General features: G+C 35.8%; 1 protein-coding gene and 1 long non-coding RNA gene across 3 annotated transcripts; both read right to left on the bottom strand.

The window, feature by feature from the left end:
* Positions 1 to 16,998: 16,998 nt before the first annotated feature.
* LOC148782449 (uncharacterized) lies at positions 16,999 to 21,096 on the bottom strand. Its single transcript, XR_016054491.1, has 2 exons — positions 17,370 to 21,096; positions 16,999 to 17,277 (listed from the first exon to the last, which is right to left on the bottom strand). It is a non-coding gene; the product is annotated as an uncharacterized LOC148782449 (long non-coding RNA).
* A 4,787-nt stretch (positions 21,097 to 25,883) lies between these two features.
* LOC18425091 (ARP protein (REF)) lies at positions 25,884 to 71,153 on the bottom strand. 2 transcript variants are annotated; one of them, XR_016054490.1, is made up of 18 exons: positions 70,721 to 71,153; positions 69,381 to 69,554; positions 66,008 to 66,189; positions 48,411 to 48,516; positions 48,155 to 48,231; positions 47,791 to 47,878; positions 46,289 to 46,475; positions 36,696 to 36,822; positions 36,255 to 36,335; positions 35,773 to 35,874; positions 35,518 to 35,613; positions 35,060 to 35,134; positions 33,235 to 33,354; positions 32,768 to 32,896; positions 28,716 to 28,793; positions 27,596 to 27,716; positions 26,283 to 26,369; positions 25,884 to 26,184 (listed from the first exon to the last, which is right to left on the bottom strand). XR_016054490.1 is itself a non-coding variant. In XM_011630926.3 (18 exons), exons 1-18 carry the CDS (start codon positions 70,773 to 70,775, stop codon positions 26,134 to 26,136), a joined length of 1,902 nt encoding a protein of 633 aa, XP_011629228.3. In that variant the 5' UTR covers positions 70,776 to 71,153; the 3' UTR covers positions 25,884 to 26,133. The 2 variants fall into 2 exon arrangements, 1 of the variants encoding a protein (XP_011629228.3); XM_011630926.3 differs by having other exon boundaries at positions 27,596 to 27,682.
* Between the last annotated feature and the right edge of the window lie 936 nt (positions 71,154 to 72,089).

Genomic DNA, 72,089 nt, shown 5'->3' with positions numbered 1-72,089 from the left:
TAACTTTTCTAGAGATATGTGTCAAATTTAATAGTGAACCTTTGGGGTCCTACACACATGGGTGTGGGAGGGTCTCATAAGATCATTACATATGTTCATATGATCTAGTGTTTCAATTTACGAGGGTATTTTGGTTAATTCATATTTTGTGAATTATATTTTTCATATTTTATTAGGTACACCTCACTAAGATGTACACACTCTCTAAATTTCAGATCATTCCGATTAGTAAAAAAAAATGAAAAAGGCAATATTATCAGACAACTGTGACCGTGCGAAGAAGTTTGGACGGTGATGAGGGTAGATGAAATCACTGTTCAGGTATTTTGTTATATATATATATATATATATAGAAAAGTGTTCCCAACGCCTATAGGTAAAAATGAACAGTGATTTCATCTACCCTCATCACCGTCCAAAGTTCATCGCATGGTCAAGATTGTCCGGTAGTGTTTAATTTTCAATTTTTTTCTACAAATCAGAATGTTTTGAAATTTGGAGCGTGTATACATCTTAGTGAGACGCACCTAATTAAAATATAAAAATAATAATTCGTATATATAAATTGACTAAAATACCCCTAAAATTTTACAAGGGTATTTTGATCAATTTATATTTTTTGAATTATTTTTTCTATATTTTTATTAGGTGCGCCTCACTAAGATGTATATATGCTCCAAATTTTAAGTAATTTGGATTTGTAGAAAAAAAAAATACTTAATAATTGTGATCATGCGATGAAGTTTGGATGGTGAAGAGGGTAGACAAAATCACTGTTTATTTTCGCCTATAGACGTTGAGAAAAGTTATATATATATATATATATATATATATATATATATATATATATATATATATATATATATATATATATATATATATATATATATATATATATATATATATATATATATATATATATATATATATATATATATATATATATATATATATATATATATTTAATTTCTTGTTTAAGCGTACAAAGAAATCTTTCTTTGTTATTTAATTGACTTTTGACACTATTTAGTTCTTTTAATTTTGGTTTATGTATAAAATTAAAATGTATTGGAATGTTCTGAATCGTTGAAGAAATTCCTGTTTCATCTATGGTTAAGGGATATAGTAAAGTAAGAAATGGGACTCCAAGTATTACAGCTTGACTTAATCCTTTTACCATAATGAATGGTGTATCAATACATTGGTGATTGTTACAAACAGAGGCATTGGATAATTTATATTTGATAAATAATCTACTTCCATCTGCTGTATTTAATATTTGAGTAGTTTTGTCAAAATATTTTGAAGGTACAAGTCCTTCATTGATACAATTCAAATCAGCTCCTGAGTCTATTAGAGCTGAGGTTTCAAAGCTATAGTCTAAAGCAACAATAATTTTTACATGCACAAACCATTTTTGTATAACTATTTTGTCTATTAGATTAACAGAGGGAATAAGTATTATTTTGGCTTCAGAAGATTCAGGGATCTCTGATGATTGATTTGGATCATATTTTAGTAATTCATCAAATTCTATTTCATCCGTTTCGGAATCTTGTTGAGACATTTGTTATAATTACAATGATTTAATTCTATTTTTTAATTGAACTATTTCAGTTTTGATTTCTTTGACTTCTTTTTTGAGATCTGAAACTGTAGGTTCTTTTTGTTGAGAAGTGTGTTGATCACTTACTCTTTTCATTATAGAGGAAAAATTATATTCATCTGGAGTTTTATTGATAGGAAGTGATTTTGCTTTATTTTTGGTAATAGCAATGAATTGAGTGATAATAGCTCTTTTTTCATTTGGATCAATAATTTTGTCAATAATATCTAAAATGAAATTATCTTCTTGAGTAAGTGTGTGAACATTATGTGTTGGACAACTACAATCGTCATCCTTTGAGCTGGATGAATCTGTATTTGAATAATTAGTGGAATCAGAAGATTCTGTCCACATGAGATCATCATCTTGGATTTGATCAATATGAGAATCAGAAGAAGTAGAGGATGAAGAATCATAATTGAATATATTGTATAATTTGGATTTTATTGTATCATCTAAATTTAATGATTTTATTTTCTTTTTTAATTTACACTGATGTTTATAATGTCCTAGTTTACCACACTTATAACACACTGGCAATTTTCTCTTTTTCTTTGTATTGGGAGAAAATTTATAAATTAATTTCCTTTTCGATTTTTAAAAAATCAAGAAGAGAATTAGAAGACCCAGGAAGGTGTTCGATGGAAAAATCAAAGGCCGACAATATAGCCTGCCATCGAGCAAATATTTGTTTAGAAACGAAATTTTGAACATCTTTTTGCAAGATATCTTTGGCTGCTTTGCAGTCAGTACATATTAAGAAATGTTGATTTAAAATATCACTTTGAAATTTAGTCACACAATGAACTATTGCTAATAGTTCATTTTTTACCATGGAATAATTAAGTTGAGTAGTATTCTAAGCTTTTGAAGTATAACGAAGTAATTGTTTTTTAGAATCAATTTGTTGTTTTAGAATGCCACCTAAACCTTTATCAGAAGCATCACATTCTATGATTTTGAAAGCAGTTGGATGAGGAAGGGAGAGACATTCTAGTGTCTTTACCTTACTTTTTATTACCTGTACTGCTCGAGTATGAGTATTCGTCCATGGTGGAGGATTCTTTTTTAGTCTATCATATAAAGGTTTAGAATCTAAGGCAAGGTTAGGATAAAAATCACTAACATAATTTAAACAACCTAGGAACCTTTGAAGTTCTTTTTTATCGAGTATTTGATCAGGGAATTTATCAGCAAATTGTATTGATCTGTCTATGGGATGGGAATAATAGTGCCATGATGGATCGTATGTCCTAGAAATCTTATATTGGTTTTGAATAAGGTTATCTTTTTAGCTGAAACAACTAATCCAGCATTCTGGACAGCATGTATAAAAGTATTGATGTGTTTGATATGTTGTTCTATTGATTCAGAGAATATTAACACATCATCAATATAAACAATCATAAAATGATGATAGGCATTAAAAACATCATTCATTATTTTCTGGAATTCTGATGTAGCATTTTTAAGGCCAAATGGCATAACATTCCATTCATATTGACCAAATGGAACATTAAATGCAGTTTTATATTTATCTTGTTCTTGGATTTGTATTTGCCAGTACCCTGATTTCATATCAAATTTAGAAAAGATACATGCTTGAGCAACTCTATCTAATAAATCTTTTTTATTGGGAATAGGATATCTAATCCATTTCAAAACTTTATTCAACGGTTTATAATTTATAACAAGTCTAGGAACTCCTCGTTCCTTTTCAACATTTTTATTAACATAAAAGGCTGCACAGCTCCAGGGTGAGGAGCATGGTCTTATAAGCTTTTTATGTTGAAGCTCATCTATCTCTTTTCGGCACATATCTAATAAGATAGTATTCATTTGTATTGGTCTTGCTCTTGTAGGTATTTGTTTTTCATCAAATCCTTGTTCATATGGTAAACTTATGTTATGCTTTTTTCTTTCCCAAAAAGCATTAGGATGCTCACTACATATGGAAGTTTCTATATGTTGTTGTAATGATTGAATCTTTTGTTGTATTGAAGAAGTTTGTAAAACTTTACATTTAATTTCTTATTTAAGCGTACAAAGAAATCTTTCTTTGTTATTTAATTGACTTTTGACACTATTTTTTACAGGGGGCCAACACTGACACCAACGAATAAAAGCTTTTATTTTTGCAGGGGGGGCAACACTGACACCAACGAATCACCCTTATCCCTTGCTCTACAATTCTTCGAAGAAAATAAGAATAATAGTAATATTTTACCTTCACCTCATTATCAAATGGGTTCTCGAGGCACTTCTCGCAGAGATAAACAACCTATGAGAAATATTGTTCCATATGAAGGGGAACCATTGCCCTTGGCAATACGGTCACCTTCACAGTCACCCATTCACCAAATTACCTATCCAGAAGCACATGCTTCTAATCCTATATATTCACCAGCTCAATCCAAGACTGCCTCCATACCTAATACACCCAGATCTGCATACATCGAAAGAGCCTATCTTATGGATATCACCATAGATGAACAACATATTCATACAGATTCCATTAAACTTGCACCTTTATATCCCTTAAACCATCTCAACCCTACCAATGGGGTAAAGACTAGAGAATATTACGAAGCTATACTTATGGAAACAGGGTCTATCTCTGTAGTCCATTATTACCAGCAAAATACCAGAATAATTGCCTATTCCAAGGTTCAAATAAAAAAGCTTCTTCCTTATGATGAGTGGGGTTGCAATCCCGCACAGGAAAAGAAATTGCACAACCCAGATTTCTCATACAAATATTATAAATATGCCGAATATATAGAGGCCTGGCACAAATTCTTTTATTATCAAAATCCGAACAACACACATAGCTGGTATCTTCAATTCCGGCTACCTATTTTCGAAAGATTCCCCACATGGTTTCAAAACTGGTTTTTAGTGTGGGGTTCAACCTCTTTGATACTACCTCCTGCTTTCAAAAACCTGCAGGAACAATTTGTGTAATATAATAATAATAACAATACAATTGATACTCACCTATACTTCATGGCCTTATATCAGCTCCCATGGATCATGAAATGGGATTACACCATCTCAGTCAATAATACAAATGATTATACTTATATTTCTCGATTGGGGAAAACCATCTCTGTCAAATGGTGGGACATTTTCAAAATGGATCTCACAGCCACTACACCAAAAAGAATACCCCCACCAATACCTAAATACCAGCCAAACCCAAATACAACAAACACCTCTTTTGACTTTCCAACCTACTTCGCAACATGCTGCAAACCAATCCCAATGCATCCAAAGAAGAATTAGAAAAACAAATGAAGGAAATCTTCGCTGAAGCCGGGAAAAAATCAGTCTCCTCCGAAGAAACCGTACAATCCTCCCCACTTCTCACCAATAGATACCTCCCATTGAGTGAAGATGATCCAGAAGAAACGGATCCAGAAGAAGATGATCCAGAAGAATTCAATCAAAGACCATAAACGTCCCTATCACCATCACCACAGGCAATAATACCAATAAGAATAGTCTCCACCGACAAAGCTCCATCAAAGACAAAAACCCACCGACAGAAAAAGACAAAGAAAGACTGTTCCAGATTCCAAGCACTGTACCCACCGACATATACGACAAAAGACATGGCCACATCACCGACAAGAAGTACTATTCAAAGATGCTTCACTGTAGCCATCTGCATAAAAGCCAAAAGTATTACTGTAGCAATAATCAAGAACGACAAAAGGGAACACTGTTCCCAGATGCCTCTTTTTCCTTTTTTGTCTTCTTCTACGCCTTTAAGTCTGCTTTACGTCTTTCTCTTTCCTTGGCTTTATCCTTTGCTTCGAAGGGAAGCAAGCTCCTCCATCTATAAAAGGGCTAAAGGCCTCTCATTTGAGGCAAGGTCTTCAGCTTCCCCTCTTTAGATTCTCCGCTTCTCCTCTAGCCTTCTACTCTTCTCCCTTAAGATCTTCGACCTCCTCTACTCCTCTCTCCTCCTGCTTCCTTTTTCTCTCAGTCCTTCTTCACCGTTCCTCTGAGCTCGAAGTACTATACCAACCAGAGCTATCCTGACCTTCATAGCTCTCATAGTTCAAACATCTCATTAGGTTTTATCTTTTACTTTCACCTTTTATTTTCATATCCATTATGTGTGACTGCAATCTAAATTCTCTCCCTTCTTCCTGTCAACACTGGAAACTATTCTCCAGTTATTGTATTTGCAAACAGTAAGTTTTATATCTTTTCGACTCTTCTCTTTTCTTCAGTGTAAAACTTTGTTTCAGTCTTAGTTGTTTATTCTGGTTATCTGTATCTTTTCTATCAGTATAAAACTTTGTTTCAGTCTCAGTTGTTTATTCTGGTTATCTGTAATATATACAGTCATTATACAGTTGTTTTATAATGTGAATAAAATGCAGTTTAAGATTTTATTTAGTATAAAAATTGGTGAGTTCAATTATGCCCAATGGTTCGTAATTGATATTTCTCTTATTCCTTTATTGTGTATAATTCTGTTTATCCTTAATTATTATAAGATTTTACAGGAACTAGTTAAATACAATAGCGTATTGTTTACCTATTTAATATAAACAAAAATCCCTGCTTTAGACTATAAGATTGAATATCTTTGCATATTATTAAAATCAAGATTTAACCTATAAATCGACAATACTGTAGATCCGGGCCGAAGTTGGTATCAAAGCCATACAGTAAAACTGTCAAAGTAAAAACAGTAGAACTGTCCAACAGTGGAACTGTATAAACAGTTAAACTGACACAACAGTAAAACTGTTCTTTCAACATAAGTTGTAAGAGATAAAGTTACATTCTTACTAAAAGATACTAAGTTAGATTTACCACCAAGAAAGTTGGTCCGAGAGTTAAGACAAGAGACAAGTGAACGCCTATTGCAAAGTACCGCCAAGGCCAGGAAGAGCCGCTTAGGGAAAACGCTGGGCCACTGAATGTCCAGATTGTCATTATCCGCAACCTACGGATGGCAAATCTAATAAAGAATCTTACAAGTAAAACTGCAACTTCATCTCAAACACTTAGAGTAAAAAATAAAGAACAAATTATTATCAATGATATTGAGGAAAATATCCAAAATTGGAATATACCCAAAGTACCAATCCATGACATTTATAATAAAGGATCATTCAAATTTAAGATGGTTATGCCATCAAGACGGTATAAGAAAGTTTATCGGTTACGCAAAATCAAGAAGACTTTCAACTACTCTCAAAGAAAATTATTGAAAAACATAAAGAAAATAATTACAAATATTTACATATTGGTTTAATCCAAATAGCCGTGAAACCTTTGACCCGACTAGGGTTAAACACCTCTGTGCTTGTATGCCTAAGAGATACAAGACACAATATTTTCACAAACTCGCTACTTGGCATGGTTGAATCCAGCCTCTGTAGTGGTCCAATATATTTTAATTGTTTTCCAAATTTTTCTGTTTATTTGACTGACCCAAACATTTTAGATATACTAACAATAAATTTAAAAACAAATGGCTTTAATATGATCCAAGGTTCTCAAAACCTAGCAATAGTATATAGAATATACTATAAAGTTATGAATACTTTATGTCCAAATATTATGAAAATTGATCAAAAAGATCAAACCATATTATTCCAAACAAACATGAAAAAATCTAATATGATTGTTCCTAAGACAATAAAATGGTCAAATATTAATTTACCACAATCATGGGCATTACAAAATGTTAATCAACCCCAAGAAATTCCTCAACATCATATTCCTAATCAAATAATAGAACATCCTGATGGTAATATTGAAATAAAATTTCAACAATTACAAGTACAAGATGATATTAATAGGAAAAGAAATATAAAAAATAAAATACCAAGTAGAAAATCATATTCTCAGAATCCTAATGTTATCATACTACCTCCTCCTACTCAATCTTCTTCATCAATACCTAGTTCAGATCTACAATTTCAAGGAACACGAAGAACAACAGATCATGTTGTTATTCCTACATATACTCTTGAATCTAGCATAACAAATACGACTGAACCCAGTATAGAAGAATTACAGGATTTCCAAATATTAACCTTACAAATAGAAGATGATAATTATGAAGATGATCAATATTCAGATAAATATATAGCAGCTTATTTAACAGCGAAATTAGAAAGGAAAAGGAGAAAATTAAACAAAGATTTTATCAAAAAAGATTATTTATCTGAAGAAAATAAAAATATTCGAGAATGGTATTTAAAAACATTTCAACCTAGATTAATAGAATTAATGCACAAAAAATATAATAAATTCCTGAAGAAAGAAAGATTAAATAAAGGATTTTTTATATGGTTAAGAGAAATATGTATTGAATATAATATTATTATTCCTTCATTTGATAATATCCAAACAATAGAAGAGAAAACCTATATTAGCATGGATGGTACTACCACAGCTAGTATACACCCTCCTGAAAAAAGTCTAATACTTAAAGCAGCTATCCCAGTTAAGGATAAGCCTGCACAGCCTCAATCATTATATGATATCGTAGCTACTCCTGATAAAATCTTACCCAAAGAACTTGGTAAGAAATAAGAATTAATTCCTCATATTGTGGAACAGAATAATTATACAAATTTATATATGCAATCTTTAGGAAGACAAGCAGAAAGAATAGAAGGAATTGTTTCGAAAGAAAAGCCTTCTGCTACACCTATTCCTAAATCAGTTTTGTTCAAACCACCTTCAGAATTAAATAAAAATAAATTTCACATTGGAGACAATAATAAATCCCTAATGGACCAATTAGTATCAAAATTATCCCAATTAGATATTAAAGGAATACCTACTCCCAAACTAAATATTCCTCCTCCAACTATTATCAATTAGCCACCTGAGTCTTCTGACAAAAGTAAAGCAATATTACCTGAGCATGAGACAATGATGCTTCAGGAAGAAGAACCAATCATAGAAGATACTATCCAAAATCAAGAAAAAGCATTTATGGATACTACTCCTATATCTGAAACCATAAACCGAATAGCCTATGGAAAGTATTGGAAACCAATCACAGCTTTACCATATCATAAGAGACCTACACCTGTTGATATACAAATGGAAGAAGATGCCATACAACAGGCAGTATCATACTCAGGAAGATCAATAGTAAATTGGCAAATAGATGGATTATCAGAATTAAAGATTTTAGATGTCATGAGACATATGACAATGTATGCTTCTGCAAATAAAATGGCAGGCAACCCTGATCAAGAGGTTGCAAAAGCAATAGTTAATGGATTTACCGGTTGATTAAGAGGATGGTGGGATTTTTATGTAGATGATGAAACTAAACACAGAATCCTCAATAATACTAGACAATGGACCGGACGAAATGAACAAAATCAAGAAATCATATATACAGAGAGTGATGCTGTCAACACTTTAATATATACCATTACCCTACATTTTGTAGGCAGTACAGCTTTACTAGCGGCAAGATCGGAAGATCTGCTATCTAACCTACGCTGTCCTACTTTATCTCATTATAAATGGTATAAGGATGTATTTTTCTCAAGATTATTAATAAGAGAAGATTGTCAGCTAGACCACTGGAAAGAAAAATTCATAGCTGGTCTACCATATTTATTTGTAGAAAAGGTTAAGGAAAGACTGCGAAATAAACATAATGGAATTATTGTTTATTCATCATATACACTCGGAGAACTCTCCGCAGAAATATGTGCTGAAGGTTTAGCCTTATGCACCGATATGAAATTAAAGAGACAATTAGATAAACAAAAGATCACTAAGAGAAAAGAACTTGGTGACTTTTGTGAACAATTTGGTTATTACCTTGATAAGAAAAATATGCTTGACAATATATATAAGAAAAAAAAAATATAAAAAAGGAAAATATAAATCTAAAACTAAGGATAAAGATAAGAGCTCGAGAGCAGCCTTACAATCCCATATCTTCTATCCTTTGTATTTTATGTGTCTAGGATAATAGCCTGAAGTACCAGAATCAATTACTACCTCCCATTGTAACATCCATAGAGGCTTAATACATTTCCCTAAAGAGAACAAAGGTCCAAGTACAGTTGAGATCTTATGGATACGACAAAATATGAGGTCTGGGCACACTTACAAACTTTTATAGAAGCAAGTACCAACTTGGGATGCTTACAAAATTTAGATGCTTCCATGAAATACAAGGCCATGAAAGAAGCATGTCAGATTATTCTTTTCTTGTGATGATCTTTTAATTTCCATAAATTTAGATGTGGGTGACCTTGCACCCCACCGGTTAACTGTCCTTGGGACAAGAAATAATGGATAATTATCTATAGTAAATAGTGTATAATATAGATATATATCTTATTATACTAATAATATAAATAATCTTATAATATTATATTATACTGAAATATATTATCTAATGTTATATAAGTAGGAAAAGTTTATATAGAGCCTAGGCTCTAAACAATCAAATTAGACCCCGCCTTATATCTTTCATTAGAAGAGGTTGTTTTGATGTCCAAATATCTTCAAATTGATCATCTCAACATCAAGATACATGGATATGAGAAAAAAGTGGATTTCAAGTTTTGAAAATAATGCATCTTGTAACGTATTTTTGGACTGTAGATTTTTAAGATTTTCAAATTTTCATAGATCTGCTCGATCCACTCTATTTTTCAAGTGTTCAATTTTATAATTAAAGATCAATAAATATATATATATATATATATATATATATATATATATATATATAGAAAGAGAGAGAGAGAGAGAGAAGGGGGAAGGGGGGGAAGAGGAGAATGGGGCCGGGACCCATACCACCCGTGAACAGGTTCAAATCCTATTGATTGCCATCCAGATCGGAGATATGATTAATAAATTATTAGGTTCTAAAAACATTGGATTGGTTTAATTTGCGCAAACCTCCATGAAAACTTCGTATTATAATAGAGGTAGTCAATTGGCCTATGCAAGATAAGGAAGTTCACTTTAGGCATAAATCATCATGCTAACACACTGACCAAGCAAGGATGGTCTAGGGACTGCATGGGAGTAAGCGCATTCCGCCATAGTGTCTCTACAAACCTTGATGAGATGCTTTGAGTCTCATGCTTTAATTCCTGCATTCACCTTTCTTTTTCGTATCTTCTTCCCCTTTGTGGTTCTTCCCTTCTCTTCTCATCTATTTCATCATTTTTCTCTCTTATCCTCTCTTTCTTCTCTTTTCGTCTGTCTCCTCCTTTATTTTACTGTAGTCCTTTTCATATTTATCTCTTTTGTACGCAGACTCATTGCACATTTTTTAATTAATGTATTTTAGTTAGCCTTTAAAAAAACATGTTGAACCCAAAAAGTGGGCCTCTATCCTTCTAGAGACTCGACCTAGTCGACCTGGAGTAAGCTGAGTCACTTGGAGTCAACTACATTATGGACTTCTAGGCTATTGTGGTCTCTAGTGTTGTTTAGGTTAGGAAACAGTATTTAGATGAGGCGAAGAGCTGGATTTTAGGTCTGGGATGGGATGGGAAGGTGACTAGGTCTAGACCTATGGTTTGGGGTTTGGGGTTGCAGGTGTCAGGATATGCCCGTGGCTAAGTAGGGTGTTTACACTTTTCCTCTTAGCATTCTAAAGCTTGTTTTCAGTTTTCTTTTTGATCGTTCGTCCAGTGTGATATTTATGGGGGACTTTTCTTTTCTTTTTTTTTTGGCAAAGATCACTTGCAAGTAGTCTTATTATAATAACTCTTATTTCAAATAAAATAAAAATTTACCAATCCAGGATATTAAAAACTGTGATGTCATTGAACCGATTTTTTTAACCAAAGAAAATTATCACAAATCTTGTGTTTTAGAATGTAAAGACTATATAATTAAATATGCAATAAACAAAAAAGAATGCCAGAGATTACTTCAACCGGACTTATTACACCCCACACTGAGTCACTATTATCCTATAACACGAGATCGACGATTTTCATTCAATCTCAACCGAGAAAGCTAATTTCGGTCAAGCTCTTTAATGGAACCCTTATGCTCACCCAGGACTCCTTAGGATAAATCCTCCAAAAAACATTTGATGTAAAATTTCTCCCTTCTAGTTTTTTTCACAAAGCCCAAAACTAGAGAAGGAATAGTGCATCGAGAATGGGGGATGAAAGAGAGATATAATATTGGGTTTAGATTTCCATTGTTTGTCTCACAAGATTGAATTTTTAACCATCGATCAAGGGTTACTTGTGGGGTGAGAGATCTGAGTCATTCATTTAATAAATGGTCTATCAACATCACTGAATGTGCTGAACCATTATCCCCCTGTCCTTTGACCATTATCCCATCAAATAAAAATTAATCAAAAAAATATTGTGCTCTATCCAAAAGATATACTCATAAGCCTTATTTGCCTTCTAAAAGATTTACTCAAATCTCTTAAGGATAAAATATTTTATCAACTCAAACCAATTTAAGATAAAATATAAACAAATCCATAAAGGGATAGCTTGCCACCCAAGATAGGGACTCATGAGCCCCACCTTCTAGAATATGGTGGGCCCACATGCAAAATGAGCCACCATAAAATTTTATATATTTAAAAATAAATTTTATAATATTATTTGAATATTTAAATCATTAAAAATTAGTATCTTTAATTTTATAAACCCAAATATTATAAATAAAATATGTAAGAGTTTATAAAAATTCAAATAATAATTCTAAAATAATATCTACTATAAAATAAACATAATTAAATTAATTTGACGGGAAAATGATCTATATGATCAAGGAACAAAATCAATAATGGGGCACTCAATCTTCAACTATAGACTACAGACCACGCTTGCTTATTACGTCGACTCAGTATTGCCCATGACTCACAGTCCAAGTAGGAGCTCATTAGCGGATCACCAAAGTCTGGCCGATGAGCCAAAGGGTCGTAATCACAGTATGTGGATTTCAGGTTCTTCCCTAAAGACGAGTCAATGTCACCTAGACTTGATCCGATCACAGCTTTATGGCGTATAGGGGTATCTCTCGCACATGCATACGCTTCACCCTAAAACATATCACTGAAATCATCAATATGAATTTCACTGAAACCATTAATAACAGTCACTTTCATTAACATTTCAAAAATAACCAATCAAATATTTTGGGCTCAAATTTAGAAAGGTAGCAGTTCGTAAAGACATTCTAGCATAATTGCCAATGTATAGAAAAACTCTTATAGAAATTCAAGAATACGGAATTATCACAATTTATAGGATGTCAATTCTCCAATAAACATTTCACAGACAATGCTATAATCAATTACAAAAATATCAGTTTTCAGATAATAAGGCAGTCATTTGCACATGAATTTTACAATGTCTAAATATTCCAAAACAGTAGAAAGAAATCTCACAATTTTAGTAAGAGCAAAACTATCACATTTATTTCTAATAATTTTATTTCTAAAATTTTCTAACAATAGCCAAGAAAAATAAATAAATAAATTTATTTCTAAGAATTTACAGCATTTAAAATTTCTAATATCATAATTTTATTAAAAATATTATTTTTCAAAATAATGAGGTCGCTTGCGCATAAAATTTATGGCGCCTAAAATTCATGATAATAAGCATAAATAATTATTTCATTTCATTTTAAAAAAAACAGATTATTTTTCAAGATAATGAAGTCACTTACCTAAAATATTTGAGAGGGAGCTTCCGATAAAAATTCGGCTAGAGAGAAAAAAAGCTCACTGCGTTTCGACTAGAGAGAGAAAGATCTCAAAAAAATTTTAGGGTGGGAGTCATCGCCTCTCCTATTTAAATTCTTAAGATACCTTATTATAATCTTTTATTAAGTTACACAGTTAAATTACATCTTAAACGCGTAAAGCCCACGTCCACTAAAGGACGTGGCAAGAGCAAAACTTAAACCAGGTAAAAGCTTTTGAAAGTAGTGATGGTCCCTAAGGACCATCATGCTCATAGGGACCATCACTTATTAAAAGTTTCTTTTCTCTCTTTTTTTTTTTTTTTTTTTTGAAATTTTAGGATTATTACAATCAATATGTATGCCGTGTGATGGTACATGGATGAGGCTTTGGCCCCCGTCTCTGTAGGCCACCATTACACACAAGGGTCACACAGTCCATCGGCTTACTCATCTGGGCATATACTCCGACATCATCAAGGGATGACCCATTAGAACCCCTCTTGGTTTATTCTCTATGCCTAGGTAATATGAGTTTTTCTCAACTGACTGGTCTAGACCGTCAAGCACAGTCTGATATCTGCAAATATCATTTACATGACATGGTCCAGGAGGGACCACACTCACACTGAATCCATGATCCACTATATCAAATGTCTCCTCACAATCACTCATAAAGCCTTGAAAGGCCACAGAAACCGAACACTTTTGTTAGGAGATATACCTCATCGGGTTTTGATCCCCTCTTAGTTCATTTTCTACTACTTCAAATTTGTGCAAAACTCACTACCTTCTTATCCAACTTGTCGATGATGGAAGTCCTTAACATGGCATGGTCCAATGTCGATTTTCCAATCATTGAGGTACTAGCCGAAATATTTGATCTGCGCAATAACAACCTTTGTCTTGCCTACTGGAGAGAGTACCCCAAGAGGAAATTGCTCGAATTTCGGGTTGACGCCTCCTACGAAAGCCTTATCAACCTCCTTTTCTCTGAGGACTTTTCAGATGCCCTTTCCATGGTTTGAATAAATAAGTCCTCATGGACATTAGGTATTATCTTTGGTTTGCTTTCAATTTCACATTTGTCATGAGTCATTTTCAGGACAAGAACTAATCTTCCAATCTTGTAAATAAAAAGTTGCTTCTGAGGTTCAAGATTCATGTGTTTGCCCATATAAAACCGTTTTAAAATCCTTACTTTAGGGCCACAAATAAACTTAAAATTGAATATAGAATATGATAAGAAATAGCTCGAAGCTTTTGGTGCCAAAGTCTGGGGTCAATACACACCTACACTCTGTGTAGAGACGTGATCTCTATGTGTGTTAGGTACAACTTTTTGCTCCATAAAAGAAGGGGTAATGCCCGATTTGGTTCTCTACCTGCACATTAAATTCTTGCTGTGCTTGATTCCTTTATTTCTTCCTTTTCTTTGAGATCTAATCCCCTACATAAATTTTGATTAGAAGGGTAATTCCCCTAGTTAGTTCAAATGATCCTTGTTTTAAGGCTTCAATTAAAATGGCTGAATTATCAAATCAATGGTCACATCGGCAGCTGATAGCAAGGCGAGGTAGGCAGCCGATCCGAGTTCGAAACTTCCATTTTAATAATGATTTAATCAAATGCCTTTGAATCCCTTATTTCAACCATTACATTCCGGTCATCACGTATATGCCCCTGGAAAATAACAACTCAACTTTTATCAAATGCACTTTAAAATGCCATTGTGCTCTTGGGTTGATCGAGGCCTAAGTCTTTGTGTACACCATTACAGATTTAGGCACAGTTTAATCAAATGCCCTTTAAAACTCCCATTTTAGACATTTTATTCTATTCTACTATAATTTACCAAATGGTGTTTTACCCACTTCTCTGCAAAACTTTGAATCATATTTGTGCAATGGATACTGTGCTACCGAATGTAGCCATATACATGTGTGTCAATATCTAAGTCCTTTGCTATAAATTGGGTACCCTTCAACTTAATTTTTGGCTTCCCATGGTTGTGAGACAATATGCACAGATTTGTATGTATTTGAATGCATTTGTAAGCTATATCTATGGTGCAAATAATTCTATGTAAGAGGCATTGTCTTTGTATGTTTCTCAATCTCCATGTAGTATTTTGAGCGCAACTAGTTAGGGACCAAGTAAAGTATCATTGATTGTTATGTTTTACATGTATCTAAAGATTCAAATGCGTTTATGAAAATTTATTGAAAGAGCTTTGTATGGCCACGGCGTAGTTAAAATTTTTAAGGGAAAGTATATAATGAGACCATTTACCTTTGGTACAAAGTGGTTAAAATTAATTTTTGAACAGCTGCATTTATTTCATTGACCAAGCTCAACGTTAAAAAAAAAAAATTTCAAACTTTGTGATACATTCAAGCTACCAGATTTCATATCGTATGGCTATAAGTAATTGTTCTAATACAATGATACAATGCATAGGGTATGGTCGGGATAACTTAGCTGGTAGAGCAGAGGATTGAAAATCCTTGTGTCACCAATTCAAATCTGGTTTTTGGCATGTGGGTACAAGGTGGTTAAAATTAATTTTTGAGCCGCTACATTTATTTTATTAACCAAGCTCAAAGTTCAAAACAAAATTCCTCAAACTTTGTGATACATCCAAGCTATCAGATTTCATATCGTATGGCTATAAGTAATTGTATGCTCCTTGTACCAAAGGTAAATGTTCCCAAATTTTAAATAGTGTGTACTTAAAATAAGGCCTATACACTCTATAGCTTCAACTATATAAAAAGCTCCAAACCTTCGAGATGTTTGGAAGAAAAACTTTATACTTTGTCTGCACATAAATAACCTAATTATTAATGCTTTTAATTTTCCAATATTATTTACCATTAGTGGCCCAAGGCTAGATTATGTTACAGTTTTACACCAAAGAGCAATGGAGAAAGGTGTTCTCAAAGGCTGGTACATGGAGAAGACTAAAAAGATTCCACATGATCTACAAAGTTAGTCCTCTCCCTAGAGGCACCAAAGGGATGAAAGAAAAGAACTTTTAAGTGACATTATGGAGATCGAGAAGAAAGAGCATGCAATGTGTTTTTCATGGGTGATACAGAAGGACTACTCTGGGGCTCCACATTACTCACTACAGAGAGTTCTCTATGGACTAAGAATCAAAGGATGATGTTTATCATGGGCTGTTGTACCAATGAAGAGGCTTAGAGGATCCCAAGGTATTCACCAGAGAAGAGAAGAAAGCCTTCAAGGGCTACACGAGTTGGGGTGGCAAAGGAACCGGACATGACCGGACCCGACTTGGGGTCTCGGTGTGGATCCAAAAATTGGACCCGACTCTATTTGGGTCTGTATATTTTCGAGTTCCAATATATAAAATATATTTAAATATATTTAATCACATAGATATTTAAATTTTTGGGTTAGGTCCGATGGGGTCTAGTTGGGTCCTGTTGCCACCCCTACTTGAGTAAAAGAAAGACATGATCCTCAATGAGAGAACCCTTGGAGAAAAAAAAATTGCTTAGGGGCCGTTTGGATTTATGGGAAAAGATTATTGGAAATGATTTTTCGTGGTATATTTCTGCATCTTGGATCCAAAATCTAAAAAAAATTTTAAAAAAACACCATACATATATTTTAATTTTTTTATTATTAGAAAAAAAAAAAAACACTATTTTCATGGACCTCATCCACACTCCTTTCTTTAACTTTTCACTTTTCACTTTTTAAAAACCAAAATCGCTTCTGTGAAGCATCACGGTACTTAGAGTATCGTGATGTACCGTGAAGACAATCGCTTGTTTACCCCGATTCAAGTACCGTGATTTTTCTCATTACTTCTCATTCAAGCCCCCAAAGCTTTCCCTCCTCTCTTTCTGAGCTTGTGAGAGGATTGGAGTTTTTCTCTGCAGCTCGTTCAAACCCCAAAAGCTTTCTCTCTTTTCTCTTTAAGCTTGTGAGAGGATTGGGGTCTTTCACTGCAAAAGAAAAAGCAAGGGGATGAAAAAGGAGGAAGGAAGAGAAAGACAAAAAGATCAAGAGGAATAGGTTGGGTTAGGATTTTCACTACCTTTGAGAGATCCAGATGCTTCTCTATGTGCTGTCCATTTTCATTGCGGGCATGAATTTACAAAATCCGAATCCCTTCCTTCCATTTGCAAGAAGACTTACCTATGTCTCTCTTCTTACATCAAAGAGGGGTTTGGAACCTCTCAAGCTCTTTTTTTTTTATTTTTTGACAAGGGCACCGAATTTTATTGCCCAAACTTCAGAATCAGACTACGTATTCGAAGCAAAAAAATAGAAGTAGACAAAAGCTGAACACCATTCTTCGCCAAAGTATCCGCCGCCTCATTTGCTTCACGAGAAACATGTCAAAAGGACACAATCCGATTCCAACTTAGATAAGGGATTTTGTCTTTCAAAAAAAAACTTAGATAAGAGATTTCATTTCAAAATTCTCGCAAACTCCACAGAGGTCATCCAATCTAACTACACTAGTTAATGATGTTTAAAGAGTTCCCCTTCACCACCCAAGTCAGGTCATTAAAACTATTTTTCAAAATCTTCAAGCGTTCTAACAATGCCATAATTTCAGCTTTATTGGCCGTTGCCTCCCCACGTGGCCCTGAAAATGTCAAAGTGACCATTCCCTCTAAGTTAGACACTAACCCTCCAAACCTTGCTGGTCGGGGATTTCCAAAAGAACTTCCATCAAAAGTTAAGCTTAACATTGCCTTGCAAGGTTGGAGTCCATATAGATATCGGCCTCACTTTTATCCTATTTTGTAAAACCAAATTATTTAAGTTAAGCAACACATCCACCTTAGAAACTCTCATACATTCCTTTTGTATTTAAATACCAAAACCACACATTATAAACGATTCTCTCCTTGACCTTGACCAAATCAGATCCAATACCATCAAATTTGTGCCTTTTTTTCTCCAACCGCACTTCCCAAAGCAAAGATGCTATGAAGATATTCCAAATTATTTTGCCTTGTTTTGGTAGAGTCAAAAAAAAGGTATGTTGCACAATATCCACATGACGCACCGGCAAAGGTACCAAACAGCCAACCATATGCAAAGCCCACTGCCATAACAATGCAAGAATTGGTGGTCACATGTTTCCTCATCACCTTTATATAGAATGCAGATGTTCACTATCACCTTCCCCCTCAATCTAAGATTATCAATTGTAAGGACTTTATTTTGGGCCAAAGTCCACGTGAACATTTGAATTTTATGAGGGATGTATCATTTCCAAATAGAATTCAGTTTTGGCATTGACCATCTAAGACGATCATTGAAAAGAAACTGATATGTTGATTTTACAAAAAAAATCCTATCCTTGAATGTCTCCCAAATCATATCATCCTTCTCTCTCGATCAAACATGAACGACTTTCAATTATGTCATTAGCTTTGTGAATTGCAAAATCAGCATATCTAGTTTACAGTTGTATGTGAATTACAAATTCCATACCCATCCATTATCATCTCGGTTAAAGGCCTCATATACCTTTAAATTATGCATCACACATCTGTCAAAAAGATCTCTAAAAAACAACTTCAAATGCCCATTCTCCAACCACCTAGAGGACCAAAAGTTCACAGACTCCCCATTACCCGCCAACCGCCAACTATTGGATATTACAAAAGATCTAGTAGCACAGATACCTTTCCAAATTTGCGATTGGTATCGTCATCTTCTCCTTTTACTGATGATCCATTGTTATCAACACCATATTTCGCCACCAACACCTCCTTCCACAGCTGATCTTCTTCTCCTACCATAGATCTCCACCACCACTTTGCTAAGAGAGCTTGATTAAAGCCTTTACTTTTTTGATACCTAGACCCCTTTCTACCTTTGGGGGTACAAACTTTATCCCAGTTGACTAGATGATACTTCCTAGCTTCATCTACAGATCCCCAAAGAAAGTTTCGCATAATCCTCTTTAATTCTTTTATCACCAGCGCCAACATCTGCATCAAAGACATTAGATATATAGGCATATTGGCAAGAGCTGACTTAATCAAAGTCACTCTGCCTCTTGGTGAGAGATACTTAGTTTTCCAAAAATCAAGCTTTATATGGACTCTTTTCAACATGGGATCCCAAACAGTCCGAGGCAATCTAGAGTCAGAAATGGCCATACCCAGCTACTTAATAGGAAAAGACTCTGCCACACATCCCAAAACCCGAGCTAGGTCTTGCACTACACCTCCTGTACAACCAATACCTACCATGGAGGTTTCTGTGAAATTCACTTTCAAACCCAAAGTAAATTCACAGACCCTCAAAAAATCAGAGATAGCATTCACCTGAAGATGATCAGCCCCACAAAAAATCAATGTGTCATCATCGTATTGCAAGTGTGTAATCACCAGTCCATTATCTGAAATCTGGAAACCAGAAAACCAACCCCTATTAGCCGCATTTTTCAACATCAAACTAAAATATTCTGCCACTAGAGTAAAGAGAAAATGTGATAATGGGTCACCTTCTCTCAAACCTCTTGATGCCTTGAAAAAGCTTTTAGTAGATCCATTAAGCAATATAGAGAAGTGAGCTTAAGAGAGACAGCCTACAATCCATCTCTTCTATTTCGAACCAAAACCCATGCATTTCATAATTTCATCCAAGATCTATCATTCCACTCTACCATAGGCCTTCTCTAAGTCCAATTTTAATTAGACACCTGGTTCCCCACCCAAAACTCTTGAATGTAAATACTCTTGAACAAGCAGAATACTATATGTTATAATCTTGTCCTTAATAAATACATACTGAGGACCTGAACTTACTGCAAGAAGCAATTTCTTGAGCCTATTGGCAAGGACTTTTGTAATGATTTTGTACAGACTCATGAGGAGACTGATAGGTCTTAAGTCATTTAGACCTGCAATTGAGTCCCTTTTTGGAGTTAAGGTGATAAAGGTGGTGTTGATCCCCTTATCAATAATCCCCTGCTCCCAAAACTCTATAACCATATTGAAAGCATCAACTTGGACCATCTTCCAAAAGCTTTGAAAGAAAGACAGGGGAAAACCATCTGGACCAGGAGCTTTATCTCCTACCAAAGAAAAAAACGAAGCTTTAACTTCCTCCATGGAAACTAGTAGCTCGATCTCCGGAGCCTTACTCCCATCAAGCTTCTTAAATAGCACTTTAGGAAACTTCACTCCAAAATGTAGTTCACTTGTGAATGCCCTTTCATAGTGCCCAATGAACTTATTTTTCCACCCCAAAATATCCTTTTCACCTATCTCTGGAAAAGTAATGGCCGAAATATGATTTTGTCTCCTTCTTTAGTTAGCTATTGCATGAAAATAGCTCGTATTTAGATATCCCTCTTTTAGCCCATTAACTCGCCTCCAGTAAGTTTCTTCTTGATGCAAAAGATCATGTAAGTTGTTTTGAAGCTGAGAGCATTGAGCCTAAATAATTTCGGTTACTGCCACATTATCTTGAATACCATTATCCAAATGTGTGATCTCACACACCATATCATCTATCTTATTCCTAAGATCAAATCGAGTAGATTGCTTCCATTCAAGAAGCTTATGCTTCACATTTAACAATTTTTTGAAAATTCTGAACCCATACCACCCATATACAAATGGTATTAGACCATTATTAGGTTAAAAAAAATGAAAAAGACAAGAAGGCACCTAATCAGGTTGAACTTCACAGGACACGGATGACGAACAAGAGGCATAGATGTTTCGATCCATGATATGGGAAATTTAATGGAGAGAAGGTAGAAAAGATAAGAAGAATAAGTCATTCACACAGAGAAAGAGAGGGGGCAGATCAGGGCCCCCTTTAATAGAGAGGGAGATGGCCTGGGGAATTTCACAAATGTAGAGACCTTATTTAGAGAGAGAGAAAAAAAAGGAACGGAACCTTCTTGAGAGAGTAGGAGAGAAAAAAAAGAAAAAAGTGAGCGGATTTGTCCCTCTTGAAAGAGAGAGAGAGAGAGAGGAGAGAAGATAAACTTAAAGAGTTTTTCAAAACCCATCACGGTAATGTGAATATAATTACTGTTAAGGTTATTTTTTGTTAAAATAAAAAAAAATAAAAAAAAAAAAAAAATAAAAAAAAAAAAGAAAAAAGAAAGAGAAAAGAAAAAAGAAAAGAAGAAGAAAGGTGGATGAAGTTTATGAAAGTAAAAGGGTTTTTTTTTTTCTAATAAGCTAAAAATTAAGATTTATTTTTTATAATTTCCTAAAAATATATATATTTTCTAGCGGGGATCATTTTCTCTATCGCGAGCCCAAAATGGAGAAATTTATTTCTACTCCTTCACCCTAAAAAATCTTCCTTTTTTTATTTTGACATGATCACATAATTTTATTAATCAAAAAATGAGTACATAATTAAAAAAAGAAGAAAAAATAAGGACAACTTGCAAATCCACACCATGCTTGCGAAGTTTGAGTTAGCCTCCCGGTATATATGCTGGAAAGAAACTTTCAAACTTCGAGAATAGGTCCAAAATTCTCATGCACTTCTTTCGCAACTGCCATGGAGGTCGTGAAATATGAGTGCACCATTTAGCGAGTCCCCCTCAATTATGCGTGAAATATGAGTGCACCAATTTGTGACATTTAGCGCGTCCCCCTCAATTATGCAAGGAACTTGCACTCCTCTATGCATTAGCAACTGCACACCTCTTTCCAATACCTACATTTCGCTTCAATAGCTGTCAATTCCCCACTTGCTCTTGCATAGCAAACCAGTATACCTGCTGAATGCCTTCAAAGCCCGAACGTCCTACATTAACTTTGGAACTTCCATAAAAATTAAGCTTCAAACACCAACTCAAGGGTTGCACCCAATGTCCTCTCGGTCTCACTCTCGCCGACCTTTGGTTGATCAAATTTTCAAAGATTAACTTCCATATCAATCCTTGGAGTCCCAAAATCCTCCTTGGTTATAGAAAACCATCTCTGTGTTCATGATTATTCTTTTTACCATTTCAACCTCCAACGCTTGACTTTCGAAAGTTTGTCTATTGCGCTCCAACCAGATTTCCCAAAGCACAGCTGCCCTACAATTCCCACCTTCCGTAATCCATCCAAACTCAAATGATCCAAAATGTTCATATGACCATTGGCAACACACTTGCAATTCCCATCTTCCTAAACATCCATTTCAACACTCTTAACAGTATAGGAACAATTGAGAAACAAGTGGTTTCCCAAATTCATCACTCTCCTTGCACAAGATAACAATGTCTTACCCCTTCATCAGCTTATAAATTGTAAATGTTTTTACTTGGAAAATAATCTATAAGAAAAGTTTAACTTTATATGGAACTTTCCAACACCAAATCCGTTTCAACGAGCTTCTATTCTATCTTACTGTATCATGGAATAAAAGATTATACCGTGTATCATGGAATAAAAGATTATACCGTGATTTTACTGTGAATATCCCGTCACTTTCAAGTTCCCAAACAACTACATCATCTCGATCAGCTGTTGGATTCATCCCCTGAAGAGCTTCCAATAAGTATGTGAATTGACCAATGATCGTATCCATAACCCTGTTGTATCGGCAGCTGACTGTCCAAGACCTACTTTGCAAATCAAATGTCTGAGCCACAGTCAATCTCTGCTGAGCAGCAACATTAAAGACTAAAGGGTTAAGCATCTCGCAATAGACATTCTCCCTTTCTGTGCCAAACATCCATTTCAAATAATCCATCTGCAATGTCGCGTTATAAAGTCCTTAGCTTGTAGTAATCCTTTCCATATTGCAGATTGTTGTATGGCCCAACCTCCATCACCAATTCACGAATTTCACTGATTTTCCCCGTACTTTTCACAAAGAATGTCTTTCCATAGCATACCATATTCGCTCAATGCTCTCCACCCCACCCCAAAAAATATTTCTTCCTTCCTACCAATTTGTTGTCAAAAGCGGAAACCCTACTCACCCAAAACTCTCTCTCTCTCTTTCTCTCCCACGCACACAGAATCACGCATCACGCACAAACGCCTTAAACGACCCCCACGTTCACTCCCAATAGCAAAAACCTCCATTATCCTCTCTCCTCATTCAATCCTCTCTCTCTCTCTCTCTCTCTCTCTCTCTCTCTCACATCATGCACAAAAGACAAACTACCTCCACATTCATTCCCAATGACGTCCATTTTCTCCTCAACTCTCTCTCTCTAACTGAAGATACTTTTTTTTTTTTAGCAGTTTTGAGAGGTGGCATTCAAGGTGGTTTTGGAGGTACCATTTCTAACACTCTGCCTCACCTGATTTTCAAAGCCTTAAGCTTTACAGTGATGGGAACATGAGCACACTGATGACCCATTTAGCATTATAAGCTCATGGGTGCGTGCATCATTGCTTACAAAGCCCCTCTGTGCATGGCCATTATAGGGTTCATCAAAACTTGCAATTTTGGGAATAGCTCTCAGCTGTGCCTTATTTGTAAGGGACCTTAGTCTCTAATATCTCTTTATTTACTGATCTCAGTATCTTTCTCAATACTAAAAAGTTCACATGCACAATCCGTGATACTTTAAAGGACATTCTCTCTCTTCAACTGAGCCAGGTTTGAGCAACAACAAATTTAAATGGCTCTTCCCTTTTATCGATGCCTAGTCCATATACCTTGACTTTAGAGTCAATTAGTTTACTGGGTTTTGCCTAGTGATCTTTTCACCACTACTTTAGATCAGTGTTCGCAAAATAAAAAACTCGTCGATCTAATTGGGCAAATCCTGAGTGGTAAAAAAATATTAACAAAAAATAAAAAAAATACAAAAATAAATCTACTAAAATATAAAAAGCATAAAAAGAACGATTAAAACAAAACACATTTAAATGGAGTAGAAAACTAATGAAAAAAATACATTTTAACTCATTTTATATTTTTCAATGGCTATTTTTGAAATTTTCTAAAAAATATGGAAAAATATAAAAGTGAATATTAATGACCAAAACAATTTTTAATATTTACGACAATGTAAAGAATATTTAAAACTGCATTACAAATCAAATTCCTTATTTTGAAAATTTATATACATTTTTTTGAATTTTTTGTTTTTTTTAAATACCGATTGATCACTCTAACTGCCCAAACCCCAGCCAGTGGCCGGTTCCGATCAAACCGGATGTTTAACGGTTAGATCGGGCGATTTTGCAAATAATGTTGTAGATGTAATTTTCCTTGACAATATTAAGTAGCCAATATCTCTAAGAATAGAGAATTCCAAGGGGAATCCGGACACTATCAAAACCCCAAAAATCAAATATATTTTTCGCAAGAAATGTATTATGCAAGAATTAGATTTTGAGACAATATTTTTCCAGGAATCCAAGTGCCCCTAAAGGAGTTCAAGAGAAAAAGCTAAAGGATTTCAAGAGAAAAAAGAACATAGCATTCATCTCTAAAGCCGTATCCCACAAGGTTTTAGCCGTGTCCCACAAGGTTTTTAAGCGGTTTTGTGGCCCACCCGTGTCCCACAAAGTTTTTAGACTATTTTGTGGCCCACCAAAAGGAGTTCAAGAAACCTGAATGAATGTGCTCATCTTTGCCCGTCACATGTCCCACACTACCGCATATGTTCCACACACGAATGGTAACATTAGTAAAATAGTATTTATTCCCACGAGATTTTTTCTGTGAGCTCGATATGAGATAATTGTGATAAAATAATAACTGAAAAAGAAATATAATATAATTATTAAATGATTTACCAATATCACAAATGAATGTTTAACATGGTGATTAGCGTACCGATTTTTGCTTTGAATATCACGGGATCAACTCCTAGCTAGGTTTCAACATTCCCTCACAAACAAATAAAAATTTTCCTTTAGAAAATAATTTTTTTATACAAAAAAAAAAAAATTATACAACAAAATTTCTTTTTGTTGTCAAAATAAAAAATTATTGTCGGAAGAAATAAAAAAAATTTGTCAAAAAAAATATCAAAAATCATACATCAAGTATTTCTTAACAAAAAAATAAAAAGTTGGATTTGTTATTATTTGTATAATAAAATAATTATATAATGCAAACCAACAATTTCAATTTCAGTATATAATGTTTTCCACCAATTTGAGATTTTGATGACGATTTTTCATCAATTTAAACTTTTCTTTATTGCAATCCATGTATGATTATATACTAATTATATGATTTTTTTTTGTTTGATGTAAATTTAATGGTTAAAATGAATTCATAAAGGAAAAAAACATTTCCATATTCACATATTGATGAAAAAAATAAAAATTAATAATGTAGTACTCCAATTTCTTATTTGATTCTTAAAAAACAACATTTATAATGAATTTTAATATTTTTTTGAGATTTTTTTAAAAACTTAATCTGACCGATTCGACTGATTCTCGATCCGAATAACCGATTCACCGATCCGGATCACCGATTCACCGATCCGAATGGATTTTTGGATCCGTTTTTTAATCCATTGGTGCAAAGTTTACCCGTCCCAAGAGGCAATTATAGGCACTTCACAGGATTCCCATTTTGTTATATTGTTTCTATATTCGGTCGCCGAAGATGCGCTATATTTATAGAGACGGGATGGAGGTTTCGTAAGATATGGAGAACTCTACTAATATTTTAGGGTGTACCTTTTACAATGTTTCAAGTTAGAGTCATCCATTCTAAGTAAATGGGGCAGTGTGGATTGGAGCCTTGGCGGTTGCAAGACTTATTCACAACACTTAAAAACATGAAAACTCATTTTTACATGGTTTGCTTATTACCAAGATCTTATAGTCAATAAGATGCAACGGATGAGGCTAACAATAAGTTTTAACATGAAATAGAATAGATATTTATAGCTTTGCGTTTGATCGACTGAACCTTGGATCGATGCAGACAACAACCTGCAAATTATATTTGCATGAACATAAGGGAAGCAAAAATTTTACAAAATATGATAGAAATCACCAAAATATGACTAACTGCTAATTAGTTTGCATACCTTCCCCAGGCTTTTACCAGAGTGAAGATATTCAACAGCATCTGCAACAGAATTGAGTCCAACAAATTGCTTTGGGTCTACTACAACCTGTAAGAGAAAATAATAATTAACAGTTGTCTCCTAGGATGCATCTATATCAGAGAATGGCACTCTTAGACTCCATGGTGAAGCCGGCTACCCATCAACAACTTCCTTGATGTCTTCTTAGACCTCTTAGTCATTAATATCCAAAAGTTTATATGGGAGCAAACTACAATCCTAAAGACTATGGGGAAATAATAGTCCTTGGCATTGAAATAATGGATGGTAATGGAGAATAACCGAACCAACTGGTGGCTTCATGTCTTTTGTCCTGTGGGTCCCAACCATTCACCATCACCATTCAAAGTTTCAATGATGGTAATGACCCTTCACCATCACCACCCTTAGTCCTAATTTATGAATCTAGGAAAACATAAATACTAAGAAGTCTCTGAAAGTGATTCTCAGAGATTAATATAAACTTCTATCGGCAAATTACATAAATGCATATAAGAAATACTTCCCATAACAACTTCTAGTTCATTCAAAGTTTAGCTGCAAATTCAGCAATGTCACACAATAAGTTCTAAGCATAATATGAAGGGAAAAGATCTTGTCAGCCCACGGGCTGATAGCTACAGTGTCAGCCAATGGCCCAGATTGAATTTGGGCTGATCTAACAGTCACGACCTCATTTCCTATTTGAATTTTCATTTTTTTCTTACAAATCCAAATCACCTGAAATTTGGAGCGTCTATTCTTAAAAAATAGAATAATCTAATAAAAATATAAAAAAAATAATTTGTAAAATATAAATTGATCAAAATACCCCAGAAACATTTTGGGGGTATTTTGGTCAATTTATTTTTTGCGAATTATTTTTTTTTGTATTTTTATTAGGTGAGCCTTGATGAGAAGAATGAATGCATAAAATTTCAAGTGATTTGGATTTGTAGAAAAAAATGAAAATTCAAATACAAAATGAGATTGTAACCATCAGATCAGCCCAAATTAAATCTAGGCCATTGGCTGATAGTGTAGCAGTCAACCCGTGGGCTGACAGAATCCACTCCCTAACATGAATCATATTAGTATTTCTCAGGATAAATTCAATTATATCCATTTACAACCATATCTCTATGTGCAAGTTTTTGTAAGCATGAAAGTCAAAAAGTATTGATGAGAGCATATCTCGATGTGCAAGATTTTGTATGCATGAAAGTTAAAAAGTATTGATGAGTATGGACACAACAAATCTTGAAATGATCTTTGGGAAACTGAATAGAGAATACCTTTAGTTTTCCTGCAGAGAAGAGATCATAAAGCCTATCTAAATGCTCTTGCCACAAATGAGCATACTGGACCAAGAAAAATCCAGCCTGTTGAGAAAAATTACCAATTTAATAACTAAATCTGCAATCAAACCAATTCTTTATATCAGACCTAAAAAACAAATTTTAGAGCAATGTATACTTGTAAAATATCAAAAATATCGGCAATCAAGGAATGCCACCATAGAATAGAGTAACTTGTTAAACAGGATATACATCAGTTATTCTATAACCAAATAAAAGAAAATGCTTTAGCGGTGTCTATGGTGGAAATGAACATCAGACACTGAGAATATTTGTCAAGTGAGAAGAGCATCAACAACCTAAAACCTAGGACACAAATCTTCAACATGAATTCTTGATCATATAAACGGACGATCGCAATAAGGATCAACTTCATGAAAGCGAGGATGATGACTCGAGATGTGAACCATAGGTCTTCGACCATTCATGCCATCCCTTTGCGTGACAAACCCTACTCTCTATGTAACTTAAGAAATGAATATTGGATTAGGTCTGATATCCAAAAGTTTGCTCGACTGCCAGTGAAGTTATAAAAACTACCAAAAATATGTTCCATGATGGTCAGAGATCCCATGCCCAAAAAAAATGTTTCTTAGAGAAACTCATCGGAAAATTCTTTTCCATGCAAACCATAGAAAAAAGATGCCTTTTTTTCTTTTTTGCGCTATGGTAAAGTAAGGTAAAGCAAACACATAAGGGACTTTTCAAGTACTTCGAAGATAAGAACTACATGAGAATTCTCTCATGATTCGCTTTGCTCTCTGCAAATTAAAGATATCCTTGTTCTAAATACAATTTTAGTTTTTAAAACCCTTTGAAATCACTAGAAAAGAATTATACTGGCCATAAGATAGGACTGGTTTCCTATGCAATTAAATCATTTAGAGCATAATGAGCCATGCAACAAGAAATAAAAGCAGAATACCTAAGCAAGGGAGGAGGAGAAGCTTGAGAACAGAATTTCATCAAGAGAGGAAAGCTGCTATTAAGAAAAACAATTCAAAGGAACAAAATGGAAGAAACAGCACATATATCAGGTGAGCTCATAGATGCATACAATTGTTTGGCTTTTGGCAAGGATCTTTTCGCACAATCCTGTATAATCCAATGGTTTCCATCCCTCTGCCCCTTGATACTGAAACCAAAAATTGAATGTTAAACAGATTAGAAGAAGAAAACAAAGTAACATCAAATAGTAACATCTAATGTGGAAAGAGCAAGCAATAATTTTCTGTCAACATAATGAGTGTGTGCTTCTTGTCAAGGATTTTAAAATGGTAGTCTGTGCATTCTGGATGATGAGAAGCAAAATTATCAACACATTTTCCTTCTATATAGAGCAGTTAATCTTGTCATGCTTGATTCACACAATAGAAGATCCATATTTCATACTTTTCTCCAATATGCCATTTTATTGCTCTGTAACATAGTTGCCGGATCTTGGTCAAGGGGTGGCGATCCCCTCTTAGAATCTCGATCCGGTGATCCCAGAGCCGGAGCTCGAGCGATATGCTTCCTCCCATCAGGGGCTCTTGATCTCTACTTATTGGGATCTCAGTTCCTAACTAAAAGGGATCTTGATACCTGACTGCAAAGGATCTTGATCCAATACTCCAACTTGTCTACTTAATTGATGATTTTTGTTATTTTATGTTATTCCAAAGTGTACTATAATGATCGAATTATTTCATATATTTACTTTTGTTCTTCATTTTTGTTTAAAATCTGTAATTTATAATAAAAAATCTTTTCTTGGATTTTGTAATACCCTTTGTGTCATTTCATGTGTTTGCTGTATTTAACTTCGAGAGTTCCTAAAATATTTTCCTTGATTTTTAATTATTAATATTGCACAAAATATTTTTTCTACATTTCAAAAGTATCTATTCAATTGACGATTTTTTTTATTTTACATTACTTGAAAGTGTTGGGTCAATAAACTACGAAGATTGAGATATTCAGGAAGATGTCGCGCATAGAATTAGAGCTGGGTGGGCGAAGTGGAGTTGTGCATCAAGAGTTTTACGTGATCGCTGCATACCAATGAAACTAAAGAAGAAGTTTTATAAAACGGCTTTAAGAGCAGCCATGCTTTATGGGACGAGGATGTTGAGATGGATGAGGATGTTGAGATGGATGAGTGGTAAGACAAGAAATGATAGAATTCAGAATGAATACATACGAGGGAACTTTGGGGTGGCTCCAACAAGTGACAAGATGAGGAAAAGTAGACTTAAGTGGGATGGCCATGTGCAGAGCAGACTTAATATAGCACCGGCTAAGAAGGGTGATTTGATTCAAGCAACTGTCTCTAAAAGGACAAGGGGAAGGCCCAAAAGGACATGGATACAAGTAGGGAGAAGAGAAATGATTACTTATGGTCTCATTGAGGGTATGGCCCATAGAGCAGAATGGCAGAACATGATTCGTGTAGCAGATCCCTAATAGTTGGGATAAGGCTCGGATGATGATAATGATATTACTTAAAAGCATATGAAAGAAATGCCATTTTTTGTTGATTTATTTATTCTCATAATTTTCATTTAAAGACTTTTGTTTATAGTAGAAAATCTTTTCTTGGATTTTGTAAGGCCCTTTATGCCTTTCATTTCTTAAATAATCAATTTAATGTTATTTCATGCATTTATTGCATCTCACTTTAAATCTTCCCTAAAATATTTTTCTTATTTTTAATTATTAAGATTTTCTTACCTTATATTTTTTTATACAATGTCTTATCTCCCTTTCAAAAGAGTCTACCCAACTAACGAACTTTTTTTTTGTTTTATATAATTTGAAAGTGTCAGAAAATAATGACACTTTATCATTGGTGTATTTATTCTCTTCATTTCATTTAAAAATTTTTGTTCATAGTAGAAAATCTTTTCGTGGATTTCGTAATTTGCCCTTTATGTCTTTCATTGCTTAATAGTAAATTTGATATCATTTTATGCGTTTACTATATCTCACTTCAAATCTTCCAAAAATATTTTCCTTGATTTTTAATTATTAAGATTTTCATACTTTATTTTTATCACCAAATGGCACTTTAATTTGGTATAAATTCTTTTTGTTATAATAGAAAATCTATTTTTGGATTTTGTGATTTTCTTAAGTCAATCATTTGCTTATGTTTAAGGACTCTAAGTGTACTCTTATGTCTATAGACTCTAAGTATACTCTTGTATTGGATTTCGTAATTTCTATGGGACCATCTAGCGATAAAGTTCTTATTAGCATATGTTCAGCATATTGATAATGACAAAAGATTGATTGTTCACTCTTTTATTTTTAAAATATCACTTCTGAAAAAATTGATAGGACATATTTCTAAGTATACGCACACACATACATTTATGATGTATAATTCAGGTAAATGAAATTGTATAAATACTAACAATTGAGAATATATATATATATATATATATATATATATATATATATATTGGAATAATAGATAACACATAAATAAATTGGATAAATATGAAAAAACCTATATATATATATATATATATATATATATATATATATATATAGGAAAAGTCTTTCCAACGCCTATAGGAGAAAATGAATAGTGATTTCGCCTACCCTCATCACCGTCCAAATTTCATCGCGCGGTCACAATTTTTTTATAGTGTTTTATTTTTCATTTTTTTTCTACAAATCGGAATGACCTGAAATTTGGCGGGTATGTACATCTTACTGAGGCACATCTAATAAAAATATAAAAAAAAATTATCAGCAAAAAATAAATTGACCAAAATACCCCCCGAAAATTTTTGGGGGTATTTTAGTCATGTTTTTCATGTAAAATATTTTTTTTATAATTTTTAAAGATTCCCCTATTTTCGATGAAAACACTCTCAAAATTTCAGGTCATTCTGATTTGTAAAAAAAAAAAGGAAAATGAAACACTACCGGACAATCGTGACCGCCGTTGAACTTTGGACGATGATGGGGATAAGCGAAATCACTGTTCATTTTCACCTATAGGCGGTGTGTATGTGTGACCGCACGATGAACTTTGGACGGTGATGGGGATAGGCGAAATCACTGTTCATTTTCACCTATAAGCGGTGTGTGTGTGTGTGTGATGGGGATAGGTGAAATCACTGCTCATTTTCACCTATAAGCGGTGTGTGCGTGTGCGTGTGTGGAGCTCCCCCAACGCTTCCATATACATGTGGTGCATATATAGAGATCGCTCCCAGGTCGCTCCCTGAGCAGCGGTCCCATGCGCTCCAAGGGTAGGGAGCCAAGGGTCAATCCCAGGCCCTTGCACCCGCTCCCGCTCTCGATAACTATGCTGATCACTATTTTAGAGGCACTTGTGACTCCTAGTGAACATTTCATCACAACTGTTACATGTGAATGCATTTTATAAGCTGACACCAAAGGCAGCCAGTTTTCAAATAATATGATTGGCAATTTGCAGCATCCAAACATTTGCCTTGTGATCTTCCAACAAAACCATGTAGGAGAAGCGAAAATGTCAAATTGGTATCATGAACAATATGGTACCTTTCAACTATGTCAAAATTCAAGTATCAATAAGAAAATTATCACACTTACCCCCAAAAAATAGAAAATTATCACTTTCTCATTTTAAAAATTTAATGCTCACATCCAAACAGATTAGATACTACAGAGTGTCAATAGGGGGTTCACATCTCAAAGTACATCCTTTTAATTATATTATTCTATTTCTTTTTGTTGATGGTAGTACAAAGAAACAGCATCAGCTGATATAATTTTCAGTAGGACGGAAAAGAGCTTTAGCTCAAAAAATATCACAATTTTACATTTTTCACATTTCACTACATTTTATTGAAAAGGATTTCAGAAAAATCCTTATTAGCCCCATCATATAAGGGAAAAAATTTGTGTACAGCATGCCTTCATCTCTGCCTTCAATGAATCATGTTGGTTCCCAATGCAAGAGTTGTCAACCCCAAGGTAAATATTTATTATGCAAATTGTACAACAGTATAAGTAATGATGGACTATGTAAAGGAAGAAAAATTAACAAAACTCGCAGAAATGAGAATAAATGTGTGCCGGATAAATCAACAATAACAAGCAAAACCAAGTGGACAAAGACATTAATACCTGAGAGATCATCCCAATGACAACCATCCTTCCATAAACTGCTAATGCATTTAAACACATATTGAACATTTCACCACCGACTGATTCATAGATAATATCGACGCCTTTGGGGTATTCCTTCTTCAGTACCTACATCACACATAACCTACACTCATATTTTATTTATAACAAAAATGTTCTATCTGTTAGATACAACAGAGAGGTTGTGTTAAGGACCATGTATTTCCTATATATTAACAAATATCCATAGTGTCACATGCTTGGACTTTCAAATTTTAGCCCCATGAAGCCGAAAAGTGACTGACCATACGAAAGCGTATCATGTTTTCTTTACATAATATGAAGCAACTATTTTCAAAGAGCCTTTCTCAACATTTCCAGCAAGGCAGAACAAGGTCAAAAGTACATAATGACAAAGAAACAGACAAAAGGAAAATGGAGCATAATAATGCATGCAAAAGGCATACTGATTTAATATCTTCTACTCTGTAATCGATGACACGATCAACCCCCAAGTCTTTCAAAAGCCCAGCCTTCTCTGCGCCTCCACAAGTAGCAACAACTTTGTTCCTCGCTAATTTCGCAAGCTGTTCAAAACATTAGTTTATAAGTAAATATATACAATGCCCTTGAACTAGAGGCAATTACAGTCTCAAAGATACATGTTCAAGTAATTATTACCTAGTAATCATCAGATTATAAGCCCAGAAAAGGACAAAAAAAGTTGAGCATAAAAGATCAAGAGCATCAGAATTCTACAATTACGAATCTAAGTGAAACAACAAAATTCAAAGCAGTAAAAATGCACCAGTTCTGGTCCAGCAAAATAAAAGAAGTGCCAGTTAAGAATCTAACATAAGGATACAAAATGCTCTTTTTCCACACCAAATTTACTAGTCCAGATGACTATACTGTAGAACAAAGGATTAGCTAGTGCAAAAATGCAAAGATACGGGTCTTGCTGAACAATCTCAAACAAGAAACCAATCCAGAAAAACATCTCATTCCTTCAATCACCTTGGCTTTCTACCAGCACGAGTGATCATAAAGGCCTTAATTGTAGAATTAGCATCAGCACAGAATAGGTCGTAGGAGACCTCATATACCTATCTGATCGGCTAGGACAGGAATAAGGACCTACTCTAGTTTGGTCAAAATCCTCAAAAATCAAAATTTCAAGAAAACCAAACAAAACTAATGGTTGACTGGTTGGGAGGGTTGATCCACGCAGGTTTTTGGAAACCAGATTGCCTTGACCTAGTTTTTTCTTTTCTTGCTTTCATTTTTTTTTTTTATGAAATCACTTCTGATCCCGTCCATTACATTTGAATCAAACAAAACTGATGCAGTCCTGCTGATGTCATCTCCGGCATTTAATTCTTTATTTTATTTTTTTCTGTTCACAGATTACCATTCATGGGTTACTGTTCATACTTGCATTTGTGGGATATGTAATATTGTTTAGGGCTGGTGTGGAGCTTTGAGGATTGTTTAGTAGGGGTAGTTTTCGTGTTTTATTATAATTTAGGGTTTAGAAGAGTCGCTATTTAAAACTCTGTAAAGAGGTTAGGGAGCAGGATTTTATCATTGGAAAGAGGTTCTCCATTGAAGCCTATTGGGCTTCACTTTTATTGAATTTATTGAATTTCCAGCCCTATGTTCTATTTAATCTTGTCCATCAATACTCTGTGCTGCATCAAGAACTAATGGTTGACAGGTTGGAATGGTTGATCTGACCAGTTTTTAGGAAGACAGCATGTCCTGACGTAGTTTTTTTTCAATAAAATCACTTATGATCCCACACTTTATGTATGAATCCAGAATGATGAGATTGAAAGTTATAATATATAGGAAAATATGTTACTAACAAACAAATGGCCAAATTTAATCTCTTTCCATAGTAAGTAAACCCAAGCTGGCAGTGAGGGAAAGATTTCGTCATATTTCATATCTCTCTCCACAGGCAGTAAACCAAAAGCTTATGGCTCTTCTAAAGAGCTTTGTCTATGTGCATTATAAGTAAACCCTTGCTAGCAATGACAGTAACCCAAGCCTGGGCTATTTCATATTCAGTTCGTTTCTTATGGTCATGCACTTCCGATTGGCAGTAAATCCAAGATTTTTATTTCTTAAAAGGAAAAGAAAAGGAGAATAAATAAATAAATAAATCATAGAAGCATCTTAAAAAGTAGCTGTGTGGCCTCATACTGGAAAAACAACATACTTGAGCACTGACAAAAGTAATGCTGCCATAATGAGAGAACCAATGACCATGAAAAAAAAGTACTCCACCTGAACTGCAAATTGACCAGTACCCCCTGCAGCTGCTGTAACAAGGACAACCTTCCCAGAGCCCAGCTGCGCAGCCTAGAAAGTCCAACGAGAGAATAAATTACATGGTAAAGAATGAATGACACATAACGAGTTGATGATCAATGATAAAATTACCCACATAAAATGTCACGGCACTGGTAACCCACAAAAGATCGTTACAATCAAGAAAGCACTCAATGCACAGCATTCATATGGTATTAGGGTACTTGGCCGGAGCATCTACGATCCGTTTCCAATGACAAACAGCGGAGATAAACAGCAATTCCAGATGAAAGAAGTGCACACAGGTACAGTTAATCTCTGCCATACATCATGCAGAACGAATAGTGGATGCCTCAGCGGTGTGCCAAAGAGATATGTATTATACACAGGCTGTGTATTGTAATACTTTGCCCCAATCACATGGACATACAAACCTCTTCCAAAGCAATGGATGCTGTTAGGCCTGAAGTCAGCATGGCCACAACTTCAGGATCAGGTCTTGTAACAGGAATGACGTGTTTGGCTGAAACCTACACTAGAATATAGCATTGTAGAAAGGGAAAAATATATTAACAAATACTACAAGCAAAATGGTCACTAGTCAAGCAGGAAAATTTTGATAAAGAATATGGAACACCCAAGAAAAGAAATGCAAATCTTATTAGATTTACAAAGAGGGAAAGACATGCCAGGCTGAACTCGGCATAACTTCCAAAGCTCATGGTTGCAACCGGGCTGCCAATTTTTAAGCCTTTGACAGATTCTCCAACGGCTGCAATAACACCCACAGCCTGCGGTAAGAAAGAGGTTAGCAGAAATCAGTTCACCAGAAACAATGGTTTTGACCAAAAGATAGAAAATAATTAAAATAAACCAGTTATAGATATTTATGAAGATTCATTTCCTTGTTTTAGCAGCTACATCGACAAATAGAACCACTGGTTAATTCAAAGTTTAATCAGAATTTGATTGTTTATTTACAAAGGAAGCACATACAAACCTTGAGCTACCAGTATCTCCATAAATAGTATTCTATCACCTGTTACTTTATCCACATTCAAACTACAATGAAGCAACTAAAAAATAAAGCCGCAAACAATGACGTAAAAGAAAGACTCACGTTACAATGATGACAACGAAAATAAATGAAGCATTAGAAGGTCAACACCACCTCAAAACCAGCATCAAAAGGGAGACGAGAAGCTATGCCTTTCTGATCACCACTGAAGTAACGACCAGAGCTGAAGTTCACCTGCAACTCATGATTTCATGTTAAACAAAATGAAAACACAAAGTCCAAAATTTTCAGGAAAGTGACTGGTAAACTATGTGCACCAACTCTTTACGGCACTATGGTAACTAATAGTCCATGCAGCAACCATCCAATGAAATGATGGTTGTGTTGGGAGAGACTAGGACCCACCAGAAGAGGGAATGACCCAAATGGTGGGTCCCACTCTCTCGCCATCACCATCAATCATTTTTTTGAAATGGTAATGTCCCCCAAGGGCTATAATTTTCCATTGTCAATTGGATTATAGTGTAGTTTCGCTGATGCAAAAGCATTGAAAAGTTAATGCTTGAATGATACAGATTAACAAAAGGAACTTACATCACTTGCATTGACACCTGCATATAAAATTTTTATGAGGACATGTTGATCATTGATAGGGAATTTCAAACTTGTTCTTACAACTGCAGTTGCTTTGCGGAAGTTATGACTAAGGGTGTGAACAACTCTACAAAATGAAAAAATTTATGTAAAAACATCAAATAACAAGTGAAACAGTTCCTCTTAACTCAAAGAAGATTAAGAGAGAAGCTACTTGTGGAGAAGCAAGCCTTAACAAAGCATTGTACAAATAATCTTAATCCATTCAAGAGCATCCATTTGCGGGTGAGAGATCAACTTCACAATCAATCAACAATGAAGTGTAAGCATACCAATCAGATTAAGATGATGTTATTGGTAAGAGGAGAAAATATACAACTGATCGACATAATACCGCAGTCCTTTCACAGTTCTTAATTTCTTATGCTTCAGGAGGAACATAAGAAAGATAACGAGACATTTTCAAATAGAAATGATTATACGTAGAGTGTCTACAACTCCAAACTGCACAGAAAATGAAGTAGGATATCTTAGGTCACAAACTTGTGCCTCTTTTATAAAGTAAAGGACTTCTAAGGATGTTCACCCTCAATCATTATATAGGAAAAGGACAAATTCCAGGGTAGAAGAATATAAAGATACAATTTCTAGTATTCCATTGATATGCAAGAAATGTGAGATTAAACAATGATTAAGTTATAACATGAATGATGGAAAACACATTAAACACATACGGTGTACTATAGTCCAGATGAAATATGCAATTATTGCTATATCATTGAAAGACGGCTCTGTAGATGGAAAACCCAGTACAAATTTAGCATTCATCTACATCATCTGCTCTTCCTACACATTAGTCAGAAGTTACCTATTGTCCATCTCTCAAGTGCCCCCTCCCCCAATGCAAATGGCAGTTGATTCTTTTCAGCAATCCACGTGAAAGCCATGGTATTTAACTGCCATTTGTATCTTTCTGTAGTTCTTTTTCAGCCATTCCATAATCACTGAGCCCTCTACTTTACCAAACTTTCATCTCAACCTTCAGGCCAAATTTCATAGAGAAATTTGTAACCATTCAAGAAAACACACAAGGAAGTTTGTTTCACTTGGCGCAGAAAGAGTGGCTTCCAGGTGGACAACGGTAAATCATAGATGATGGCAATATGGAAAGATATAACACATTACTCATAGCATATGGCTTACTCATTGCTTATGGCTTGTCTAAAGAGCCTGGAGTCAATTACAAGAACATTTTGACCCTATGTCAGAGATGAGTACCATTTGGTGTCCAAACTTATTTGCTTGGCCAAAGTGTTCAAAATTGTTTATTTACCAGCTATCTGGAGAATGTAATTACATGAAGATCCCAAAAGGAAGTTTATAGATAGCCTGCACACGGTCATCAGCTTGTATATCCGTCATCAGGGTGGCGTCTTCACACAGACATTATGGAATCAAAGAAGCTCGCAAAATTCAGATTAAGAAATTACGAGACAATGTCTTTAATGCAAATATAGTTCAATCTTTGTTAAAATTGCCGCTCAGGGAATCATCATCCTTTATATGCGGATTTTAACATCTCAACTGATGATCACACTAGTTACTTAATAATGAGAAGAAAATCCATCTACAGTTTCACATAAAAGACATGATATTACTTCACTAATTCCCTGGTATCGAGGTACATGGTGTCCTTGGGGATATCATCTCTCAGCATAGGTATATTGAAACCATGTCTCGTTTGCCCATCTCATGGACAGTAAAACACGGGTCAGAATACTAGAGTGTGCAGTTATCCTCCTAAATGGGGCCACTTGCTAAACACATACAACAAGTTGTCAGAAGCCATTAGCACCATATCATATGATAGCTCACCAAAATATGAAGGACAACTCCTTGTTAGTTTGACTTGATAGATTTAATGTTAATACTCTTTGTAGCTCATTGTATCTTGCCCATCCCATGGACAGTAAAACACAGGTCAGAATACTAGAGTGTGTAATTATCCTCCTAAATGGGGCCACTTGCTAAACACATACAACAAGTAGTCAGAAGCCATTAGCACCATATCATATGATAGCTCACCAAAATATGAAGGCCAACTCCTTGTTAGTTTTGACTTGATAGATTTAATGTTAATACTCTTTGTAGCTCATTGTATCTTTCCGTAAATTTGCTTCATCAGGATGAAATGTCTTAAGTCTTCTTCATTGCCTATATCCAACTTATAACATATTTATTGGAAGCTACATTTCAAAAGAGTCTAAAATCTTTATGGTCACCTAGATAAGCAAGAAACAAAGAATAATACACCAGTCAGTAAATGTATTGACCTCTATCTCACATAAAAGCAAGAGATCATTAGTCTTATTGCACAGTTAAATGATCTAGGAATTCCTGACATTGCAAAATATTCAAGAAAGAAAGGAGAGATGACATGCATGAGCAGAGAAGGACAATGGGTGAAAGAACAACGGAAATCCAAGACAAACTTAGATTTCAGACATCTTTATATTTACAAATATAGTTAAAAATGTAAAATTACAAATATGCCCATGACAATATCAATTATTACATATTGAACATAAAATAACTAAGACAAATATAAAATTCTATTTACACGTTTGCCCTTGCACATCACATTAGATCATCTCCCCTCAAGTTTACATCTATAACAATCATGGACAGCATGCCCTATAGAAGTCTATGTTTATGCTTAGTCGGCCCTCTGGTAAAAATATATGCCACTTGTTCATTGGTCCCCCTCTGGTAAAAATATATGCCACTTGTTCATTGGTCCCAACAAAATTTGGAACTAAGTATTTGTCTTCAATTTTCTCTCTCACAAAGTGTTGATCTATTTGAATGGGTTTTGTCTTTCCAAGAAGCACTAGATTCATGGAGATGACTATTGCACTTTGACGATTGCAGTATAGAACAATAGTACATAATTCATGACCAAGAATCATAACAAGACTCATTATAGATTAAATTTCAAATGTGACTACTGTTATTGCCTGTACTCAGCCTCTGTGCTTGACCTTGCTATTGACCTTTATTCCTTGCTACAACAGGATACCAGGTTGCTTCCCATTATCACACAATAACCTGTAATTGATCTTCTAGTACATGGGTCCCCAGCCCAGACTGCATCTGAAAAGGCTACAATATTTAAAGGATTTAAATCATTATCCTTAGTGTTATTTTTTGAAAGGTGTGGCTAAGTGGAATTCAAGGTATTAAATTCAAAAAAAAAAAAGTTCCACTATAATTTTTTGCAAGAGCTTTAAACTAACTTCCACTATAATTTTTAGTACAAGACAAGTTCTTGGAAATTCACAGAAAATAATACAACCTATGATCTTTATTTTTTACTGCCAAAACAATAGAAACTTATGCAAGAGCTTTAAACTTACTTCCACTATAATTTTTAGTACAAAACAAGTTCCTGAAAATTCACAGAAAATAGAAAATACTACTTAAAATTAATTAAAACTAATTGGAAGGCTTACTGGAAGATGCCTAGAGTTACCCTCACAGGTCTTAGTACACCCCACACGCGATTCCATGACTAGTGGCGCACTTACTCCTTTAGGTGTTGCTGAAAATTCTGAGAAAGGGAAGCTTTGTAGGGAATACTTATTTTTTTAGAATTTTATTGAACTAAAAAACAACTAGGGTTTATAGAATCCATATGTGATCAAACTAGGGCAAGGCAAGAGGATTTATTTCTCTCTTAGCTGGTTGTACATCTTTTCTTCTTCCAAAATCAACAAACCTTAGCTTTAGGGTCTTATATGATACACCTCATTTCTTTTATTTGGGTGGTGTGATATACCTAAAGAAGGAGAGAGGGTGGCATGACACCAATATGGAGGAGAGAGAGAAGCATGCCTCCCTATGGAGCAAAGAGAGGGGAGACGCATGACTTCTAATTTTGAGTGAGAGAGAGAACAAACTTGGCATGGAGAAGAGAAAGAGTAGGTGCATGAGAGAGAAAGATAATCTTCTTGTCTTATTTGAAAAAGATTCAAACAAAGTCTTTAAATAGAAAGAAATATATTTCTCAAATTGAATAGCTTTTCCTTAAGTATGCCTTATCTAATTTCCAGCTAAACCTTTTAGGATAATTTAAAAAATCTGTAGGGTGAGAGATTTAATCAAAGCCATCCTGATTTTGGGTGGAGAGATAGGAACCTTATCCCCTTAGAATTTGACCGAAATTCAACTCCTATTTAAATTTACAATCAACATTATCTAGATTTCCCATAATCAATGAAGATCTGAATTTTAAATAACTCCCACAAAAATAGAAAACCAAATCTTATTTAAACTCAAGCAATTTCCTATCATATATTTAACTAGTTTAAATTTCAAAGAATATCAAGAAAGTGGGGCATGCCTCCCCACTTACTAAAAGAAAGGCGTGCCCCTTATTCCCAAAAAAGTGGTGTGCCAATTTAAAAAAAAAAATTGCAACTAATTTTAAGAAAGTGGGGCGTGCCCCCTTTTCTCCCAAAAAGTGGACTGCCCATTTTTGGTTAAAAAAAAAAATAGGTCGTGGTCCCCCTATGGATGGAAAGTGGTCCCCACTCTAAAAACACACATACACACGTGGGGCTAGATCCTTGGTCCCACATGTGTTATTTTATGTCTGAAAATTTCAAAAATACCCTCTTGATGAAAATTACAGCAGGAAAACTATTTTAAATTTTTGAAAAAATATTTAAAAATCATAAAAATATTTCTAATACGAAAATAAAATATACTAAGGGTGGATTAGTACCAATGGGTCAAAATTAACAACAATAAGGGCACTCCACTCGCCTCAGAAGCCATGATCCAATATTGTTTTCTTATCCATTCCAACAAAGACTGATGCAGGAAGGAAAGGTGGTAAATTGAATCCACCGTTCTCCTGAATCTTAAACAAGTAAAATTAGCAAGAAGAGAGAAAGAACGTGGTTATAAATCAAGCCAAAAGAATAAGCCTTTCTTCTTTCATAAAATAAAATTTATTCCAAATAACATATCCCCCAAACTAAGACATCCAACCTTTTATAAGCCTATGAAACCCTAATTTAATTTGAGATTCAAGTAAATATTTAATACTTTAAAATACCCCTAAAACAATACCAAAATTCTAAAAATACCCATGTGAACAATAACGTGTGAACAGTACCATGAATAGTACTTGTGAATTGTAAATAAATAAAAAAAACCCTTGAAATCCTTAAAACCCTAGAAATAATCCTAAAACTAAACCTACAATATACATCGTTGAAATTAAATAAAAATACAAAATAAGAAGAATTTTGCCATCCATTATTCTCCCCTTATTGGAGAAAACTCGTCTTCGAGTTTTGAAGTGTGTTAAGATGAACTCAACATCAAAACCACCTTCTTTGACCTCCTTTTCCTTTGTCAGCTCAAATATCATTCGAGGTAAAAAAAGTTCCTCAAGAAATGGGTCCTGATATAGGTAATGAGGAATCCATGCAAATTTATCAAATTCATTTATTTATGAACTCCCATTGAAAATCATGTAAGATACTCCAAACTCAATTTTCTGGCCTTTGAAGGTTTTTTCAACATCTAGATGATCACTTTTTGAAATCAGGACCACAATTTGTAGAGTTTGAGTTCCACTGTGCTACTCTGATTCCAGCGCCCTCAGTCTCCTAAATGATTCAGATCTTCATCTTTTTCTTCATCAAAGATCAATTCACCCACGAAATCTAGATAGAGATTCGATCTCTTCTAAAATCTTGTTCATCATCTAAGTATGTATCGAAAATTGGTGACAGATCCCAATCTACAACCTACTGATTTTTGATACGACCTACACCAAGATCAACCTCGTTCTCTTTCAAATCATGTAGATCGATTAAATCCCATGACTTATTCTCCCGAACATGAGGCTCCCAACATGGAGCGCATGCATACAACGGGTGGTTGATTGAAGGCAGCTTCATCATTCCATTCCAACTCTAAGTCGAACTCTGATTCGTGCTATTCTCCATAAAAACCCTCATGATTTTGGATCTATCCCTATAGATTCCTCTTCGTTTAGGGCACGCTTTTGCTGGCACTGTTTTTACAGCAATAGTTTTGTAATCTTCTCTGTCAAGTTGTTGATTTCCTTGTACAGTCGGATCAGATTGGCATCCCTACAGCTAAGACCTCCATGATAAGCCATCGCAGTCCAGCCGTCCTCGAACCATGCTCTGATACCATTTGATGCAGGAAGGAAAGGTGAGAAATTGAATCCACCAGTCTCCTAAATCTTAAACAAGAAAAATTAGCAAGAAGAGATAAAGAACATGGTTGTATATCAAGCCAAGAGAAGAAGACTTTCTTCTTGTATAAAATAAAATTTATTCCACATAACATACCCCCAAACTATGACATCCAACCTTTTATAAGCCTATAAAACCCTAATTTAACTTGAGATTCAAGTAAATATTTAATACTCTAAAATACCCCTAAAACAATACCAAAATTTTAAAAATACCCATATGAACAATAATGCATGAACAGCAACACGTGAATAGTACCTGTGAACAATACCATGAATACTACTTGTGAATAGTAAAAATAAATAAAAACCCCAGAAATAAACCCTAAAATTAAAATTACAATTTACATCATTGAAATTGAAAAAAAATACAAAATAAAAGAATTTTCCCTCCATCAAAGACCCATGACCCATAGTCTCAAAACAGGGGCTCATGATTGGCTTGTCAAAGTTGGATAATAAACAGTGAGACCATGATCCAAGAATGTAGATTTCAGTTTTCCCCTTTAAGAACAAGTCTAATACTTGTCACCGCAGTGCAAAAGAGAGCTCTCTATGCACATGTACACGTGCCCCTCTATAGGGCTGCTTCCTGGTAATGCAGATGTCATGTATATATGCCGTACCGAAGTTTGTTGAGGCTTTGGTCCTTGTTCTCAAGCGTCTAGAACCTCACACAAGAAACCACACAGTTCTCCTAACCTATAAATCATCTTAGGCATCTCTCTGACCTCAACAAGAGACGGCCCAGTGCAAAACCTCCACATGGTCCTTATTAATCTAGAGAAAGATTATGATAAAGTTCCTCAATATTTGATTTGGTGTGTTGAAAAAGAAAATAGTCTCAAGACACTGTATTGACTTGGTGAAAGATATGTACTAGAGAGTGCTAACTAGTATACAAACAACTAGTGGAGAGACAAGCGAATTTTCAGCGACAATAGGTCTACATCAAGGGTCAGCATTGAGCCCATAACTCTATCTTAATTACAGATAGCTTAACTGGGCACCTACAAGATGAGATACTATTGTGCATATGAAAGAAGTGGCTATGTGAAACTCAAGGTATTAAATTCAAAAATTTTCTTTTACTTTTTATTCAATATACCTAAATTCCACTTACAAAGGCCATTAAATATTGTTGTAAATAAAAAATAATACCCTAGATAAAACCTAGGATATTTATTTTCACTGTCAAAAGAAATAGAAACTATCCAGGAGCTTTAAACAAACTTCCACTATATTTTTTTAGTAATATGTAAGTTCCAGAAAATTCACAAAAAATAAGAAATAATTCTGAAAATTAATTAAAGCTACTAGGAAGAGTTACGAGAAGATGCATGCAGTTACCCTCACATGTCTTGGTACACCCCACACCCGATTCCGTAACCGATGGCGAACTTTTACTCCTTTAAGTGCTCCTAGAAATTCGGAGATAGGAAAGTTATATAGGCAATACTTTTTTTTCTAGGGTTTTTAGAGAGCTCAATAATCAAATAGGGTTTATAGAAACCTTATGGGAATAAAATAGGCTGAACTTGTGACTTGATCTCTCTCTAGGTTGGTTGTCTCCCTTCTTTTCTCCGAAATACAGCAAGTCTTTCTTTTTAAAGATCCTCCTTTTCTTTCTTCTAATAGAAGCTACTCAAATAAGGAGAGAGAAAGAGAGAGAGTAGCATGATTCTCTTTAAGAGGAGAGAGGGTGGCATTGAGAATAGGAGAGAGAGAGGGTGGCGTAAGTGAGAATCTTATTCTATGTTTGAAAGAGGTTCAAACTAGGTCTTTAAATAGAAAGAAATCTATCTACCAATTTGAATAAGATTTCTTTAGGTATGCTTATCTAATTTCCAGCTAGACCTTTTTGGATAATTTAGGAATTTTTGTAGGGTGAGAGATTTAATCAGAGACATCTAACCTACAAATCAGCCATCATGATTTTGGGTGGAAAATATGAACCTTATCCTTTTAGATTTTAACCCATATCCAACTCTTAATTAAATTTAAAATATAACTAATCTTATTATTATCTAGATCTCCTATAATCTATAGGAAATCAAGAACAATCTATATTTTTAAACTACCACTAAAATAGGAAACCAAATCTCATTTAAAATCAAAAGATTTCCTATCCTTGAACTAATTTAAAGTTGGAACCAAAAATATGGGGTGTGCTCCCTTTTTTTTAGAAAAGTAGCGTGCCACTAATAATTTAAAATAAATTTTAAACAATTACAAGAAAGTGGGGTGTGCCCTCCACTTCCTAAACAAACGGCATGCCCCCTATTCGTAAAAAAAAAGGGTGTGCACTTTGTTTAAAAATAAATAGGGTGTGGCCCGCTATGGGGTACCACGTGGTCCCCACAAATAACAAAACACACACATGTGGGGCTGGATCCTTAGTCCCACATGTCTTATTTTAAGTTTTGAAAATTTTATAAATCCCTTTTTAATGAATATTACAACATAAATAATATTTTCAAATTTTAAAAAATATTTAAAAAACGTAAACACATTTCTAATACCAAAATAAAATATACTAGGAGTGAATTGGTACTAATGGGCCAAAAATAGTGAAAATAAGGGCACTCCACTCGCCCTAGAAATCATGATCCACTATTATTCTTTTATCCAACCCAACAAAGACTCAGGACCCACAGTTTCATTGCAAGGGGTCATGTTGGCTTGTCAAAGTTGGACAATAAACAGCGAGACCATGATCTTGGAATGTGGATTTCAGTCTCCTTTTTAATAGCAAGTCAAGAACTTGTCACCACAGTGCAATGGGGGACACAGTTTTGATCGATGAGACCCCAAACAACATCAACACAAAGTTAAAACTTTGGAGGAATGCTCTACAATCTAAAGGCTTTAAAATTAGCCGGACTAAGACAAAGTATATGGAATGCAATTTTAGTAATAATAGGAGTAGAGACGAAGAAGTAGAATGGTATAACTAAAATTAGCAGGACTAAGACCGATTCTTATCAAGATTGGCAATCCGAATAGGAAATCGTCAGGCTTTAGAACACAGGTATGACATAGCTGATCAATGGTCGATCATGATTAACCATTATAAAGAAGAATGCTTTATCCACATAACCAATTCTCATGATTCCATCAATTAGACCAAACAATATAAGAATTTACCAGCAACAATTAAAAAATTACATGCCCATAAACAAAAAGCATGTTTCCATGACTCAGTTCTTTGATAAGGTTCATAATTAGAGCAACATTAACTCCTAAAAGGGAACACTGGTAAACAAACATATGATAATGACTAGATATTACTTACATTTTCTCAAAACTGCGTGGAACTTCAATACTAGGAAAGATGTATGATGAGGTCCTCTTTGATTTCCAGGAATTCACTCTATACTTCCTTTCCTCCATATGTGTAGGCCAGTACTCCATGCCTCTGCGCTTTGTAATCCACAAACATGCTCCAGCCTTGGTCTCATCTTCGATGAGCTCAAAAGCACCTAGGCATATAATACAGCTTTGAAATGATAAGATAAAACCCCATTTCTCACAATAATCATATGGTTCATAATGTATTTAAGCAATCAATGTAAATCCAATCAGTCATGATGCTAATTTCTTTCCTACAAAAGGGTATAGGGCTTTACTCATGCAACAATTAATAGAAGGTAACAATTTGGACACATTATAGCCAATTTTTATAGGAACATTGTAATTTACAATGTTCATAATTTACAGAATTACAATTTTTAAAAAGAAACTTCCCAATGACCATTGAAAAGCACATTAATCACAGTAACACCTATTTCTAATATCAATAAAATTTTATTATCAATCAAAGATAAAAAACAACCCTAACAATTCAATGTAAGTATGAATTCCCTACCAGTTCAGGGACATTCTCCAAGAAAATCTGGGAATAGATCATTTTCTTTTTAGATACGTCTTAGAACATATAAATAGAGATGGGACAGTAATTAACATGTTGTACATTAAGCAAAGAGCTGAAACAGTATGCATGAACAGTATATATTTTAAGACATGAAGAAGCTTCAATGAAGCATAATGTCGGCTCAAGTGCATGAAAATAGTGATAATGAAACATACAAAATGCTGAAACCCTTACAATCCTAAGAGATGCTGGAGTTAAAAACCTCTTGCACGTATAATGTGTTTCGAGCAGGATCACTACCAAATTACAGGTCCCACATTTCCACCACAAACCTACACTTTTAGCATCTAATGATCTCACACATGTCGCACATATTGATGATTGCACTTGCAATACATCAAATATTGGCATTTCAAAAAAATTATTAAATGGAATCTATGTCATCCAGGTTGGACAATAAATTGTATAAGAGAATAACCAATCTGCTTCCGTAAGCAATCAGAGAAGGGAACTGCTACTTGCGCTCATGAAAAAAAAAAAAAAAAGCATGGAGGAAATATCACAAACACATGAAGGTTACATTAGACTTACATACATGGGTACAGACAGTAAAAGAATAATAAAAAATAGCAATAGACTATTACAACTTTCCTACAATTACAAATAAGTAGTGAACAATCCATAAAAATACAACAATTCTCTCTACACGTGGAACTGTTTCCCATGCATCCATCCATTCATATATACACATGCACCTGCAAATATGGAGATATTCACATATACATATATACATGTATGTTTATGTTTAGAAGTATAGTTCGCCAGCCAATTCACACTACGTCATATTATTTCAGAAACACAACAGTTCCGGTCCAAACTCAAACCACAAATTGCATAGAGTTCATTATAGGAAGAATGAGTACCTTCTACAACCATATTCATGGTCATAAAGCCACCTGTCAATTGAATAAATTTGGGATCCATCTTCTGAGCCAGCTCAGTTAGAACAAACTGCATTTGATACACTTGGTTAAGTTCTTCTCAGGATCTACTATAAATCAGGAGCAGAAAACGTAAGCAACAAATTTCAGTACTTCAAAAATCACAGACATAGGTTGGCTAGCCATCCTCAAATTCACAAACCAAGCAATATGACATTCTACAATATAAAGGTTATTTCTTAGGAATCGTAGAAATTTACAAAAGACACGCATTCTTAATACCAGAAGACCTGAAGATGATTTCCTATAGTGTTGAATTCAATAAATAAACAAAATCCATTATTACCTCAGGGCAAAGCACATTTACACGAATCCCTTGTCGTTTATAAGGAATAAGTGACCTTGTAAACATGACCACTCCACCTGTTGTAGATCAATCCATGAGGCCATAGACATTGTTAAAAGCATAAAATAATGAGCAACTTCAAATATAGGATGACTGACATGATTAATGGAAATATGTTAAGTTTACAATGAGATGCAAGACAATGTTTAAGCGACAGGACAAAAAGAATGCAAAAACACTGGTGTATAACAAGGACCTTTTGTGCCAGAATAAATTGGATCATGATGCATGGGATAGAGGCCAGAGGCTGATCCAATATTAATAATTACACCAGGATTGCCTTTGTCCTTCATAGCTTTAATCTGTACAATACAACGCTCTGTCATTTACAGGCCCCCCTTATGAAGCAATGGAAGAAAACACTAACTCCCATATTCCAACTGTCCAGATTAGCAAGGGAATAGATGTGATATAGTTAGAAAGCGATAAGACCATGAATTCTGCAATTGCACATAATAACTGATGATATATCAACTAAGCTAAGTTTTGCATTCTGAAATTTTCAATCATATATCCAATAACTGTTTAAACTAAAATTTATCAAAAACAAATTGATGTTTATGAATTCATGTAGCCCATCACAATTGAGCTTAAACCTACAACTCAATTGGAAAGTACCCATTGCAACAACGAGGTTGTTTATATGAACCCAGCATGGAACAAAAACCAAAAAAGATAGCCATACAAACATGTCAATGTGGCAAAAAGAAAGAAAAAAACTTATCCGTTCCAATCATCCAAATTGGTGTGAGCTGTCTTCTCATCTATAAATCTATATTTCAGTACTAAAACTCTGTGAACATGCAAGTCCCATATGAAAATAAAAACTTTAGGTCGATGACATATCCACAAACAATTTAATTTCCAAAATTACAGAACTTCAGTTGCTCATGTTAAGAAAAAGTAATGCAATAAGCTCCTTTGAAACTTCCAATAGGAATATCTTAGTGCATCACTGTTGTGATTTTCATATATGAAATGCATAACCATTGTTCATTTTAGACTATGAATATGTATAATGTATAAGGAGCAGTATTGTCATTATTATTTTTTATTTCATAATGTAATATCCCTGGATGTTGAGGGTACTTGTGCAATTGTACAAACCCACATCCAGTCATGTAATATTTGATCACATAATGAAGTACAACTGCAATGTAATGACTTGGGGATTCAGGCCACCCTCTCTTGCTCTTTCCCTTGTCTGTCTTTCTTCTTGATGGCAAACATCAAATTTTGGCGATCTCTGGGGCCTGTAATCATCAAGGTTAAGTCTTTCTCTTTTCCATTGAATTTTCTTTCTCTTTATTGCATCTTCCTCCATTCTTCCTTCTTTCTTTCCTAGCCTTCTTCATTAAACGTTCTTTCATTCGTTCTCCTTTTCTTTATTCACCTTCATCCAGTTCATATCAAATCTAGACCATAACCTCATTTTCTCTCTCAATATAAAATCAGCCCCTAATCTGAATGTCTGCCTCACTCAAAACCCTAACAGAAACTCATTCTCTCCAAATCTGAAATTTGTCTCCAAAAAAAAATCAATTAGATTTCTCTCTACCCTCCTCTCTCAAAACTCTGTCTTTCTCATCAACACCTAGCATATGTAAAAATCATATTAAAAACAAAAATAAAAAAAGGTAAAAGGGATCTCAGCCTCTCTAATCCAGTGCTCTCTCACAGAAAGTTTGCAGCTCGTATCTCCAATTCTAAGCTCTCTGGCGCAAAAGAAAAGTTGGGTTAAAAACCCTAGAGGGCTGCCCAACTTTCCTATTCTTTACTCATCGTTTAAGGTGTCTAAGTGTTTGAAGGGATGTGGGACTGTTTTGAATTTTTGGGGATTTAGCTTTATGTGAAGAGTTATAGTTGATGTTGTTTTGGACTTTTCAGGATTTAATTTTATGTGATGGGTTATATTGACATACAGAAATATTTCAATATATTTTAGAATTTAAGGGTTAATATTAGACTAAGTGGATAGATAGGATTCTGTAGGAACTGCTTGCATGTATTTTTGACACACCACACCCCCGTTTCGAATATAGAGGCCATGGAAGCAACTGCAGCTTTAAGTACCAAATGCACCCGAAAAAGCTGTGAAAGCACGGACGAGCCCCGTTCAAGACTCACCTAGGCTCAAAAATATTAAAGTACCCAGTGTTCCAAGGCCGGGGACTCACCCAATAAGAACCACGGCACACTGAGGCCTTTCCAGACCCGAACTACTGTGAAGAGCACAATACGGCCAGTATTTTGAAAAGCACTTGGATGACCCCGGATTGACATCAAAAGAAGTGTGAAGGTATCGTCCAAGAAGACACCCCCAAATCCCAATTCAATTAGATGTTGGAACTAAAAGAAACAAGAAGATCAACATAAGGGGACCGTACATTACATGTGTATGGGAATAGAGAGCGAAAATCACGAGAAACCCCTAAAATTTGATCAATGATGGTCTCCGGACTGTCAAGGATGGACGTGGGATGTCCCAGAACCCATATTCCCCGAATTTTGTCTCCATTGGACACCCGTATGCCCGACTTTCCAAAAATGGGCATATGACGTACTATTCCAACATGGCAGCCTAAGAACACTGCCAAAAATGGCAAATTTCTGCAACCATCTCCCAAATTGAGCAAACTTGATGGCATTCTATCTTCCAATTGTGTGATGTGGATCGGAGTGAAATTTGGATATGTTATGCTCCTAGCCAAGCACTTTCATTTGGCATAAGCCTCACTCGTGATGAACGGTCGGATCGAAAGAGATCTTAGAGAGAAGATCATAAGTTTTTATGTTATGCAAACACAGTCTATGCAACCTCTCCTCGCTTCTTCGGCCATAACCCGACATCCGACCATCATCTCGGACCCAAAATGGGCGCATTTCGATCGTGCCTCGAAGGCCTTCGAGATGGCACATAAAAGTCACGCTCAGGATCCAAATCGAGAGTCATTCGAGGCTTGCAAGTGGGCCAAACTTTTATGTGTTGCACAATTTTGGGTTTTTAACAACATCCAGCAGCCCTATCTCTGCCGATTGAAGGGATTTTTCTGCAGTTTTTGGTGCAAAACGATCGTAGCAGCCCCGTCTTTGATTTCCCGCTTAGCAAATCACCAATAAAACCCGGGATTTTGCATGGACCGATCGAGGAAGCTTGTGGAAAGTTGCATGTGTATCCCAAGACCCAAAACATATGAGAACTCTATCAAATCTCTAGGGTTTCATGCAAAATCTATATCAAAATGATCGTGGCGGCAATATTTCACCCATTCTGGTATCAGAAACCTCAAAAACAAGACCACATACCCATGTGGATCAGAAGGGGCCCTCTTTGAGGGACCTAGTTGTCATTTTTGGACATTGTCCATGTCCTTTTTAATCTTTTTTCTTTTACCCAAATTTCTTTATAATTTTTCCTTTTTTTCTTTTCCCCCAACCCAACCCATTCTTAAGCATCCACCCATGTTTAGGTGGAGACTCTATATATACCCACCCCCCGCACCCATGAGAGATCCTTTTTTGCATGCTTGAATTAGAGAGACTCTACTACCTTGTGAGAGGAGAGAGAAAACTTTTGCAAAAAGAGTGATCATACCCTTCTTCAAACTCTAAACACCCATTAACCCTAAAAACCCATTAATCAAACCCTTCCTCAAGCCAAACCCACCTTGGTTAAGTCTCTACACTTAACCAAGGGTTCCAAACGCTAACCCTAAGGTGGCGTTTGATAACTGTGTAATAGGGTGAAAGTGCCCGACTCTCTCCCTCAATTGCAGCTGCAGTAGCTTTAGACTATTCAAGAGTGAGGATCCTTGATATCAATGGTGGATTGGGCATCAAAACCCTAAATTGGGATGACCCAGTTGACTCAACAGTGCAGGCAATTGGGGCTTTACCCAAATTTCTCTTTGCAAGCTTTGAATCCTATTGAGAAAACTCAAATCTGATTCAGGTATTTGATAGAGAGAGTTTCAGGCCTTTTATCGACCTCAGTCACGAAGAGAAACAAGGGGTTGAGATTGGATCTGCAATTCCAGCTACAAAGCTCAATTGAGTTTCTTACCAGAGCCTCTTAATGGCTTCAGGCTCCTACAGTGGACGTTTCCGTTGTGTGGGTTCCATTAAATTATGGGATATAAGGTCTGGCTCCAAGGTTTTTGAGATCAAAGACAAGGAGGATTGTTTTGCTGATGTTACAGTGAATGATGGGATTTGGGGGCTTTTCAAAGTTGGGTTGGTTTCAGGTGAGGGGTTACATGACGAATTTGAGGAGATCGGGTTCTGGTGAGAGATGGGTTTCTTTGGGTGAAGGTTGCAAAGTTATGAGTGGAAATGTGAAGAGAGAAGGTGTGAATTGTAAGACTGTTGGGAATGGAAATGATGTGTTTTGCAGCAAGGTTGACAATGTGGAGGTGCGGTCTGAGGTGTTGATGGGTGGTAAAGACTAAAGAAGGAGAGATTGGTGTAGAGAGAGAGGGTGTTCAGAAAGAATGTGATGGGGAGGCGGGAGAAAGTGGGACTAAGTAGGATTACACATTTGGATTTTGGTGTGAATATAATGGTTTTGGCTAGAAAAGATGAGCAAGCAATTGAGGTCTGGCAAGGGTCAGGGACCAACTTTGGGAATTGGGGTTGGAATTAGGATGTTCATGTTATTAAGATGTACAATTTCATTATTCTATTACTTGTTATATTCACACTCTTTTGTATTGTGTATTTTGAACCTTTTCAAGTAAAGATTTACTCGGGGGTTCAGAGCTGTTGGATATGGGTTTGCTACTTGTAATTGAATGATACATGATCTCCTTCTTTAAGGTAGCGTTTCGCTTATTATATTAATGAAAATACATAATGAACAATATTACAGGTAGTTTCCAGCTTTCCCATTACCAAACAAGTGAAATTATCAGCACCACAATTTATCAAAGGATTTGTGTGTAGATAGAGGGGGAGTCAAATCTTGTTTAAATAGAAACAAGATCTATTTCCTATTTTGAATAGGATTTATTTAGGTATGCTTTATTCAATTTTCAGCTAGACCATTTAGGATAATTTAGGAAATTTGTGGGGTGGGGGGAGAGAGATTTTTAGGATAATTTAGGAAATTTGTGGGGGGAGAAAGATTTAATCAAAGTCATCCATCCCATAAATAAGTCATCATGATTTTGGGTGGAAAGATAAGAACCTTATCCCCTTAGATTTTGACCCAAGTCCAACTCTTATTTAAAATTGAAATATAAACTATCTAATCACAATCTAGATTTCTCACAATCAAGGATAATCTGAACTTTAAAGAAAAAAAGCTCCCATAAAATAGGAAACCAAATTTAATTTAAAGGGGAATGATATTATGTATTATAAATACACCATGCTGGGGTGTTATGGTAATTTTAAGCCGTCCATTCTGCCAAACAATAAAGATCTGTGAGCCTATTAAGTTGGGGGCAGATCTAGGTTTTTAAGGGGAATAATTTTTACTGTTTTGCCCTTACTCTCCTCCCTTGTGAATCTCCTTTTCTCTCTCATCCCTGTTTCTAGACACGCCCTCTCTCCACCCATAGCAAAACTCCCCTTTTCTCTCTCTTCCCCAACAACATACAAACAACAATGCAAAACCCACAAATCTCCTCCTCTCTCTCTTCTCCTTTCTAGCCACAAAGAGAGCATAGAAACCAGCAATGAAAACCCACAAAGAGCCAGAAACCAACAATGAAAACCCCTTATTATGGTGTCTTCAACTCACTTTGGGAGAGAAAATGTGGAGGAGAGAAGGGGATGTTGTTATTTATTGAAAAATGAAAGGAAATCCATGCCAACGTACGGTGGAAAAATATGTGGTTCTTTTTTGTGAAAGAAGGGGGAGAAAGGAGCTTGTGTTTCTAAAAATTTTAGGAAATAAAATAGTGAAGATTGGATTTTGAGAGGGCCATTTTGGTGGATGAATAGATTACCATTTTCTAAGCAATTCATTCTACTTGCTATTTTCTCTTAACGTCTTTTCTCTCTCTCTAAAAATCTATCAATAGAATGGACATGAGGGTTCGGCATATCTTTCATGATCTCTCTCCACAGATCAGCCCACCATCTCAGATGGATCAAGAGATGGCCATTGAAGAAGCAAGGAACCCATTATCAAGATTTTCAGGTGACCATATTCCAACCACTAATTCAAGCACAAGCAATGAAAATAGCCAGGAATCACCATTACTGTTGCACCATCTCCTAATTCTTTTAATGGAGATGGTGTGATTTTAAGGCCTGGATCTCACCACCATTTACAAAGTTTAGGGAGGGTTTGATGCAGCTTGAAGATGAAAAACGTGCAGTGCCTTGGATGTTCATCCTTGAAAGGTGCAGGAGAGAGAAAATAGGAAGGGTGGACAGAGAGAGCGAGGTCGTAGGGTGGAGAGAGTGTGAAAGGATAAAAATATATTTTTCTAAAACAAAGGGTAAAAAAACTCCAATACATTGTATTACTATGTATCTAAAACACATAAGATCATTGCGCTAATTTAAATTTTAAACAATCAACCAAAAAGTGGGGTGTGCCCCCCATTTCCTAAAAGAGTGGCGTGCCCCCCTTATTTCCTAAAAAGTGAAAAAGTGGCTTGGAGTTTTTTTTGTTTAAATAAATGGAGTGCCACCTTTTTAGAGGTGAAGTGCCCCCTTTATGCTTAAAAAGTGGTGTGCCACCCTTGGAGGTCATGTGGACCCCACATGGGTGGAACACACATGATGGGGCTAGATCCTTAGTCCCCACATGTGCTATATCAAGTTCTAAAATTTTCAGAAATACCTTTTTAATGCAATTTTAGCAGAAATAATATTCTAAAATTCTAAAAAATATTTAAAAATCAAAAAAACATTTCTTCCACTCGCCCCAGAAAACCATGATCCATTACTGTTTTCTTATCCAACCCAACAAAGACCCAATGACCCACAGTCTCGTTTCAGGGACTCGTGATTAGCTTATCAACGTTGGACAACAAACAATGGGATCATAGTCCTAGAATATGGATTTCAGTTCTCCCTTTAAGAGAAAGTCTTGCACTTGTCACTACAATACAAAAAGGGGCTCTCTCTATGGATATGTACAAGTGTCCCACTATATGAATATGTACAAGTGTCGCTCTATAGGGTTGCTTCCCGGTAATGCGATTGTCACATGTATATGCCATGTGGAAGTTTGCTGACGCTTTGGTCATTGCTCTCATAGGCCTACAACCGCACACAAGAGACCACACAGTTCTCCTGACCTAGAAACATCATCCTTAGGCATCTCTCCGACCTTAACAATGGATGACCCACTGCAAACCCTTCTCGATAGTGCCACATGCCCAAGGTTAAGGGTTTTAGACATGATCAGAGCCATAAATTGTCAAACCCTTGGTCCATCAACACACACATTCCCATTGAAGTGCATATTTTGCTATAAAATATCATATTTACAAGCTCTCTAGACCTTTAAAGGCCACAAAACCCAGCAGTGAGATTCAAATCAAGCTTGCAAGTAGCGAAGATATAGGTCTGGCTCCTCTCCCTTTGTGGTGTTTAGCTCACAAGGCTCACCCGATGAGAACTAGGGGTGTTCAGCTCACAAGGCACCCCGAGGTATTTGACTCACAAGGCTCACCCTTTGGGAGATATCTAAGAGACTAGGTCGCCGCCACATCCCTCTGTCCGACGAGCGTTGAAAGACTTTCCACAGCATCAAAAGCCAGGATCTATAAGGACTACCACCTGAGTACGTCCAAACCCTTTTCTTTAATTTCAAGGTAACCCCTCTTATCTTTGTACTTTGTTACCTCGAATAATATATACTTCGTTGGCTTTCCATTCACACCCGCACCACTTTGCTTTATCCTCACTTGCACAACACACACGAGCCACACGAGGTCAGGCATGCGGGCGACTTAAGGGGACAGCTGACCAGGAACTTCTATGGTTTTCTTTTGGATTTTTAAAGACTACTTTCAAGGAAAGAAAGGAGTACTTTTCATATTGAAAGATTACTATGAGAGAAAAACTCCCCTCTAGCTAGGGTTTTAGAGTTTGGAATTGAGGAAATTCAAACTTGAAGTTCTAGATCACCCAATCACACTGTCGCGAGGAACCATCATGCAGGACTTGTCGTTTCCTTCGATCTAGCTGCTGTTGTCCTTTTCCCAACGAGGATTTGGAGGTATTTATTGGATTTTAAGTTGAAAATTGAAGGATCTCTTTATTTAGAGAAATAGCTAAGTGCACATACTACTAGTTCTTGCATATTTTATTGTTTGTACTACTCTTGCCTATGATTCACATCCAAGTGGTATCAAAGCCAAGTTCATTCCTGGCAGTTGTTCATTTTCTTCTTTGGCAAAATCATTCTTCCAATTGATGGCTGCAAGAGGAACATGTGGAAATTGTGGCCAAAGGGGCAGGAAGTGGTGACTCTTGAGATGTTTCAAGGGATGCAAGAACATATCCGGTAACTTATACAGTTGGTTACACATGTGACAGTCACTGATCTTGAAAATATAAGTGATCGTGGCTCTAATTGTGTAATAAGGATAGTGAATAATTTTAATCAATTTGTCAAACGAGAAAATGATAGCTCCAGGGATGAGAGTAGTGCAGATTTGTAGGCAATAAAGGTCTTAGCATTATTGTATTTGATGGACAAAACTGTCATTTATATTTTGTTTAGCCCTTATTTCTCTTATTTCTCTAAACAAAGGCAATATTGTCCATAAGTTGTAATTAGGGTTATTATTTAATGTTATAAGAGGGGTAAAAGTCACAAGTGACCTCTAAGCCACTCACTTTCCCTCTCTATCTCTATCACATCTCTCTCTCTCCCTTCTTCTTCTTCTTCTTTCATCATCATTATTTTCTTTCTTCTCTTTCTATCTCTAGATCCTACCAAATTGTTTTCTTTTTTACTCTAATTTCAACTTGGTATTAGAGTCCAACAATCAATAAGGTTAGCATGATACTATAGCACGGTAATGTAGCATGGTACTATAACATGTTACTATAAGCATGAAACTATAGTAGGGGTCAATCTTCAAAAAGGAGTGCAGCAACTGTGTTTAGGGCTGACATCATCCTTTGGGTTAGATGATGTCATCATGCCCTAAAACCCTAATTTTTTTAACAGTATATGAGCCAATGAAGGTGAGTTTTTTTTTTAATGATTTTGGATGCCAATTAAGAATTTATTCAAAAACCTAGTTGTTGGATGGATTATGTATGCCCCAATAAAAGTACTGCTAGTGCTGTTTTTTTATGTTTTTTCTGGAAAAAAGTGAGTGTGAGCAGATCTGAGGGTGTAACCAGATCTGTAAAACATTTTATTTGAAGAGATCAAAGGGTGTAACTTGATCTCAGTTGTTGATTAAGATCTGATTGTGTAACTGGATCTTAACTACAGTAGAGAATGTCTCTACAGGTATCAAATATGAATTTATCTAGACCCCAAATCACCACAGTCAGGTTTGATAGAACCAACTATTTAGAATGGGTCAAGTCGGTTAAACTATTTTTTGATAGGAAGAAAAAACTAGGATATATTGATGGCCGTGTGGAAAACCTGACCCAAAGGATGCTAAATATGCAGATTGAGAGGCTGAAGATATGGCGATTATAAATTGGATATTATTTTTAATGCAACCTGATATGAGTCGATCCTTTATGAACTGCAATATCTCTAAGGAATAACGGGAGGCAATCGCTGTCCTATTTCCAAAAGAAAAATATTGCAAGGGCTTATGAATTGGAGCAGCAAATTAATGATTTTAAACATGGTGACATGTCACTGGGAGACTATTATGCTCTTGTACGTGGTCTTTGGGATAAATTAAGCCAACATCAGCCCATACAATGTTTTTCTAGTGCAAAGGAACAAAGAGAGAGACTGGAACAAAGGAAGATTTTTATCTTTTGAGGGAGTTAATGGACAATATGAAACAATTAGGGAAAATGTTCTTGGTAACGAGACTTTGCCATCACTTGGTATTGTTTTCTCCCTTCTTCAGCGTGCAGAAATTCAACGCAAGATAATGGCAGTGTCTATGATTGAAAGTAAAAGATCCACCCTATTCACAAGTTTTAGTGGTAATTGAGGTGGAGGACATTTTGAAGCCAAGGTGGTGAACGTGGCTGTAGAAACCCCACATCTGATGAGAAGGATAAATTAAAATGCGCCCATTGTGGAAGACTCGACACATAAGAGAAACATGTTGGGATCTGGTTAGACGCCCAAGGTCAAACTTTCCAAGGGTAAATTCAGCAAAAATCAATGAAAATTACTGCCCCAGTTACTCAAGGGCAGCAAGATACCATCTCCTTTGAACCTCAAGAATAGTTGGTGACTCGTCCTAAAAGATAGCTCCTAGATCCCAAGCAGCAGGCTTCCATTCGAGACCCTTCATCCTCCTTTATGTCTCACATTGCACAATCAGGTATATCTGCATCCGTGCATGCGCATCATATCATTGTAAATAGCTTTGAAACCCCTCTCATTATTGATTCTGGAGCAACATAACATATGACTCGTATGGCTGATTTTTTCTCCTCATATATCCCTTGTTCTAATTATGAATAAGTTAAAATAGCATATGGTTCTCTTATTCCAATCAAGGGAAAGGGAACCATACATGTTACTCCTTTTGTTAACTTGTCATCCACCTTGCATGTTCCCAATCGTTTTAGTAACCTCCTGTCAGTTAGTAATCTCACAAAGACCTTAGATTGTAGTGTAACCTTTTTCCCTTCTCACAGTGTATTCCAGGACTTGATGGGGGGAAGACATTTGGGGCATGGTCATGAAAATGGAGGTTTATACATTTTGGAGACTCCTGATCATGCCTTAACTAAAGCAGTTACATCTTCCATTGCTATTTAAGAAAGGGTGTATTTGGAGCACACCCAACTTGGTCATGCATCGTCTTTTACTCTACGTTCTTTAGTTCCCAACTTGTTCGAGTCTCTAGGTCAAGTTCAATAGCAATTTGAGTTGTCAGGACAATATAGAACTTCAATTCCCATCAGTATCAATAAAAAGAATGATGTTTCTTTCTATCTTTTACACTCTGATGTGTGGGATCCTTCACCAGTTGCATGTGCTTGGATTTCATTTCTTTGTTACAATTGTGGATGATTGTTCTAGATTTAGAACTGTCTATCTAATGAAACACAAAGATGAAGTTGCTAATCTATTCCAAGTCTATCACAAAATGGTTAAAACTCAATATGATGTGCAAATTAAAGTCTTGTGGTCTGACAATGGGCGTGAGTATGTATCAAACAAACTCGGGGATTATCTTCTTGATCACGGGATTGAGTTCCAAACACGTACATACACAACTCAGCAAAATGGTATAGCTGAGAGAAAAAATAGACACTTGTTGCTAATCTATTCCAAGTCTATCACAAAATGGTTAAAACTCAATATGATGTGCAAATTAAAGTCTTGTGGTCTGACAATGGGGGTGAGTATGTGTCAAACAAACTCAGGGATTATCTTCTTGATCAAGGGATTGAGTTCCAAACAACATGTACATACACACCTCAGCAAAATGGTATAGCTGAGAGAAAAAACAGACACTTGTTGCAGTAACCCAAGCTATTTCACTAGGAATGGAAGCACATCAGTTGTTCCCCTTCCTATACCCACACCACTTTTACCTGAAGAGAGTAGTTTATCTGAAAGGAATGGCGCACATTTAGAGGAGTCGAAGATTTGGGAGGAGCAGTAACCCAAGCTATTTCACTAGGAATGGAAGCACATCAGTTGTTCCCCTTCCTATACCCACACCACTTTTACCTGAAGAGAGTAGTTTATCTGAAAGGAATGGCGCACATTTAGAGGAGTCGAAGATTTGGGAGGAGCAGTAACCCAAGCTATTTCACTAGGAATGGAAGCACATCAGTTGTTCCCCTTCCTATACCCACACCACTTTTACCTGAAGAGAGTAGTTTATCTGAAAGGAATGGCGCACATTTAGAGGAGTCGAAGATTTGGGAGGAAGAAAATGGTACAACCCGAAGTTCCAAGTGACCATACCACGATTGCTAATCCGGGATCAGAAATTGTTCCTGACCCAGATAGCTCTTATCTATTGTTATTCACAAGGGTACACGTTCTTGCACTCAGCATCCAATAGGAAACTTCATATCCTACCATTTCGTGTCTCCCTCTCATCGTGCCTTCATATATGCTATGTCTTCTGTTAGAATACCTTCTAGTGTTGCAAAAGGACTTTCACAACCTTAATGGAAAGCAGCCATGGGTGACGAGATGCGAGCACTTGAGCGAATAATACATGAGAAATCACTAACCTTCCTGAAGGGAAGAAGGTCATAGGATGTCGATGGATATTCACTGTAAAAAATGATACCATTGAAAGATACAAACTCGTAGTATAGACTGCCAAGACACTTCCGCACTTGTGGCCAAGTTGAACACTGTGAGGATCACTCTTTAACTAGTTGTGAATAAATTGTGGTCACTCCATCAGCTAGATGTTAAAAATGCATTTCTATATGGAGACATCCAAGAAGAAATCTATATGGACATGCCTCTTGATTTTCAAATTAAGGGGGAGACATGAAAGGTTTGCAAGTTAAAGAAGGCAATATATGGACTTAAACAGTATTTTAGAGCATGGTTTGAAAATTCAGTGAGGCACTGCTAAAATTTGGGTTCAAAAGGAGTCAACTAATCGTGCACTCTTTGTGAAGAAGGATATTGTTGGATTACTGCCATTGTTGTGTCTGTTGATGATATTGTTGTGACAGGGGATAATGTGAAGGGCATTGAAAGGATCTTAAATCTTATTTGAGCAAGGTGTAGGACACCTTAAATATTTTTTGGAAATTGAAGTGGCAAGATCAGAGAAAAGGATAGTCATCTACCAAAGAAAATATGTATTGGACTTGTTACAACAAACAGGATGTTGGGATCTAGACCTGCAGATACTCCTATAGACATCAATCACAAGCTTCATGGAGAAAGGGGAGAGCTACTCAAAGATCATCAATATCAACGAATAGTGGGAGAGCTTATATATCTCACAAAAACTCAACCGGACATTTCCTATGCAGTTAGCGTGGTCAGCCAATATATGCACGCACCACGTAAACCCCATCTCGATATTGTGTACAAAATATTAAGATATCTTAAGTTTGCACCTGGGAAAGGGATATTTTTCTCAAATCAAGGACATCTTGGGCTGGTTGCCAAACTAATAGAAGATCCATAACTGGCTATTGCACCTTCATATTGGGAAACCTGGTTACTTAAAAAAGCAACAAGCAAAATGTGGTGGCAAGATCAATTGTTGAAGCAAGCTTCAACATACAGAGCAATGGCTCATCGTACATGCCAAGTAATGTGGATCAAAAGTGTTCTTTTTTATTTGAGTGATACGGTTAAGCTTCCCATAACTCTATATTGTGACAATGAAGCAGTAATTCATATCGCAAAAAATCATGTTTTTCATGAAAGGAGTGAATGCATTGAAGTAGATTGTCACTTTATCAAAGGGAAGGTTGTTGTCAAGATCATTCAAACTCCTCATGTGAAGTCTAAAGATCAACTTGTAGATATCCTCCCCAAAGCCGTTGATGAGACATATTACATGATATCACAAGCAAGATGGGCATGATTGATATCTTTGCACCAGCTTGAGGGAAAGTGATGGAAATTGAAGGAAGAAGCTTTATCGTATTTGATGAATAGAACTGTCATTTATCTTTTGTTTAGTCTTTATTTTTCTTATGTCTCTAAATAAGGGTAATATTGTCCATAAATTGTAATTAGGGTTACTACTTAATGTTATAAGAGGGGTCGAGGTTATAAGTGACCCCTAAGCCACTCACTTTCCCTCTCTATTTCTCTATCTCTCACACATCTCTCTCTCTCCCCCATCTTCATCATCATTATTTTCTTTCCTCTCTTTCTCTCTCTAGATCTTGCCAAACTGTGTTCTTCTCTGCGTTAATAGATTCAGATAGGTCTAACCGGCAAAATGAGAGGGGACAAACATGGGAAGATTGTATAGTACATGCTCTGCAAAATAACAGAGAGCACAATGTTCATGTTCAAATTGCAGAGTTTGCTGAGGAAATGGAAGCTTACAGTATTTTAATATGCGGGATGCAAGGACAATGCAGTCAGGGGTCCAATGCAGTCGATGCAATCCCGATGTGGGTGCAACACCTCCGATGCAATCAATAAATTAAAAAAATTAAAATCCTAAAACATAATAATGCATAGAAAACTATATGTGATTTATGTGATACAAGGTATTTAAGTTTATTCATTATCTCTAATATATTAGTTGCCTGCGACACTGGGTCCCCTGATAGCCTGATAAAAAGCAATAGAGTTCTTTGTTCTAACTTCTAATCTCAAATAGTTTAAATGTCTAATACAATCAACATGTAAAAAAAAGTAATATATTATCCATTATTCCAAACTTCACATAAACATCAAAAATTCCAAAATTTAAACTTTAAACTTTAAACTTTAAAGAGGCAACAACCAAGAGTTTATGACAAAAAATGGGGGGAAGAAAAAGAGAGATAATCAACTCTCAAGTCTGAACTCTCAATCACCTCGCACATCCAAAGCCGAGGATGCAGAGGCATCATCATCACTATCATCCCCCACCCACTTTTACTTCTTCCTCAGTCTCCTTTGGGTCAGCCTTCTCCTTGTCACTCCCCTTCATGTACCATAGTTGCTGGGATTGGGATCGGGATCGGGATCAGGGTGAGAGATCGTGAAATGTTACAAGATCCCTATGGTTGGGAACATTATCCTTACAATGCACATGATAGGGATCGAGATTTCCAAATGTTAGGGATAGAGATTCCAACCTTTTGAGGATCTTGATCCCGACCTTTTGGGATCTTGATCCCAACTTTTTGGGGATCTTGTTACCAACCTTAAAGTGTATAATAATCCTAGACTATTATACACTTTAAAGTAGGGATCTTATTATTGATAGCAAGTAAGCAATAGTTGTGTCATTAGTTGGCTATAAACAAAGAAAATCATCAATTTGGTTGTTGTCTTGATCTTTAAGGTTAGGATCGAGATCCCTAACAGCAGGAATCAGGATCCTTATAAGTGGGGTTTGAGATCCCAAAATTTATAATCGAGATCCCTGAAAGATCTGTTCCGAGAGCGATAAAATCGAGATCCTGGAATGGATCGCCTGCCAAAGTAGGAGATCCCGGTAACTATGCCATGTATACTTCTTTTTTGGCTTTTCAATACTTTAGAACAAAGTAATATGGATTTCATGAGTTTTTTTTTTTTGGGGGGGGGGGGGGGACGAGGGCATGGGGGGGAAGGGGTTGGGGTGTGGGGAGTATTACCCCCCCAACTCCTCCAACCCCCTTTTTGACTGCGAAAGGGACAATTTTGCCCATGCTTGTACTTTCCACACATGAGCATGGACTGCATATGCGGGTCCATTGCTTGTAACATATGCGATTGATGCGCTGCATATGCAGGCGCATCACATGTTACCACATATGCAACATGGAGCTAAGCACTCCAGGCCGCATATATGGACCCATTTTAAAACAATGGAAGCTGAACAGTTTCTAGACTGGTTGGACAGCATTGAAAATTACTTCCATTGCAAAGAAGTCTTGGAGGAGAGAAAATCAAACTTATTGAAGCCAAGACGAGAGGTCCAAATTCTAGTTGTGAATACAAGATCAGCACGATCGCGAAATTAATGGAAAGAGAAGGGTCAAAAGATAGTAAGATGAAGGACAAGTTGAAGGATCTATTTTTTCCTCTAAACTATGAAGAAACTTCATATTATAAGGCCAATTTTTTCGTCGAGACTATGAGCAAACTTTGCATTATAAGGTACAAGTCTGCATCAGCTGGAGAAGACCATGAGGGAATATACTCAAGAGTTCCATCAACTGACATAACAAAGTAACTTAAGTCTAGAATGAAATCAAAAGAGTTAGCTTGTATCTGTATAGTCTTCAGTTTGCAATACAAGTTCAGGTGGTACTATGTTGGCTGTATAAAGTATGTAATGGATGTGAGCTTGCCTTAAAAGTGGAAGCCAACTCACTTGTGGAACACCTAAGAAGATTGGGAATGATTGCAGTGGCAATGCAACATCTAACTGTGGAACCAAACCACCTGCAGTGGGCACACAGTAGCCCCACAAGTCTTAACAAAATCCTAATAATGGAAGAGGAGGTCAAGGTCAGGGTAATCAGTAATGTACATGTACAAGGGGAATCAAACGCTTTAGGTGTTCAGAAGTTGGGAACAAACCAATTGAGTGTCTAAGAAGAAGGAATGAAGTTCAAGTCAATCTAGTAGACAACCATGATCTACAAATTGAAGAGAATTTGGCACAAATGGAAGGTGAAGAAATTCATGAGCCAACTGCTATTGAAGAGGAACGAGTTGAAGGTGACATGGTTGGTGAAAACACTTGTCATCTGACAATCAGTGCTTGCACCACAGGTCAAAACAATGACGATTGGCTCCATAAAAAAAACTTCAGAACCCACAGAACAGCTAGAGGAAAACTTTGCAAGCTATCATTGATAGTGGGAATAGCAAAAATCTGGGTGCTCAAGAGATGATAGACAAGCTGAAGCTCAAGACAATGAAGCACTCACAACCTTACCGAATTCTTTTGATTCAACAAGGAGAACATTGTCTCTTCTTAATGCCCCGTCAGCTTTCCAATTGAGACTTCCTCTGAAGAATTGGTGTGTTGTGACTTGGTTCCAATGGACGTATGTCGCATCTTATTAGGACATCCTTAGCGATATGATCAGAAAACTATCAGCCATGGTGACAAGAACACCGATTTGTTCTTCTTAGTGATAAGAAAAATGTTTTAAAGCCAACGAAAGATAATGCCTTGGCAAAGAAGGAAGTCGTTGCATCCACCTTCTTTAATCAAAGAAAGTGAAGAGTGGAATGTTCTTTGTGCTGGTCGTGAAAGAAGACATCAGGCCACACCAATGCCAAGAGGAGGGATGGATTTATTGGAAGAGTTCAAGCACATTCTGCCTCAAGAGTTTACCCGATGGGCTAGCCCCAATGAGGGAAATTCAACACTATATTGATTTGACACAAGGAGCTGCCTTACCAAACCTTCCCCACACCAAATGATTCACAAAGAACATGAGGAGCTCCAAAGGCAGGCATTTGAACTTCTCAGAAAGGGCCTTATCCGGAATAGTGCAAGCCCATGTATTGTGTACCCACCTTACTTCCACCAAACAAACACGCCCTTAGAGTTGGCCTCCACCATGTCACACACTCTTCTTGAACCTTTGAAAGAAGATGAGGCAGGTCTAGATCTAAAGAACAGTATCAGTTGGAAAATGAACAATTTTAAACTCCAAACTTAAAAGTTGTTCTTCATCGCACAAAGCATCTTGGTCCTTAGATGAGGCAAAGTATATTTATTTTCAGCTGTAAATTCAGCAATAAATGAAAGTAAGATTTTATTTTATATCTTCTTTTTATTTCTACCATGCTACTGTATATCTGTAGTAAAGAGAATACATATTTGGAAAGAGAAGTGAAATTCAGAAAAAGGTAAGTTCTAAAAATCAGAAAATTCCTACCTAAGCCTCTAAAGTGAGCTACAAGAAGATCATATTCCTACACTAGATCCATTCCAAATCCATGCAAAAAGCAAGCAATTATTGTAAGAAATGAATCACGCTTTAGATAAAGTCGGAAAACAAATATTTGTTACTGTTTATTTAAGGAAGCTTTAAAGTAGAAAAACAACTTACCGCTAAATGTGTGCCATCAATAACAGCAATCAGATTTACATTCACAGCGCGCCTCCAAGAACTGGTTCCGTCGCTTTTATCTTGGTAAAATGAGATTGGAGTGCTTATACCGGCACAATTGATGCAGATATCTAACTGTCCAAATGACTCCATATGCTTATCAAATGCAGCAGCAAGATCACCTAGGCAACATCATATCAATATCAAAGCATCCACTTGAACTAGCAAAACAGTATGCAATTAAAATGATATAAAAACCATACCATGACAAAAGTTAATTTCCAGAATAGAACAGCGACATGGATTCACACAGTAGAAAGTGAAGCCGTTTACAGCTTAATGTCAGATACCAACTAAAATATGAAAATATTAGAACAATAGGAAACATATAGAAGCAAGCACTTATCAGCTACATAAAGCCAAAAACAACTTGACTCAAGCAATAAAAAGCCACACAAAATGATAAAATTTATTCAGGATCTTATTCTCTTGGATTAGTTTCCATTATACTCATGTAAATGATAAAGGTAGAGAAAACCTTGGCACTAGAAATCAATTCCATAGGATTTTCCCTAACAATGAAATTTTATCAATACTGGTTCTTAATATTAATGACAACAAGAATCTTTGCTGATCAATAACATTCTGATTTAATGATTGTAATAAATACTTTTGTTGGAGAATGGACTCTAGGCAGAGGCGATAAGGTTGGCAGGTAACACAACGCAACATCTAGAGTTCCATTCTCAACAGGTCCCAACTCCCAAGTTAACATTCAAAAAAGAAAAAAAAAAAATTGTTGAGCATGTGACCCTGGAAACTATCACTGTTGTACTACAGTTAATATTGAGTATATTAAAATGACAGTCACACCTGGGAAAAGTAAAATTCATGGAATCTGCAAATTTCATGTGTATGATTAACAAGAAGTTTAAGACTACTTTTTTTTTTTGTAAGTACGATGCAGTCTCACTACATTGTGGAGTATACAGTATCTGCATATAAGACCAACGTATAGTATAATGAAAGGAGTATGGCCCCTTATGCTCCACTTTTTTTCTTTTTTCTACATTTCTGCCTGTCTGCTCTCTATCTCTTATGCATTCATGCAGCCCAAGCAATGTGATTATTCCCTTTCAGTGATGATATAATGCAAATACCATGCAACAATGAGAATTCTCTGAGAGCAATAAAAACCCAAAGTAATAATCTCATAGCTAGAAAAATCAATTAAAAATAAAATCTTTTGGGTAACCAGGAGACTAGACGTGGTGCTTCATGCCATTAGTCTAGAAGAAAGAACTGCTACTGAAGACAACTTAGTAGGAAAGGCATTCTAACCCTATATGGAAACCAAGTTACAAATTTTGTAACCTAAGAGCACAATCTTTTCTTGTACAAATATGATCCTCAAAGCATCACCCAAAGTTTGATTCAAGTCTGTCAAGAAAAGCTCTGAAACAGGAGATAAGAGTCTCTGATGGTACAAGAGAATGTATCATGCACCAATGTTCGTACATAAATATCTATGTATGTGTTTGTATGAATTTGTATACAGATATATAAACTGGGAAAACTTTATGTGTTCCTACATGGTGTCTCTAAAAAACACATAAAGTTAGTGTCACTAGCCCATCTCCACCACCATTCAATTGGACACTGGAGATTGAAGCAGCAACACCCAAATCAAAATAAAACAACTGGACACCCAAATCAAAAATAAAACAACCGGCTGCAACTGGTAAAAAGAAGCCAACACCCGAATAAAAAATAAAACAACCGGCTGCAACCGGTAAAAAGAAGCCCAACTCCCTCACTCCCTCCCTCCCTCCCTCCCTCCCTACCCCCCTATCCCTGCACCCCATTCCCTCCTCTCTCCCTCCCTTCCTACCACACCCCCTCCCTCCTGCCCCACACCCCTCTCTCCCTGCCTCAAGAGTGTAGCAGATCACCCAGGACATCCCTGTGATTGCTTCCATGTGCCGAAGAGGAGTCCTCGGCAGCCAATTCCAAGTTCTTCTCATCAACCAACTTGGCTAAAAAGTTCTTCCTCTGAAGATTCTCAAAGCCTTGGAGATAAGGATCCTTCTAAGACAGTTTTATTGACTGATTTGCTTAACTTATCATGACATAGGCACGGGGTCTCTTGACGTTTGGACCTCATCTGGACATCATCAACATCCAAGGCAAACACTTCAAGTTGTACCTGGAGGGATCTCCAAATTCCTATAAGAAAACCTTCAAATGTGAGCCCACAGGTAACCAATATGCTCATTAAAAGTGACAGTTGCAAGTTGCTTCTAATCTTGATGCACTGAATGCTGCTATATGCTGACAAGAGAACTCCATATTTCCCTACCTTAAAGGAAGTCATTCTCCAGTCTATCCAACAACCTTTGCAATGCAGTCAGCAGATTTCTCAATAACAAAATGGAATTTACTAAATAATAATGGCACAAACGTCTGTCACTTGCTTCACGGCTAAATGGTATCTTTATTTTACTTACTTATTTTTTATTTTTTGGAGATGCTAACGGGTATAGTAGGTAGGAATGGAACCCGCAAGGCCATGTTGTGGCACCGTCATGCTCACCACATAATCGCTCAAAGGCCTTTTTGTTCCCTTCATTATACAGGTAATCCATAGCTCTTTGGCATTGTTTAATGAATACATGATGCTAAGTGAATTTAATGTAGTAATCCATTGATCAAGTCATAAATATTCCCCTAACAAGGCATTTTTCCAGCAGGACAAAATGTTCACAGCACCACACTTCCCCTCACACTCAGCTGATTGTTCAAGAAGCTATAGTCATCTCGTCTTCAAGCATTCATCTAATTGTATGCATTGATGTAGTTTGCCAGTTATCAGTTGCAAGGACATTTACATCCATCATAACACCATCAAGATGATCATATATGTGCAACCTAATTTAGGACAATGCATTGATAGTTGAAAATCCCATACAACATGATGGAGCCTTTCCCATATCTCAAGGTTCTACAAATAAAAATTGCAATCACAATACTTGAACTGTCATATCCAAGTTCCAAACAATCTTAATCATGTCTAAAAAATTTCCATGTGCACTTCCAAATTAGAAAACCCTAATTTATTGGGAAATGAAAATTTTTTGTAGCAAAGTGGAGAGTACATTTCTTTATTTCAAGAAAGGTCATAAGTTGTTAAGCAAAGTTGTCCACAAGCTCCACCACAAAAGCACTGGCTTTGACCAAAAACAGCAATCAAGTATCTAGAAGAATAAAAATTTCACAAAGGCTACAGTAAGGTTACATTGTGTATTGTACAAGCCTTAAAACAGCTAACAAGAACAAAAATTAGAACAATGTTATGTAAATATGTCACGCTTACCTGAATTAGATACGTCACACCTAATAAACAGTGATGATGGAGCTTGTAACATTGGATGGAACTTTTTAAGCTCCCTTTCAACAAGGACAGAAACTTCTTTCCCGTTTACCTCAGAGAAATCGACAATTGTAACATGAACCCCTTTCTTTGCAAGAGTCAAGCTAAGCGCTTTACCTATAACAGTGGCCATAATTAAATATGGTGATCATCAGCGATACTGCCTAAGTATGGCCATGAATCTTGAAAGAATAATGCGTAACAAACATGTGTGTGGGTGTATAGCTTAAATATTTAAGTTTGTCACAATAAATGCTTATCCACCCAACATGGGAAATTGTTGTTTCAAGCAATTTAATAAAGTAGGTATTGCTCAGACACTAATACCATGATATCAAAGGACAAAGAGAAAAGAGTGTTCATTTTATTTTCTGCCGAGACGTTACTTCAAGTACTCATGCTATGGACTTATATATGCAAATCCATGTAAGACATTACATAATCAATTCAGCTAAGCCAATGAGATATACTGACAAAGATTAAGATATACCTTTTGTACAACATGATATATACTCATCCCAATGATCTTAAATATAAGATTAGGCATCTTAGAAAAAATAACGGCCGAAAAATAAGTTTTTCTAGCAATTCCACTCTTAAATATAAGATTAGGCATCTTAGAAAAAATAACTGCTGAAAAATAAGTTTTTCTAGCAATTTCACTAGGGACATGGTTGATTGAGATGTTTCCCAGGAATATTAGGATACACAAGACATTATCCAAATAGCAACATCATATAGGACCCTAGGCATAACACGATTGGTTATGCGGTCGCTTATTGTTGCCCCAATAAAATTATAAGAGTAGTGGGAATTTGTATCCCGAGCATTTTCTTGAGATTCACTAAGCAAATGATCAATAAAATTTAGAAAAAACACAAAACAGACAAGTAGATGGCAATGAAAGCACTTTAATAACATTAGATAGAGCACCGGCACCACTGCACAGTTATGCCTATTGATCAGGATAATAAAACAATACTTGATTTGTTTGATATTTCAAGAAACTCAATGTATTTCTAACACAAGGAACTACTTCATTTCTATAATTAAAGTTCAGAAACCCAATTCAACTAGAAGGATGACAGCTCAACAGCGGTCTCTGTAAATAGTTAGAGCAAATAAACATGCATGCATAGAAACAACATGATTTTTCAATGGCATCATCAGAGATACAGAGACCGATTGGAAAAAGAAAGAAAGAAAAAAAATAATAAAAAATAAAAAATAAAAAGCAAAAGGATAGATTGAATGGATGATCTGAGAGAGGGAAGCAAGGTTACCAATTCCAGATGCCCCTCCTGTAACGAAGGCAGACAAGCCTGGTTCAAGCTTCATCGTTCCCAACCAAAATTGCTGGTTCAGGGAAATAAAAACTGATAAACTAAAAAGTAAATGGGAAATGAAGCTCCAAAATTACAGGAAGAGGAGAGAAGAGGGAGAAACTTTATTAATAGGAGCTGAAAACTCTGCTTAATAGGAGAGAGAGGGGACTGAAAACTCCATTAATAGGCGAGACAGGGGACTGAAAACTCCATTCATAGGAGAGAGAGAGAGAGGAGGTGACGAGAGACACATCCGATTATGTTACTATTTGCAGTTTAGATTTTACGTACACGATAATCGCGGGTTCGATTTTTCCTATGCTTTTTCTTGTTTTTCTCTTTTGGGTGGTTTGACGTGGGGAAGACAGGTCACCCGGTACCCCTTTTTTCCAAATAAGAGTTGGTTTTTTTTTTTATATATATAATTACGAAAATACTATTTCGGTATATAACAAATCATTTTCATATCACAATAAAAGAAAATGCCGTACCCAAAACTATACACTGTTGGGCCGCCTATTCCAAATAATTTTGTCGGACCGCTCATTAATCCAAAAACAAATGTCAGACCGCACTTGCAAAACGCCGAAACAACTTTTACTCCAGTGACATAATCATTGGACCACCTCTTCCAAACACCGAACCACACACTCTAGTGACATAAATGTCAGACCGCCTCTTCCAAATGTCGGACAGCCATGGCGAAGGGTCGGACCTCCATTGTGAAGTGTTGGACCGTTCCAAATTAGTGACTCAAGTGCTGGACTGCCTCTTCCAAATGCTGGATTGCCATGGTGAAGTATCGAACTGTCATGGTCAACATGTGAGGTAAGGGAGGGGTATTTTAGTCTCGATTTTTTTTTTTTTTGAGTTAGGGATATTTGCTAGAAAACATGCTTTTGGGGAAAAAATTACTAGGAAAAGTTAGGTTGGGTAAATTGTTTAGATAGTCCAGTTTTGAGGGTTTTATGCTATTTTTCTTTTTTCTTTTTGCGAGTGTTAGTGGGAATGGAAACCGCAAATTGGTGACTATAGTATGGAGGTATTTTTCCTAATTTCTTGTTATGTCTTTATACTTGAGGAAAAATTAAAGTACATAATCTCTTTTTTTAAATTAAAAAGAGGCAAGTCATTAAAAAGAAGAAGAAAAGAAAAAAAGAGAGGAAGGTAAAAACCTCGCTTTAAAACCTCACTGGAAAATGCACTCCCAACATGTAAACTCTTATGATGACTAGTAAATCTAGTATCATTCCTACTCGTGAAATCTAATAATCAAGAAATAGTAAACATCTTGTGGATCTACTGTGATGACCCTAAATTTAAAAAA

This window comes from Amborella trichopoda, chromosome 4, assembly GCF_054954075.1.
Source record: "Amborella trichopoda isolate Santa Cruz 75 chromosome 4, AtrichopodaSantaCruz75HAP2 v2.0, whole genome shotgun sequence".
NCBI classification, from domain to species: domain Eukaryota; kingdom Viridiplantae; phylum Streptophyta; class Magnoliopsida; order Amborellales; family Amborellaceae; genus Amborella; species Amborella trichopoda.
This window is presented reverse-complemented; position numbering and strand designations above follow the sequence as displayed.

Bases quoted from the DNA above. Each gene is read 5' to 3' on its own strand.
- LOC18425091 (XM_011630926.3), bottom strand. From the start codon at position 70,775: ATGAAGCTTGAACCAGGCTTGTCTGCCTTCGTTACAGGAGGGGCATCT. The intron at 47,879-48,154 runs GTAATAATGGAT...TATCAAATGCAG, and splicing joins TAAATGTGCTTTGCCCTGAG to TTTGTTCTAACTGAGCTGGC. The intron at 36,336-36,695 runs GTAAGTTCCTTT...CATGAGTTGCAG, and splicing joins CAGGTGTCAATGCAAGTGAT to GTGAACTTCAGCTCTGGTCG.